This window comes from Folsomia candida, unplaced genomic scaffold (assembly GCF_002217175.1).
Source record: "Folsomia candida strain VU population unplaced genomic scaffold, ASM221717v1 Fcan01_Sc016, whole genome shotgun sequence".
Taxonomy (NCBI): Eukaryota; Metazoa; Arthropoda; class Collembola; order Entomobryomorpha; family Isotomidae; genus Folsomia; species Folsomia candida.
The window spans coordinates 1,816,665-1,869,251 of NW_019091208.1; the positions used below are offsets into that span (position 1 = coordinate 1,816,665).

The 52,587-nt window shown below is 37.8% G+C and overlaps 3 protein-coding genes and 1 long non-coding RNA gene across 8 annotated transcripts in view; 2 read left to right on the forward strand and 2 right to left on the reverse strand.

The window, feature by feature from the left end:
• Positions 1 to 10,292: 10,292 nt before the first annotated feature.
• On the forward strand, positions 10,293 to 11,649 carry LOC110856640. The gene is made up of 3 exons (XR_002548593.2): positions 10,293 to 11,339; positions 11,420 to 11,483; positions 11,584 to 11,649. It is a non-coding gene; the product is annotated as an uncharacterized LOC110856640 (long non-coding RNA).
• Positions 11,650 to 12,014: 365 nt separating this feature from the next.
• LOC118437799 lies at positions 12,015 to 22,027 on the reverse strand. 5 transcript variants are annotated; one of them, XR_004836364.1, is made up of 6 exons: positions 21,834 to 22,027; positions 21,606 to 21,746; positions 14,188 to 19,234; positions 13,553 to 13,692; positions 12,929 to 13,064; positions 12,015 to 12,431 (listed from the first exon to the last, which is right to left on the reverse strand). XR_004836364.1 is itself a non-coding variant. In XM_035857176.1 (6 exons), the coding sequence occupies exons 3-6, from the start codon at positions 14,264 to 14,266 to the stop codon at positions 12,142 to 12,144; spliced, it is 645 nt and encodes a 214-aa protein (XP_035713069.1). In that variant the 5' UTR covers positions 14,267 to 14,841; positions 21,606 to 21,746; positions 21,834 to 22,023; the 3' UTR covers positions 12,015 to 12,141. The 5 variants fall into 5 exon arrangements, 4 of the variants coding, with proteins under 4 accessions (XP_035713069.1, XP_035713070.1, XP_035713071.1 ...); XM_035857176.1 differs by having other exon boundaries at positions 14,188 to 14,841; positions 21,834 to 22,023; XM_035857177.1 differs by having other exon boundaries at positions 14,188 to 14,547; positions 21,834 to 22,022.
• Positions 22,028 to 22,608: 581 nt separating this feature from the next.
• LOC118437752 lies at positions 22,609 to 25,951 on the forward strand. Its single transcript, XM_035857080.1, has 4 exons — positions 22,609 to 22,633; positions 23,369 to 23,830; positions 24,343 to 24,748; positions 25,246 to 25,951. The coding sequence occupies exons 1-4, from the start codon at positions 22,609 to 22,611 to the stop codon at positions 25,502 to 25,504; spliced, it is 1,152 nt and encodes a 383-aa protein (XP_035712973.1). The 3' UTR covers positions 25,505 to 25,951.
• Positions 25,952 to 50,334: 24,383 nt separating this feature from the next.
• Positions 50,335 to 52,587, reverse strand: part of LOC118437761 (ovochymase-2-like) — a 5,023-nt gene continuing 2,770 nt past the window's right edge. Inside the window, exons 7-9 of the mRNA XM_035857094.1 lie at positions 52,068 to 52,278; positions 51,051 to 51,407; positions 50,335 to 50,505 (exon numbers count right to left, since the gene is read on the reverse strand). Of these exons, the coding sequence (XP_035712987.1) occupies positions 50,391 to 50,505; positions 51,051 to 51,407; positions 52,068 to 52,278 (683 nt within the window). The 3' untranslated portion in view covers positions 50,335 to 50,390. The remainder of the gene's footprint in view (positions 50,506 to 51,050; positions 51,408 to 52,067; positions 52,279 to 52,587) is intronic.

Sequence of the window (52,587 nt, forward strand, 5' to 3'; positions counted from 1 at the left end):
TCCTCCGTTCGCCCGCTTGAGAAAAAAACAGGCCGCTACTGTGAACTTTGCTCTCAAATATTTGACCTCCAAGTGCCCATTCAACGGAAAGATAAGTACCACGTCATTTCTAATTTTTACCTTGATTTTTTAGCATATGTCACTAAGCTTATCTCGCGTAGCTTGAGAAAAGGTTCGATTGTAAGTTTCTTACTGGGTTAGAATTTATGTTACATAATTTTACTTACGAGATCCCATTGTCTGATCTGAACGATGTTGACTATCGTTCATCCAGAATAAATGGACCATCGGAATTCTCGGGAGGCTAAATGGCCGACCTTGCCATAACTAACAACATGTAAAGTTTCAAAATTAATTGCACGGTCATTTCTTGATGGATTTTCAAAATGGCGCACGTTTTGGAAACCTTGGACCCTTGGGCGAAATATATATTTTCAAATTTTTGAAATTTGGCCCCACCCACCAGTTATCGAGGTCACAAGGTCAAAAAAATCAAAAGACATTGCCGTATTGAATTTCAAAATTCTGCAAGGGAATTCGAAAGACCTGGCTACAGATTCTTGGCGGATAGTCAGGTCATCGTATCCAGCGGTTATCTGGCCGCACCCCTTCATTAGGGGTCAATGGTGGGTTTGGTCAAAGGTCAATTCCCAAGAAATACAATAGAAAAAATTCTTACCACCGTAGTTTCTGAAATTCAACGTCACCATTATTCATAACCTTCATCGTGCACCCCATCTGAATGACCTGACCTTATCGTAGACCTCATGACGACAAAGGGGTGTGGCCATCGGCGCTTCTGCGAATACCCAACTCATATACGGCATGCGACATATCATTCTTCTCAGCTCGATGGGGAGATCAAGATTAAATATTTGAAATTTGGAAACCACAGCCCCAGTGGGTGTGGTCATCAGCTACTTCTCCATTTTAACGAAACCACGTCATGCGACATATCCTTCTTCTCAGCTCGATGGGGAGATCAAGATTAAATATTTGAAATTTGGAAACCACACCCCCAGTGGGTGTGGTCATCAGCGACTCCTCCATTTTAACGAATCCACGTCATGCGACATATCATTCTTCTCAGCTCGATGGGGAGATCAAGATTAAATATTTGAAATTTGGAAACCACACCCCCAGTGGGTGTGGTTTTCTCTAATTTTGCATAATTCTGTTTAAATTTCGTGTCAAGGATGGGTCTGATTACCAGAGACCATTTGAATCTGTTACTAAAAACCCGAAATCTTTCGGGTAAAATTTTTTTTTTACTCATTCTAAATTGTTCCAAAATTAATCCTTCTGACTTACAAAATGTCAAAAATGAAATTGGCAAATGGTGACATATTCCTCCAATATGGGGAGCGCAGCAAATTTGGAAAGTGAAAAATTTATAACCACTTGGAGACAAATTCATAACCACGGTGGTAGAGTCGCATACGTTTACTTTTTGGCTATAATCGTAACCCCATTTCTAAGAGTGTATGTACCAAAGGGAGGGCAGCCTGGTGGATACGAATTTGGCCTTGAATAACCCCGGAACGGTTTGTCGTAGCGGGTCAAAATTTTGAACAGAAGAGCATGTTATCCTCACATAGTTGTGTGCAAAAATTCAACTCTCTACTTTCAGAAATGCCTCCCCCACAGCCCCCAGAAGTTTAGACACTCATTTCAACTTTTTCCAAACTCCGTCTACAAAATTCGGTCCCCACAGAAAGATTTTCTTTTCATCTATCCGAACTCAAACAAGTCGATTTGACTTATATCAGGGGATTGTATAGGTATTTCACTATTCGAAATGATTTTTATCCCCAATCTAGGTGAAAGGTCATTTGCATAATCTTGGGTCAACTTTGCCGTCTGGGAGGACGCTCCGTCATGATGAAAAATCACCTTAATTATTATTTTACCGTGCAAATTAGGAAAATTGTATTCTAAAAGTGGTTTCAGTACAAGGTCCACATAATACTTCGAAGATTCCTTCACTTTTTGGGGGACTTTGATAAGTGGGAGGACACCACGACAGGACATTGCACCCACGACCATCAACTGTTTAAAAAAGTTCTCCTCACTGAAAATCACCAAATTTGTTGAATTTTTTTTCGGCATTTGTCGTGCAGTAAGCTTTTCAAACCCAATTAGTAACTTGTAGGGAAAATAGTTCTTCGTCAATTGTCACCAATAGCTCACTTCTATTCCTCAACAGAATATTCAAATAAAATTTTTTGCAAACACGGGCGAGATTTTTTCTGGAACTATTTGAAATGACTGTCTCAGCTTCTGGGGGATGTGGGGCAGGCATTTTTCAAAGTAGAAGGCTGAAATTTTGCACACAACTATCTGAGGATAACATGCTCGTGTGTTCAAAATTTTGACCCGCTACGACAAACCGTTCCGGGGTTATTCAAGGTCAAATTCGTATTCAACAGGCCGCCCTCCCTTTGGTAAACTAATTTCATGTCACGTAGAAATTTATTAACATTGTGCAGTGCTGTTTGTGGTTTTATTTATATTCCGTCATACTAACTTATGTAGAGAACGATTCACTAATTGGAAATCAAATTTATGACTGATCTGTATATTGACATGTGTGTACTGGTAAGTATTTATGTATGTATGAATTTCATTGCATGTGAATTTTCTCGTTATTCGAGCATCCACGAAATTATGCAAGTATTTCTTTACAGCATATTATTTTAATGTTCCACTCAATATTCAATATTCAATATTTAATGTTGAATAATTAATGAATATTTGTTTCGCAAGTTATGAGTGAGTGAATAAAGAATGAATATTTTTTCACGGCTATGAATGAATGAACCTTGAATGAATAAATATTTTTTGAACATGTATGACTTCAATTAGAAAAATAACTCCAAGCAGGGCCAAACTTATCCCAACAGTTTTGAAAAAGGGTGACAACGTGTTGATTGAAATGTAGGGTGACGCCACTTTCAACTTGGACCACTGCATCGCCCCCAACCATATGGAATGAATTGCTTCTCGATCCCACAGATTTGGGAAGCCTGCCTGGTCCAGAACTTTGATACTTTGTCCAATCTCAGGTCTTAAAATGTTATCGACAAATTCAAATCTTCCTGAATGCAAAGCAATATCATGAACCGAGAAACACTCATTCATTCCTTTCAAGACTAGGTTTTGCAAGCGTAAAAGTTCCGAAAGTATCCCCAGCCTGTGATTAAGTATGGCCAAATTTCGTGGACTGTGTTTCCTGATGTATGCAGTCTCGTTTCTCCAGTAGTACCTTGAAATAGATGTACATTATATGCAAGATGTTTATACATAATAGCGACCAGGGACCTTTAACTGTTTCCTTGAAGGATTTCTAGACAGGATTATGTCAGTTTAAAAATTCTCTAATTTTTTTTGACATATATTATAGTTCGAAAATATGGCTTATTTTTGCTAGGAGAGTTAGGTTGTCCAGCAAAATAATTTATAAATTGTTGTCATAAAATGACAACGATTTAATTTAATTACAAATTAAAATAGTTACAAAATAATTGAACTACGATCCGTATCAAAAACGATTTCTAACAATTATTCGTGCAATTACGACAATGTATAAAGTATTTTATTTTTCTTAACAATTAAATTCTCCCTGCAAAAATAACCTATACATATTCCCAGACTTTAAAACCTGTAGAAAAAAATCTGGAGAATTTTTGAACTGACAACCCTGTCTAGAAATCCTTCAAGGAAACAGTAAAAGGACCCTGATAGCGACGTATTAGATAAATTGTGGTCCACAACGGGTAGTCAATTTCGTCAGATACCACTTGTACATATGCCTCAGCATCCATAAATCAAAAACATACTTACCTCGTAATGATCGTTTTATTACGTGGAAAATCCTCCTTATACTTCCGCACAAACTCCTCCTCCAGTCGTGTCCGAACTGATGTAAATCCATCAAATTCCTCCGTTTGATAGACAAGGGTGTAACCCTTGGCAAAAAATTCGTCCAGCGTGCGAATAATCTTGTGACGCGGTGGGGCTACGAGATTAGCCGTCAGGTACAACTCGTATTGAGCAAGAAGCATAAAACAAGTGAAGTGCAAGCAAACAACGATCCACCTCGAGAAATCCTTTGTGATTGAGGCTTGTCTCAAAAATGCTGCACACATATAAAAAAGTAACACTCCCAGACTTTTAAGTAGATCAAAATCCAATGAGATTTTTGATCTTTGAAAGCTCACTGTGTTTTTCAAAATCCGTGCAATCACTACAATCAGAACGATTGTGAAACTGCTCAGCCAAACATTTCGGGCAAAGGGGGACACCCACACGGCCAACTCTGAGTTTTCCGACCACACCTCAAAATCACAGTAAAGAGCGTGATACCCTTCATACTGAAATGAATAGAGCTTATCGATCGTATGATAGTCGTAGCGGGCCAGGCTGTAAGCCAGGTAGTAAAAACCCCACTTATTGTTCTCCATTTCTGTGTGACGAACACTAACAAAGGTAACGTTTACAAGGGCCGCAATCGTTAAATATTTCCTCTCGTCAGAGGTGCATTCTTCCCGCCGTAGGGCGATGTAGTACCGCCCATTGCCACATGATGAGCCTCGGTAAAATTGTGATCCGGTGTACGCCGAAATATGCACATCGGGATGCCAGTCTGCCTGCAACCTTCTCAAACTTAACGTCTTAACCTTTTCAGTGTAGTCGACCAAGTGAAAAAGGTTCTTGCAAGGAAGGCATATCAAAAACCATTCAATATCTGCGGATTCAAGGCATTCCTGAGCGACATTAGTTTTCACGTGAAGGGCAAAAATAGTGTTCGGAATGCCAAAGTCGTAAAAGTAGGGGATAAATATTTTTCCCGGGGGTTGCGTTGAGATTAAGATGAGTACTGAATGTGCCCGAGTTCTGTGACCTTCTCGCGTGTAATCTAAATAATTTACCCGAAACGCGTTATCTTCTCGGCCGAACTTTACAAAAACTGTGATCGTGCAGGCCTCATAAAATTTGAAGTCAAGGACCATCTTCTCCTCGTGCAAGGCCGGATGGAAAAAATTTGGTCGGTAATAAATCGTGACCAGATTTGTGGGAGTGTTCGCGTGGACAAGGTGCTCGGTTAGGTCGACGTATTCCGAGGTATTGCTTAATCGTACAAATTGTATTGTGCAGAGTCCGAAGTGTCCAAAATTTGAGGGAGGGAGAAATCCCGTGCTTAAAGTTGTGGAAATAGTGAGTACCAGAAGGATTTGAAGAATATGTTTCAAATGCATGTTAAACTGGAATGTGGATAATTCTGTGCAGATGAGAACAGGAAACTGGTTTTAAAAGTGTCTTGTTCTAAATCGTGGTAGGAAATATATTTATTTAAGTAGAAGTAAATATTTGCATTGGCTCTGGAATCGGTTAGTTTTGCTGTGGGTTTTGGCATGTCCAATCTAAGAGACAGGTCCTTAATTACCTCACATAATGAGATTTCTTTCTTCAATTATACACGGATATATTTATTTTGTCAATATTCGATTATTTCAAGTAATAGCTATCGAGTTACTATCGAATTTTTATAGCCGGTCACCTCATTTGCATATTTTGACGTATTTGCGAGATGCATAGTTTGTTCAACATGTAAAGCCCGTATCGCCGAAAATGGGCATAGTGAGATTTATGCAAATGAGGTGGCACGCCTAAATACGAGGATAGTAAGTACTTACTTTTTAGTCGCAACTAGCCAAAATTACTTTTTCTATAACAAGAAAAACAATGAGTATATCAACCATTCCATCGTAACCCATGTAATGTTAGAATATTTTGATATTTTTATAAGATTTTATTTTTCAAATTGACGCTACTACGTAAATAAATCCATAATTTTTAAATTGATACAATCATCGGGTCTATAAATACTTACATATTGCGATGTTCAGAACAATATTCAACTTGCGTTGGACCACTCTTAAGACTGAACCCCAAAAGGTGAAACCTCTATCTATGTACATATCTAGTTGTATGAAGAGCTACAGACATATGCACATACATACCACAAACGTTCAAAACATTCCTTAACAGCGTTAAAAATATTCCTTTGCAACATGTAAAAAATTCCCTAGCAACGTCAAAAACATCCCTGGCAATGTTAAAAAAATTTCCTTAACGTAATTAAAAACATTCTTTAACGACGTAAAAAAATCCATATCAACGTTAAACAAATCGCTTTTGAACATGAATAAATTCCTTTACAAAAATCCTTCAAATGACTTTTAAATCGAAGAAATTCTGCCATTACTTATTTTCATTAATAAAGACATGCCGCTTGACCACTCGCATATTAAAATAATTCACGTCGCAATGAAGCTACCACATGTTTAAGAAGCTTCAAAATTATCCAACGACATTCACCTCCAAAGCTTATCAAAGGCAACGTAATAAGAATTCCACATCCTAGGAAAAGAGTAGAAATTGAACTATCAAGTTTCACAGAATTTAATATCGGTCGATCCACCTTCCCCCCCTGATTTCCTCCGTCGACTTAATTCCCTTGTCCATATCTCCTCTTCCAGTCTCCACCAAATGCCGGACTCAATTGTTGCCTTGAGGTTTCGTGGAACAGTTGACTTGTCCAACCCATCAAATAGAAGCCCATTGATAATGTCTCCAAATGAATCTTTGCTAACGTAAAACTCTTTCCAGTAGTACTTTCCTGACAAATACAAATATTCTTGCCGAATATGATCTGTGCCAGCCAGAAATATGACTTTCTGACAGCTGGAAACATCCCTCTCCACGAGGATTCGAAGTTCTCCGTCTGTTTTATTAGGATCCCTCTCACTCAAATCTCCCAGCTCAAAGCTATGCTTCGGACTCAGAAGCAAATGTTCAAATCGTAACTGAATTCGTGTCTCATGCGAAAAGACCAGTGACTCCCAGGTTTCCAGTAGATAATCAAAAAATTTATTTTTTAGCAGCTGATTGAAATGTAGATTCAAATAAGGATGCGACAACAGACGAAAGCAGGTCCCCGATTCTAACGGATTTTTAAGAGTGACATTGTTCAAGGCACCGTGATAAAACTTGTCATAGACCTGACCCCAATAATTGTTGATTCCTGTTTTATTCATCCAGGCTCCGATATCCACGAAGGATCCCACTTTCTCCTCCGCACAAACAATGTCCTCAAGCCAGTCTACTTTTACTGCGGGGTACGGAGCGATCAAGCAGTTTGTCATGATACCGCTGTAACAGTTTGTAAGAATGACCGCCATGACTGCCAAGACGCCAAAGCTTAGGCGGTAAAACGCTTTCTTTTCTAGAACAGAGGTTGTCTCTTCACATAGTGCTGCAATAACGAGAAGCCAAGGTGAAAGCAAGGAATCATCGATATCGGCGTACATCATGTACAACTTCAAACAAATCACAATCAGGAATAAAGTGATAAAGAGACTGATCCATAAATCTAGTTGAAATGGGGTGACATAAAACTCAAAAGTTATAAATCTTGAAGAGTAACATGACAAGAATTTTTCACCGTTAATAGTGAGAGGAATAATGTCATCCTTCCCCAAAGCGTCGAGCACCGGGTTCCTCATAACGTTGGGGTAGCCTATATAACCGTGATGGGGCTTTACGAAGTCTCTTGTAACGTTCACTCTCAAAGCTATATCCTGCATCAGGTAGTTTTCGACAATCAGCGGGTTTGTCTCCGTCCAATCGAATGGATTCGTGGGACCGATTTCGTATCGAATCATCCCGTACCAGCATTCCGCATTGGCATAGAGGCGGCCTAACTGCGCCGTCGGGCTTTCCACTACTCTGATACAGCTCATATCACTAGCATATAACCGACGCCACCGCTTCAAAGTACAAATCTCAAACTCCTTTTGGTCAGCGAAAAATGCCAATTGATAGATGGATGATGAGTATTCAAAAATATCGGTACGTGTGAAATGTTTTTTGAACACGTCGTCCGACTCTTGCAGAAACGTGGCGTTTCCTAGGACAAATATGTCCACGTTTTTGTAGAGAATAAGGTTCTGACGAGAACGTAGGGATCGATGGGTTGGGAAACTAAATAACCCGATGTTGTATAGTTCTCTAGATTTTAAGGGAAATCGAACGTTGAGAAAGTCAGAGATCTATGGCTTACCAGTACAATCTTGCATGATCCTGTGCGAACATTCATTGAATCTAGGGACATGTTCGGAGCGTGGATTCTCCTATGATCATGGCTGAACCCACGCAGTATCCAATTATTGTTCATTTCGTCGAAACTTGATTGTGTCACGGGACAAAAAACTGTTGTTGTGGGATGGTCGTGTGATGCAGAGAAAGCAATGTGATCTTCTCCATCACGCAGTATTTGAATGTCGCAGTTCGGATTTACCCCAGAAAAAAATGTGGACATTGGAAAATGCCTGGCAAAGGCAAAAACGCAACAAAGGGTAGAAAATACAAAATACCCGGCTAGGCAGGTCATTAGTGAAATCATTTCAACTTTCGCGATGTCGATTGACGATTGGGTGGGAGACGTTCCAGAATTGATCAATTGAGACTATATGATATATTCTTAAAATGATTTGATTAATTAAATTCACCAGATTTTATATTTCTTGCAAAGCAAAATGTGTGCCTGTTCTTTTCCGCTCTAGGCGTAGAAAGCATTTGGTGGTTGCTTGGTAATAAAAAGTCAAAACATTTTATCAATTTTAGTAATGGGACGCTTCGCGTGCATAATCCATCAAATCAATTTAATTAATCTACTTATGAATACTTTTAATACATTTTAATACTATTTACTTACTTAATACATACTTTTAATTCTAAGAACTCAAATGTGGAAGGTTCACATATATTAAAAAAGCCACCAGCAATACTTTTACAACAATTTGTTATGATGTTTATGATTTCCCTTAATTTATTAAGGGAATTTATTATTAGATTAATTAAATTGATTTGATGGATTATTTTCCCTGAATGGGACCCCCTCTCAAATGTTTCAGTAGTATTTGATAGCTCATTAATTCGGCTGTAAAAAAGGCCAATATAATTTGTCCATTACCATTCTTATACAACGATATTCTAAAAAATGCCAAGCTCAAGGTGGACCTCCAATATTTTGAGAACCCACACTCAAAACATAAATTTGTCAAATCAACACCGCCGATGTAAATATATGACTTCACCGCCCGGTTACAATTGTGATTCCGAGTAGTAATGAAATTTTTCCGTCCGGTCATCACATTATGACTACCGGTATCAAAATCATCATACATAACTCGGATTCAACATTTTAACCAATGCGGTTAAGCCATTTATGGACACCGGAGGTGTTGATTTGACAAATTTCTGTTTTGAGTGCATTGTATGAATTGGTGCTTAATATGGTTTCTTGATAGATTTCCGACATTTAATACTCACATTACAATAAAAACATTACAAGTTTAATGGAATGATTGAGAAAATTAAATGCGGTTAATGTATTTATTTTTTAAAGAGATAAAGACACAGATAGGGGTATGCGGAGTATATTTATTTACTTTTCAATTTTGTATAACATCAAAGAAACGAGTGAATAACAATAAACCAAGTTGTGATTTACAATCTAAAATATTTGTGAACCCGGACATTACATCAGATTTTGTTCAACATGTAAAGTTAAAAAGGAAATTTTCGTATTTAATCCCAAATGACACCATAACAAATTGTAAACAATGGATTCAAGAGCATGATATCGTCATCAAAAATGCAGATAAAAATGCCGGTATATGTATAGTTTTGAAACAAGATTATGAAAATGAAATATTAAGGCACCTAAATGATGAATCTACATACACCCCGTCAACCCCAGCCCATTACACGAAAAGCAGAGATGATTTTGAGGACCTTGTAAAGTGTCTAAAAATTCAATTTGATAACGGTACCCAACTTCAACATTTAATAATTCAAAACGACCAACCTTGTAAGTTCTATATATTGCCTAAAGTACATAAAACCTTTGTCAGAATACCACCTGGTAGGCCCATTACAAGTACATGTAATGCATTTAACAGAAATATTAGTGGATTAGTCGACTTAATTTTACAACCAATAATGAATTTAATTTCATCATTAATTCTTGACACTCGACATTTTTTACTATTATTAAATAACCTTACACTGCCTAAAAATAGAAACTTAGTATTACTTACCTATGACATTGAAAGTATGTATGTATAATCTTGATGTAAACCTATGTAAAAAACATTGTCTAAATAAGTATCTGAAATTTAAAGGTAAATCATCGGTACCGTATAAATTTTCCTCGTATCAATTTCAAAAACTTATGAGTTTATGCTTGGATTACAATTTTATTAAATTTAAAAATCTGTATTTTAAACAAACTAAAGGGATCGCGATGGGAAATGCAGCATCGGTGAGCGTGGCAAATATTACTGCGGAGTGTGAATTGTCTCCACTATTTGATAATTGTGAATATATATTTTTCCATGCTAGATTTGTAGATGATGGTTTCATGATTATTGATTCCACTGATATTGTTGATTTCAACGTATGGTGCATGAATATTTTTTCACATAGTAATCTTAAATTTACACTAAACCATAGTACAACCGATATTTGCTTTTTAGATGTTAATGTAAGTTTATCAAACAATAAGCTTTCTACAACTTTATATAAGAAACCAATGTCACGCCCATTATATGCTCACTATCTTTCTAATTTACCTAAACAACTTCTGAATTCATTACCGTATAGTCAAGGATTACGAATTATAAAAATTTGTTCCGAAATTGAGGACAGAGAAACGGAGATTGAAATCTTGCTGAATACATTTCATAACCGTTGTTATCCTAATGATTGTATAGATAATACGCGACAAAGATTAGCTCAAATATCAAGACTAGATTTATTAACTAAGTGTAAAAATTTAATTATAGATAATTTAAAATTACACCACCCAGAAATTCTTTGTAATATGAAGGTCAAAACTGAAACTCATGATTCCATTTTACATAGATCGTATGTTGTAATGCCATATTACAAATCTTTACCAACTCTAAATAGTCTCACCATTGAGTTTATTATGAAAGAAAGTGATCGTATATATACACACATGTTGCATACGCTCAATGTTAAAGTAAGTTACAGAAAGATAAACTCACTTACGAGGCAAGTATGTAATAATATTTAGTATGTAATATGTATATGTACATATCATCACCGAGGACGCCAACTTCTGCCCAACAAACTACTCCGTCTTTTTACTTTGACACAATCACATGGATTTTTAGTCTTTCCAATTCTAAATAAATACTACTAAATATATTTTTATAAATATTTTTAAGAAAAACTCCCTGTTTCAGGTAAATTTTATTGTATTTGGTAGCGACGTATTATTATTATTACTATTATACATTTTTGCATTTAATTCATATATTTTTAGGGATGAACTTGAACTATTTTATATAGTAGAGATCTTCATTTATTAAATTTACCACTTTGTAAAGGTATCAAGTCATTATATATACATTTTACAATAATTTTGCAATAAGTCTACAATAATTTAATTACAATTTTTTGCCATTTTTCACATATGTATGTATGCAGCCTGATGAAAGATTATGAAACCGGTCGCTACTGCAAAATTACTTCAATAAACAAATCTTTCCATTAGTTTGAAGTGCTTTAATTCATTCAAAATGTAGCGAACCATAGTTAACAAGCCGTAGTTTAAGACTGTTGTGGATGACGCGATCTCAGTCAACCCGTGTTTAAAGTCTTTGTATGTAATTTCTAAAATGGCATCAAGATAATTAGTGCTGAGATAATTGGGACTTTTGATATTTTAATATAAAGCTAATTTTTGGTACTACAAAACCTTGGTGTTTTTAAAAATTAGAAAATTAGAAAAAAATTCATTAATTCATTAGAAATTCATTAGAAAAAATTAGAAAATTCATTTTGGAAGTGCAAAAACTGTAAATGAATTTTCTAATTTTTCAAAACACCAAGGTTTTGTTTAACCAAAAATTAGCTTCACATTAAAATATCAAAAGTCCCAATTATCTCAACACTAATGATCTTGATGCCATTTTAGAAATTACATTTAAAGATATTGAATACGGGTTGAGTGAGACTAAACACTCATGAAAATGAAGTAGAGCCTTAAAGCAGGGCCTGACACACGCAAGGAAGTCGGGTCGAGCAGTGGGCATCGTTTAGGCAGTGGCGTTGCGGCCAGAGGTCGTACCGAGGTCGGAAAGTAACGCAGGCTTCGTACTGCAGGTTCAGCTGCAAGTGACGGCTCGGTTCGAACGGATTCCAAGCCAGCTTATGGCTCAGTTCACGCCCGGAATGAATCCAACTCCACCCCGCGGCGGGCACATTTACGGGAGCGTTGCTTAAAATATAGTCCAGCGCGATGCCACCAATCCATAATTCCGCTCGCAAAATATCTATGGAAGAACAAAATAAGTAACATTATACTAATTTTTACCACAAATAATTTGACACCGAAATTGAGTCGTTTGTATATGTACATGCTCCACCTATTTAGTATGTACGGATTTAGTACCGGATTTCTTAAGAAGGTGTATGTACACATGTATAACGGATAAGGCCATCATGCCCGGATAATTTGGAAATCCATTTTTCGTCCAGCACTTCAAAATCCGGACTTAATTTAGAAGAGAATCCACATTTCTTGAATTTACATGTGTTAATTTTAATTTGTAAATATGTACATACATTGCCATGAATATGGCAAAATATTTTTCTCTTAAAATATTTTTCTTCAAACTTGCAAATTGTACTGCACACACGACTTTACCTTATTTCTAGTGACTGTCGTCGTATACGTGTACGAATTGTACGTACGTATCCAAGAATAATTTAATGCCGGGTGTCGAAAAGTGTAGATACCCGTCATTGACGTACATTCATAACTACTCACCAGTACAATTTTGGAGTAACAGCATGAAGCTGAAGTTCTGTTGCTCCACAAGATCCTTAAACTCGGCGAGATGCATTTGCTTCCCCCGTTCGCTGGTTATTCCTCGACAAAGTCGGTGACACTCGTTGAACGTCAACTAGACATGGACCACAATTTTAAAAGTTCTACCAAATCTAACACTGCGATGGTGCGAAGTGTAACCTTCTGATTTGGTTGAAATTTCGAAATTATGTGGCCAACGTTTCTTCAGGCAGTTTGTGCGATGGTCAGAATTTGGCAAAATATCTTAGGTTAAAGTTTAAATATGTGCAATTTTTTGCACGGGAAACGAATGGAAGTTGACTTTGCTTCCTCCGCCTGGTAAAAATCGCTCGTTTTTAAACTTTGACCTCAAATATTTTGACAAATTTTGACCACCAACAATCTGCCTCAAGAAACGTTGGTTGTATTGACATGGACCACATAATTTCAAAATTTCAACGAAATCTGAGGGTTACACTTCACACCATCGCATTGTTATTTCGCAAATGAATTTTAAACCCAAATATTTTCTTGCGGGATTATGTTTTTAGCAACGCAACACAAATGCATACCCCCAATGTTATGTAATGCATTTGCCCTTACTTGTTGCGGTGCGACGTAGTAGGTTTTATCGACGCCGATTGTCTCTATCGGAACCAGTCCGTTTTCATCCGTGGGACAATTTATTTCGTTGTAAAGTACTTCAGGGCTGTCATTCTTGCCGCCGTCAGGGGTGTCAAGGTCTGCAATAAAATGTATAGAAAGCGTTAGGGTTCAGACAATTTGGTTCAAAGGTTTGGGCGGTATCAAAATACAAAAATTGGGCCAACAAAATCTCTGAAAACCATCGTGATTTTGTCGAAATCGGAGGGAGACCGCTAGCGTCATCGCATTGCGCGCGTTTCTCTTTGTTAGTATTAGTATCAAATTGTTAGTTTGTTAGGTTTAGGGACGTTCGTAAACTTTGTAAAGATAGGTCGGTGGGTGGTCAGGGCCGAATGGTAATGTGCGTAAATATGTGATATATCTTAAAAGTAGTTTGGTGTTTGTCCAAAAAATAAACAAAATAATTTGCGTTATAAAGTTTACAAACGTTCCCTTTAACAAGAATGAGCTAAACATTTGCAAAAAATATTTTTCATTTAATTTTTATCCGGTGCCAATTGTTGTTGAACCTTGAGCAAATTTGATACAACTTTTATTTAGAGTTTGTGTTTCTAGGAACAATTATTTCTTACCTTGTGCGACAATGTTTCCAGAGTTGAGAAATCCCAGAAGGCAGAAAAAGGTTGCCAATTCGAAGATAAGTGAGTTCATTATGTGTTTTGCGCAGTATGTACTTCGATCGGTTTGGGTTCAGTTATCTTTCCAGTTTGAGAACGTATGCGAAATTTACGAAATTTATATCAATTTTGCACAAAAACGAAAAATTATGCAGCTTACTTACTTTTGTGCATGCCATGTGGGTAGTGATTACGTATGCAAAATATAATGGGTACACATTTTGGTAGAATTTTCCTCGTTTATTGTCTGTTATCGATTTAAACTTTCAAATTAAAGGTGTGACAAAGTAGTAGCAGGTGTAATGGAGGAAAATCCTGCAGAAATTTGGATGTGTATTAATTATAATGGAATTTTGCACCACATCCCACTGTTGAGATGGTAATAATAGATTTGTATAAAATTAACAATATCTTGTCCTGGAGTTTTATATGCGTCTTAATTTACGCAATGACACAAATTGAATTTCAATTTTCCACGATGTTCATAACAACTGATCTAACATGAAAAAAATGACGCCTTGATGGTAATATAATATTTTGAACCGTTGACCTCATCAACTTAATAAGATGTCACGGTGACCGTATGTTCATCGTCCAACATAACTCTACCTAAAAAATTCGACAAATTTTTATTTAATACCGCATATTGAAATTTGCGTACGGGTTAAACCTATCAATGACAAAGACAAGACATTTTGATAAATGGTTCAACTAGTTTCACTTTTACTAATAAAAAATAAAATCGGTTCGTTGACGAACATTATTTATAAAACTTTTCCAGTGTTATTTGTGTATGTATTCGGCATATCTCGACTTTTATCAATTTATGTATGCTAGTTTTTACGCTAGGTACACACAAGAATAAATAATTGCTCTTTTTACAAATTTATAAGTTAGTTACATTTGCTTACATAGAGGGTGTCCTAAAAGTTTCTCCCGATGGATTTTCCGATTGTTTTATGTTGCTAGCTTTTACATCTGTTTGTTTTGTTGTGAAATTTTTTTTGCAATAACATACCAAAGGTAAAGTCTTCTCGTAACCACAAGGAATTGAGTATCCTCTTACTATCAGGTGCAGGTTATGGGTTTAATTGAAAATGTGATAGTCTGGAAGGAGATAGGATTGCGGAGCAACAAAAAATATTTTAAACCAAAATGCAGTTCGGATAGTTCGAGAACACCGTCCCCATCAAAAAAATGCTCAATCAATTACCAAATTCGATGGAAATTGGATAGTTCTGCTACAAAAGCTAGAGGAGCCTAAATCTTGCATTACGGCAATTTTGGAATAATTGAGATACTTTGGTCATTACTTTTGGGACTAACCCAGCATGACAAAGGAGGGTTGCCAGACATACAGGGTTCAGTTTAAAACGCTTTTGAACCCACGAGATATCGGCTAAACTTCGCCAAACTGGTTAAAAGCATAGATTTTTGACTTTTTTGACCACTGTGGAAGGTGAAGATAAGCGTATATACACAGATAACAGATAATTTTAATCGTATTGATAATTCAATCCATAACATTTGAGACTTAGGAAAACAAATTTGAAGGATCTCACATCCTTGACAAGGCCGAAAGACAACTTTGAAATCCCGGTCCCAGGTTGGTTTCGTAAGGACCGCATATTTTGCACCATAGTTTTGCGGCATGAATGGTAGAAATGGTGAACAAGGCCGGATTACGCACATCATATTACAGTACTTTCGAAAAACATACCAGTTTGAACAATTCTATCTCCCTGAATTTGTCAGGTAACAAAATTCAGTGGTTAATAGGGAGAAACTTTTAGGACACACTCTATGTAAGTCAGAAGTATGCATACTATTAGAGTGGTGTAACTCCCTTCTCCTCCAAACTTATTGTGAACCACTTAGCTAAAAACTAATTGTAAGTTGGCTAGGAACCATTTTCCAGCATGCAATTTATAATAGTTGAAGGGCATCTGAAAATGAGGAATAAGTAAAACAAGAAGTGGAGTCGTAAAAGGTGAAACACTAGTTACCGCGAATGTGCGGGTTATCAACGTCATCTACACGAATAAAAAATAACAGTTTAAACAGTGTTGAAAAATTCCAAATATTAAATGAACCACTACTTTCACGTGTCATAAGTAAAATTACAATATCTTTCGCTATAAAATAAAAATTGTTAACTCGACCATATCTTAACCGTGAGCTGAACCTTATTAACAACCTAACCTGACCTAGTCTAACTGAAGCTGACTCTTTTGTTCTTTGGGTGCCTTTATTTGCATTTCAAAATTTGAGTTTCCGACCTAGTCGTCAGTCGGTTGAATCGTTCATAAATTTTACAGATGGTTTATAGAAAAGTTGCAAAATGAAGCATTTTCAAACCCTACCATTATTCTTTGCACCATGCTCAGTATTTTATACCTTCGCCACGCTCGAATTCGTTTGTGTGCCGCTTGTATCGTCTGCCACGTTTCCCGAAACCAAGTAAATACTTTCTCCCTTGTCTCCCGATGATAATAAACTTCGCGTAAGGCCAAAGTTAGAGACAAGAAATACAGAAATATCAGGATATAACCAATCATGATAAAATTTCCCGGCCCTACAACATCGTTTTCAAATTCTGGTGATTTCTTCGGCGGCCAATGAATAAGTGCTCGGTGCAACCGAGTTCCAAAGTAGGTTTTCCAGGTGTACAATGAATGTGGGCTTAAAATGTTCCGATCAGCATAACGTTGCTTCCACCAGTGGAGTATCCCAGATTCTTGTAGGCCATACAAACCCGGGGTTAAGATCATACCAAGCAGAGTGTTACTTGCGACGTAGAAACCTCTTTCCGTATATACTCCCGAACTTCGGTATGAAATTGGGAAATATACATTATTGAACGTTAAAAGTTTAATTAGAGCATTGCACGAAGCGTCCTTGTCCATTACCACAAAGATTTCAGGAAGTCGTTCGTAGCCATTGTTAGTTTTAATTAGGTGGTTGTTGCTAACATTAATTGCGAAGTCATACCACGAGGATAGTAAAAAGGTTGTACGATCCCGTATTGTTTTAAGGATGTTGTAAATATTAGAATTATTAGGAGCCACGACTAGTCGGCCGTTAATTTCGTTTGTGAGGAACGATACGAACCTTTTCTCATCTCCACCATTGTCCGATGACCCAGTAGCTACAATTGGTACCGAACTAAATGCAATGCTATTTAAATCGCTTCTCATATTTGGTAAAGTCCTACTGGTGAGCTGCGATGTATATGATCCCCGAAACAGGTTTCCAACAAGCATAGAAAGTATCGAGGAAGAGAGAATGGCGGTTCGAATGATCGCACTTCGTATCTGTGGGGATGATTTTCCCTCATTTCCTGGCTGATCCATTAAGTGCCGCACCAAAGTAAATGACACGTACCAAGGGGAAGTGTATCCAGTTGCTGGTAGATTTAACAGCATATTTAAGCAAAACAGTAGCAGAAAGAGGCAAATCCATGTACCGGAGTCGAACGTGGTTAACAATGCGAACCCATTAGCTTCTCGCTTTTTACTGAACACGACCGTTTTAAGTTCCAGGTAATCCCCACCGGGAGTAATGAGTTGTGCTGGTGGGCTAGTCAATTTCTTAGCATAAGCATAAGAAAGCAGTCTCTGATCTAAGAGAATGTAGCTTAATTGGAGATCAGGATTCCTCGACGGGGATGCAAACGTAAAATTAAACTTACGGCTCAATGTTATCATGGCGCAGGTATACGGATTGGGGGAGCCCTTAATTTTGTAAATCCCACATGTTTTCTGATACAGTTCTATTGTTTTCTTTGCAAGGCTACCTATTATACGAAGTCCTACCGGCCTACTATCCATATTTCTAAACTCCCTTTGGAACCGTGTGTCCAAATTTTGCAGTTTTCTCGCTCTTTTTGTTATGCTGTCGGAACCTATATACGATTTCGAGGTCTTGTTCTTTTCAATGAAAATTAAATCTAAATGATACTTTGAGAAATATATAGTAACGGTATTTCCTCTAATGTGCATTGCAAAGATGTTAGCTGAAACTTTACTTAACACGAAATTGAATGGACTTTTGTTTGGTTTAGGAAAATCGGTCGCTTCAGGGATTCCTACTCGGATAAATACATGTTGAGGTTGTGGATTTTGCACCATTAGCTGCAATAAACCATTTTCGCTATCCGGCAAATTTATTTGCTCGCCTTCTTGCAAGTCCATGAATCCAATGCGGCAATAATCCTTTGAATTTATATAGGGCGGGTTATGTTTCTGGAGAAGCAGGTATCTTTCAACCGTATTATTCTCTTGAGCGTCAAACACTAACCGGACATAAGTTTTAATATCCTTGACCAACTTTGGAAAAATGAGGCGTTCGTCCATAATCCAAAAACGTGGATCATCATAAAGGTAAGTGTTGCTAGTAAAAATGTCTAACGTACAACCAGTAAACAACTGAAGGAAATTATCAAACGTTCCAAGTTGGTGTGAAAGATGCAAAAGTGGAAGGAATATTTGCAATAACCTTGACAACATTGTGAATAATTATCGTTTATGTTTCCCAGGAGTCAAAAAACGAAAGCGACTGTAAGAATAGAAATGCAAATAGCCCATTCCCTTCTGGTTGCTAGTGCAAGTTGCTCTGAATATGCGACGTATCAAATGTAAGGACAAGCTCAAACTAAAAACATCACTTCTAATGATTCTGTTTGCTCAATATGCATATGTACGTTTTATTGACGTCATCGATGCAATTAGGGCCTCAATGTTTGGCCTTCATTAATACACATAGCTCAAATTTAAATTGACGAAGAAAATAATTTGATTTAACACATTCAACACGAAATATTGTCTCATTTTCTATGCTATGCTAAGATAATAATGGGTAAGTTATACTTCGTTCTATTTTCAGGTTTGTTATGAGTGTCCAATATTTGCGTCATGACCGGTCTTTACATTGGGGTTGTAGGTCTCCAGTTATGAAGGGCGTAACAAATTACCCACGATTTTGGAATTTAATGACGTATCCCCTTTTTTAACGGCAGAGTCAAATATTTTAAAACATTGGATGCAACTACCAGTAAGAATTAATGGTCGCTATCTAATATTTTAGAATTCTTTAGGCATATATATGCTTACAATGCAAGTCTTTTACGTGTACAACTCAGATCGGATTGGGACCAATTTTATTTTGTTCACCACAAAAAATAAGTCTACCCGTATTTTTTCATTTTTCATAATGCGCTAATTTGAGCGCGAGGCGTGAATTTTTAAACATTTTTCAGCCAAAACCTCGGTTTTTAAAAATTCTGTAAATTTTTGAATTTTAGCGCGAATCCAAAAATTCGAAAACATGTCTCTTCAGAATGACTTACTTGACTTACGAAAAATCCAATTGTCTCGAAATTTGAATTTCAAAATTTGTTGCTAGTATTTGAAATTCATTAAAATTATAAACTCTTTCCAATTTTTAATTTTCCAAAAAACAATGCGTGTGGATTTTTAATAAGTCAAATAAGTCATTCTGAAGACACATGTTTTGGAATTTTTGGATTCGCACTAAAATTCGAAAATTTACAGAATCTTTAAAAACCGAGGTTTTGGCTGAAAAATGTTTAAAAATTCGCGTCTCGCGGTCAAATTAGCGCATTAGGAAAAATGAAAAAATACGGATATGCTTATTTTGTGGTGAATAAAATAAAATTGGCCCCAACTAGATCTGAGTTGTACACGTAAAAGACTTGCATTGTTAGATAAATAATACTGTATGCAATGCATTTTTTCTAATTTTAGAATTTTTGTTGTAAGTATGATGGTTAATTTGCATATATACATACAACAAAATAAACTTGGTGGGGTTTTTTTTAAGATTATTGTGTTCTCTTGAAGCAAAACGGTATGAAATAGCTACCAATTTAGTTCGCTTTTTGTGCAAAAGACATGAAATCTGGTAGAATTGCGTGTCAAAGGTGATAAAAGTACTGCTAAAATGACAACAATTGCTTTTGCCAATATTCGATCAACCACAGCACAACGAAATATGTGAATAAAAATATTTAGAAATAATGGCAGATTCGCCAATTTTAGCTGGTAATGAGTTCTACAGTTTGATGGACATGTGCTACATAGTCTGGCATTATTTAAGCAAATTGGATTTGCTTAAAGGAAACTTAAGTACTTATTAGTCTTGGAAAAATTGCAATTTTTTCGTAACAATAGCAATCCTGCCATTCTGCCAAGGAACAATACCATTATTACACACATATAATAATTTCCAATATATTGGATACTACATGGAGTGATGGCTTTAATACTAATCCATGTGCGAAATAATCAGATGATTGGTAAACAATTAATAACTCGATAGTTAACTTTGATGTATGTAAAATTGTATGTAGAATATTGTATGGGTATGTGTGTAGAATTGTTTGGTCCAATATTGAGTAATAGTACTATTTAAGAATAATAATTAAACACAAATACATAAAATCATTACCTCATCTTTATCTGACAAGGGAACATAGGTGTCCAACGAGTTAAGGGTCGACACCTACAACAAAATGACCACAACACATGACTTATTAAACAAACTGAAGGAATTTCCGTGTAAGATTCACTTTTCGTCAAGTTGTGACGATATTTGTGACGAGCGCATGACCATCGGGTTGCCAGCGGGAGAGGTCGGCCCATGAACGATCAGGTCGAAACAGAGAAGCGTCGTCGTTTTCACGTCATCTTCAGAGATTTCAAATTCTATCAAATTTTGAAAACCACTTGAAATTTTGAAAAAAATTTGAAATTTCTTGAAAATTTCAAAAATTTCTTCAAAATTTCAAAATTTTCTCAAAATTTCAAAATTTCTTCAAAATTTCAAAAATTTCTTCAGAATTTCAAAATTTTCTCACAATTTCAAAATTTCTTCAAAATTTCAAAATTTCTTCAAAATTTCAAAATTTTCTCAAAATTTCAAAATTTCTTCAAAATTTCAAAATTTTCTCAAAATTTTTTCAATATTTCAAGATGTTTTCAAATTTGAAAGAATTTTAAATCTCTGAACACGACGACGCTTCTCTGTTTCGACCTGATCGTTCATGGGCCGACCTCTCCCGCTGGCCACCCGATGGTCATGCACTCGTCACAAATATCGTCACAACGTGACGAAAAGTGAATTTTACACGGAAATTCCTTCAGTTTGTTTAATAAGTCATGTATTGTGGTCATTTTGGTATAGGTGTCGACCTTTAACTCGTTGGACACCTCGGTATGTTTCCTTGTCAGATTAACGCAAACCTGATAAAGCCCAAACTTTTCTCTAGGCTTCGTGAAATTTACTTAATTTAGAATTTAGATTACATTTACATTTTCAAAAGGATAACATTAGTTTTAAGAGTGTAAATGTACCGTTGATTTTTGCGTCTTTTCTCTCCCACCCTTCCATCCCAGTTCTTTCGTACAGACTCCGATCTGTCTCAGCTCCAGTTTATTAAGGTCGGTCCAAACCGTTCGGCATTTCCGTTCTGGGGGTGGCTTGGTGGAGACAATCTGATAAAAAAAATTCGAAATTTGTCTGCATGCCCTTGTAATTAGTCAAGATTTTGAAATTAGCACATTACAAATATGTTTACCTACCGAAATTGCAAAAACCAAAACCACAGTCAACTTGAGATTCGTCATTTTAAAGATTTTAATTATTTCGTCAAAATTATTAAGAGATACACCTGCACAACTTGAGCTACGCTGACCAAGTGCTTCTGCTGCAATGAAGAATCTCCTTGAATAGTTTGCGCATTATATAATTTTTGCAGTGGGGTAGGTCTACTGGAGTGGATTTATGTAACAGGTTTAGATTGACTGCAAGCAAGATATGAATCTCGTACATATTTATGTATATAAAACTCCCAATGCCCCGACTCAGGCATTTTTCCGACAACATTTTGACATGCATCGCGAAAACTACCGATGCGTATTATAGTTATTGTTTTTTCATGTGCACGAAATTACGCAAATTTTAAAGCATCAAAATGGTTGCATCTCGAAAAAACGAAATTTAATTGTAATAAATACTAGTTAGACAGACGGACATCGAGGTTACATATGCCCTGTTTCGAGAAACTCATAAATGTACAGGAAAATTCCACCTTAAATACAGAAAGGACAAATTGCGTCATTGCTACTAAACTTAAGGTTGATTTGCGTTTGGGTACAAAATATATACGTATTTGCATATTTTTCAGTTAATGAAAAGTACATACTTCTAAACTACCAATGTATTAAAAATATGATTTAGTCACGTATCTACCCCACATTGGTATTGATTCGGTAATAAGTTCCCATCGGATTTAGTAGTAGTTTGCTTCTTACAGTGGGGATTGAAACCGTGTTCACTCCAGATTATTTTTTTGCCATGTTAGAGACTGTGCAGAAAGCATGTGAGTCACATGATGTGACAGGTTGGCACTTGCACAAATGCGAAAAATTCAGCAAGGTTTGTGCAGTCCGCAGTAACGCACAACTTCTTTGTCACAAGCGCAAATTACGCAGCGTATTCGCAAACTTGCGGCGTCAAGAGTGTGCAGAATTTTTCGAATCTGCGCAAGCGCCGCACTAATTTTTTTTCTAAAGAGTTGCCCTTTCGAACTATTTAACCTAGTCAAAAAATATTCTGGGATGAATATGGTTTGCGTCCACATTTTGAATTTTTTACTACTACACGGTAGTGCTTGTTATTAATGGGGGCGATAGAGTCAAATATGTAAATATGTACTCGGGTCAGAAATGATTTAATACCAGTTTTCTAAGAGTGCATGGCTGTCACGTTTTTACAAATAAACCAGTTTTATCAGCCTTTAGTGAATCAAGCGAATTTTTTGAGATGTGTCTGAGGAGCCCCGTTATAAGTACATACATAATAATTAATTATGTATAAATCTTCAAATTGACCCATAAAAATGTTTGTTGTCTAAAATTTAAAAATCAATTCCCAAAGCGACAAAATCATTAAAAACGTGTCGATATCCAAGAAAAGTCATCGAGTTACATAGGGCCTCCTCAGACACACGAAAAAATCGTCGCTTAGAATTTCGCTTTGTTTTTCGCTTATCGATAGCATGGCAAAAATTATGAAAATTGCAAAATTTTGTTCGGACCTTAACCTCACTTCTGAGTTGAGTTTCTGTTCGCTTACCCCAGAGCTCGCTTATCAGGAAGTAAGCGAAAAACTAAGCGAAATTCGAAGCGACGGTTTTTTCGTGTGTCTGCGGAGGCCCATAATAAATATGTTTTTACTTTTAGCTCCGCATTCATTCTTTGCTCAATACCAAAGGATTCCAGTTCGCAGATCATCAAGTTCGCTAGATTCGTATCGATCACGCCATTTCCTGAAGTTCGTGAATCCCTTACCACTTCCTCAAATTTGCTCAAATTAACCCAACCCCGATCGACGGATGTCGCGGAACCGTACGACTTTGCCGTGTGTGTCCAACCAACGTACAATTACGCCAACGTTGCAGAGTTTTTGGAATGGCTGGAATTCTACAAAATGATGGGTATCGGCCACTTCACCTTTTACAATATGTCGATAGGACCTCGTGTCTCGTGCGTTATGAAATCCGCGGCAGTAAATGCAGGTAATAATAATAATGGGTAGTACATGATCATTTACATAATTCGGTAACAAGGTGTCACCATGGTTTAGGCAAACGTACATTCGTATACCTGATCAAAAAATCTTTCCTCGTTCACAATTTTGCCTACTAATTATATGGATTTCTCACTATACCCCATGTGTTAAACATATTTGTATGCACGCACGTGTTCAACACAAAATTATTCATTCAAATATTCATTCATTGGAATGAAGGACAGGTAACAAATTCACTAAAATCTTCACTCACTTTCAATATGTAACATTCATTCAAATATTCGCTCATTCATTTACGAATTCATTTTTTATTCAAATGCTCACTTATTCATTAAAAGGAATCCATTTATTCATTCAGATATTTCTCATTCACTTAAGAATTCATTTATTCATTCAAATATTCACTCATTCATTCTTCACGAATATGAGCTGAAGAAATAATTTTTCAATATTCACACCTTCAAAAACATTGAAATTTATCTTTATTTTTGCGTTTAGAGACTCCAATCACAATTTTAAAGTGGACATCCCCCATCCCTGACGACAACGTTCTTCATCTTAACGGTCAACTGGCGCAAAGCAACGATTGTGCCTTCAGATACAGAGGGTTGTCCAAGCACATTATTGGTGTGGATTATGACGAATTTCTCGTACCAAATTACACCCACGCTAGAAACTTTGGCGAATTGATCAACGTTTTGGACACACTTTGGACGAGCGAACGAAGGACGGGGAGTTTAGCCAGTTACCAATTTCGTATGGGTGTTTTTGATACGAGTTTTGAAAATTTTCCAAATTCAAGGAACAACTCGACGCCCGTGAACATACTCAAATTTGGACTGTATGACTTCAAAACGTACAGATACGTTACTCGACTTGAGTTCGTATTTCCGTTTCGACGAAGGTAAGTAAGTAAAAATGTGACTATGGTTCACACACAAAAAATTGGACCTAGAAATTCTATAAGGTTACCTGGTAGTATTTGTTTATTTTCATTGTTCAATCCCTTGCAGAATTTTTTTTCAATGCTAGAGTTCAAAGTTTTCTTATAGATATCATACGAAATTACATTGTCTCTTTCAGGTAACCTACTAGAAAAATTTGTCAAAACACATATCGCGTTTATTTCAATAAGCACTATTATACATACGCAGTTTTACAAATTTTTAATAAAATTTATTACCGATCAAAGACATCAAAATGTATTCAAATCTGGTAATACAAATTACGTTTATGTAAGCATTAAAAATGTTGCTTCTTCATGCCACCGAATTCGATACCACGCATAGTGCTAATTTTCCGAGATTACACTTTTAACAACGAAAGATTTCTGAGCGGACTATTAGAAAGTTTTGTTCGAAAAGTTAACACTTCAAAATAACCCTTGACTTTTTTTCTCAGATCGAAATTGATATCGAAACCTCGAAGCGTTATCGAGCCAGGGTTGCACTGGATGGACGAAGCGGTCGGGGACGAAGTGGAGTTTCAAGTTCCGCCAGAATTTGCGTATCTTCACCACATAAGGAGATTTGATGAATGCATGGATTGCATTAATCTTCCCCAAAGGGGCGACGTAACGACGCACTTTTATGCTTCCGAACTTTTAAAGAGAGTTCAAAATATGGTGGTTACATTGGCACGTGAATGTGATTTGGAGTGATAAATATGTGACATACTTCACGTCTGTACACTTCCTATAACCCTTGCAAATCAGAGAAAGGCAGATTAACGACATTGGGATTAAGGTTTAAGATTAAATACTAATTATTCAAATCTTGGGATTAAGATTGAGATAAGGATTGATTTTTAAAATATTTGTAGATTAAGGATAAAAATTAGGGATTAAATGTAAGGCAGGATTATGTATGTAACACTGGATTAAATTATAATTAGGCGTAAGAATTAATTTAGGCCTGGATGAATTATAGCTTTACACGCAATTTTATTAAGTTGGACTTAACATTTAGTTCATTTACACGCCAAATCCGCATACCATTAAATCGCAACACATACAAATCTTAGCCCTTCATGCTTCCAACGGGTTTTCAACTTGGTACTTTATGGATCTAGAGTGACGATAAGTAATTGTTTGGTACTAAAATATATACGTGTATAAAATCTTTGAATAAATAATAAAAACAAAATCAGCTTTCACTTTCTCTCATTCTTCTTACAGACAAAAGCAATTGTTCTCATTCGCAACGTTGGAAAAATGACAGGATATTTTACGCAACTTTAACCTCTGGAATGTCTCATAATTTTATTTCAGTTCCATCTCTAGCACAATGAGGCTCCACACCCTAACTCCTACGCTACATTTGGTGTCAGTTTTATGTCAAATTAGTATAATTTTAGCAAACAGTGAGCAATCCTATCATCCCACTAAAGTAAATCCGAACCCATTGTCGCTCGCTTACTTGACCTACCTGGAACAAGGGGAAATTAAAATCTATGAGAAAACCAAGCAACTAATAACCACTCTGGAAAATGGGATGAAAGTTCTTCGTGATTATGTCAAAGATTTTGAAGAAAGCAGGGATAACAGAGATAGAAAAGGTGAAGGATTTGAATCTTTCCCACACCGATCCCATCCTGTCACTACGCTCCGGCTGATTAGCAGATTTGCTCGCAAATTTCCATACTTTTGGGATGCTTTATCTACCATGTCGGAAAAACAGACCGGTAAGTTAGTTTCTCGTACATAGTAAAAAAATTTTAGTAGCAACCATACGTAAACAGATATATTTACTTAACTCGCGTATATACCATTTACAAAAAAAACAGACATTTTTTTACGTTTCGACATTTTATGACATTGGACCGCGTTCCCAGTTTCATTTATCAGTTCGAAGTGATAACGAATTCCGAAATCTGATTTAAAATGGTAAAAATTATGTTTTCGGCATTGAACATTTAACGGTGCCCATTTAAATTACTTCTAAAATTAGTTGTCGATAGCCGAAAGTACAAATTAACTAAATTAATCTTTACGAACTTATCGTGCTAATAGACATACAGACCGAAGGACACATCGGACACATCTTTTAACGACGCATCGCTCCTTAATAATTATGCGCATGATCCATGGACATCTTAACCAATTCCAGGAATCATAAAATTTTAATATTTTCAGACTTACTTAACACCATTTCCACCTTGGAGGACACTTTGACCATATTTCCAGACCAGTACGACACCTTCGATGCGATGGAGTCGGTCCTCCAATTGCAACAAGTTTATCAATTCAGCGCCATTAAGGTTTGTCCGTTAAACCAGACTATTTTTCAAAAATAGTTCACCAAAAAAATTAACAAGCGAACGTTATTTCAGCTTTCACAAGGAAAATTAACCTCAAAATTAATCCCAACAAATAAACTGCCATCTTCCGGTCTAACTTATCAGCACTGCATCGGTCTCGCGGGTATAGCCAGTAAGCTTCAACTCCACTCCTTGGCCGAGGAGTGGCACCAAGCTGCAGAATTAATCGCAAATTCGGACCACAGTTACGAAGCTGATTTTACGGAAAGATTTGATCAACGTATGTAAGATACATTCATAACTCTAACAAAATAAATAATACCGTGTTGCACTAACCCGGTATTAAAGTTTTACAATATTGGCATAAAATTTTTACCGACCAGGAGAATTTTAATACCAAGGGGTAGCAACTTTAATACCGAGAAGTAAATATCTGCGTGACTATGTATACCGGATTTCTAACAGTGTATTTGCTGGATACCTTTAAATACGCAAATAAAATGTACAGATAAAATGTACACTCTAAGAACTTCTATCACCGGATTATCACCGATCGGTGACATTAGCGGATGTGATCGTATGACAGATCGTAATTAATGTATCCCAATTATTATATCCTGTTAGTTAAGGGTGTTCCCACATAGTTATCCCGCTTTAACTGGGAGGTAGCATTTGAACACCGTCCGGTAAAGTCAAATATACTCACCGATCGGGGATATATAATCCGGTGTTAAAGTTTCTTAGAGTGCATGGACCTACACATACATAAATAAGACTTAAGTATTTCACATTTTTAAGATCTCCTATGCCTGTTGAGGAGATTACTAAAAAAGAAAATTTGGCAAATGCAATGCCGCAAGATACAGAAGATTTAAAATCTAATCCATTCACAAACTGTGGTGTAAACTTGGTAAGGCAAACAGCTAGTTTTTGGACAATTTGAAAGTCCAATGGACTAAACATACGATTTTTTCAACTCAGACACCTGTCGATCCACAACATAATTTGCGCTGTTATTACGACCATTCGAGAAGCAGTTATACGACCATCCTTCCCCTCCGGGTGGAAACCTTGTCCGAAAAACCGGACGAGGTACTCCTTTTCCACGGGATCGTTTCCCGCAACTCCACCAAACAACTGATAGCCGCGGCATGGCCGGAAATAACGGAAATTGGACAATCCCCACAACTTAAGGAGCCATGCCTCGTTCAATTTACCTGTAAGAGATGCATACACAAGTTTAAAACAAATATGTGTACATATTCTTTGTCCTACGATTAATTGTACCCTCTTATACAAAAATGACGTTGCCCTTTTGAACCATCAAGGTAGTCTAAATCCTATATTAAGTAAACTATATATACAAAATCCTGAGCACCATATAAAGGTAAAGCTTGCTCAGGATTAAGGATAGTATATCTGCATAATTTAGAATTCACAGTTGGTTTACAGAATATTCTAAAGGATGACATTATCTTTAACATTGTATGTGAGCGATTTCTACGAGATTTGGCATCTCTGAAAATGTTGCATAATTTAGTTGATAACACATAATTGATGTACATTTTAAAAGTCGATATTTAATATAACATTTTCTATAAATAGATTTATCAATTTTTACTTCCAAACAGTTTTACGGCGTAAACAGATTCCCCATATATCACGGAAATTGGAGTTGATGCTGGGTTTTCACGAAATAACGGATTCCTTAAATACCCTTTTGTACGCTTTTGGTATAAAGCTAAGTTATTTTTAAAAATTCGCTTATATCTAGACAAGGATCTGATAATAACTACTTGCAAATTTTAGGGAGGAGCAACTCCCCTCATCACGACGTTAATGTGACGGAAACCCTGCACGATTTCAAAGTTGGGCCGACGGCTTTCCCATTTTTTCGGGAAAGATACTCAACCATGCTGCTCTACGTAAGTTAAATGACCAGAGTGTGGGAATTTGATGCGCGATTTGGGATTTTGTGGGATGTGGGATTTTGATAAATAATTAATTTCTTCGAAGAAATTATATTCGCAAATTCGTCTTGCAATGGAGGTCTCCCAGATTTTGCTCTAATATTTTGACCAAATTCGTGCCAGCCAATTAGAAATTTAATTAACATGAAATTTGCAAAAATACACGATCTCCCAATACGCAAGTTTAACAAAGATATTAGCATCCGCAGAGGGGAAAACACGCAGAAAATTTGGAAAATATACTTTTTTTCAAGTTTTACAAAGTTTTCTCCTCTTTGCATGCATACACCAAACGATCCCGTCATACATGACAACTGGCGAATTGAGAGATAAAGAGCACCGTTTAGCAATTTTGTAATAAATTTAATTTGTGATCGTTCGTTCCTCTTTTTGAAATTTATTCCGCGTTATGTAAGTAACTAGACATTAATTTAGTATTAATAAGATTGCAGTTTGGGAAATGGAAATAGTATCCATTTTATGATCACAGCTATCAGAATACAATTTATTTATCTTTAATTAGTTGAATGACGTCGAACTTGGAGGTGACACTGTTTTGCCGGCCCTTAATATTTCCGTCAAAGCAGTCGCAGGTTCTGCAGTTTTATGGTAGGAGGGCAATCATTCTTGTCCAATTTTATTACTGAGAAGATCACCTATTTGCATATTTTACGACAGGTACAACCACAACGAGAAGGGGGAGGTATTACAGCGCATGACCCATCAGGGGTGTCCCATCTTAGTCGGACACAAATTCGTCATTGCGAAGCATCCACAAGTTCACAATTATAAAATGGGACCCAGTTGTGACCACGATTACCACACTTATTAAGGATTCCAATCCCATTATGGTCGAGGCATTAAAGTTATTTCTACATGAATTTCTTTAGTAAAAATGTATTTAATTGTAATTCCTTTTACATAAAATTGTTTGAAATAAATGTAAGCATTATTACATATGTAATCGAAGCTCATTTTTGTTTTACTTTCAGGTTTATGGCTTAACAAGTACAAACCATACCAGAATACGGACAAAAAAAATTGGAAAACATATCTGCATACAGTTGAACTAAGGAATACATACTTCACTATTTTAATTTAATTTGAATTCATATAAAACTTGAGTGTATCAAATTTTCCACTTTGAACCGCTCTCCATATTGCTTACCCGTCCAGATTTATTTGTCCGTGTTTTGCCTTGTCCAGCCCTGTACCACTTTATCCTCATTTATGCCCGGAACCCATTACTTTCTTCGGCGCATGCGTCATGGAGAGTGAGTGGGACTTTAAAATCTGTCCAAAATTAAAAATTGATACAAATTCGGAATATGAAATTCCGGGCAATTTTTTCCAAAGAAAATTTAAATAATTACAATGAATGAATGCTTGAATTAAAGAATACAAATGAATGTATTATCAATAAATTGGTGAACTTTAAAAATTCAAAACTACTTGGTTTAGAATGCTTTTTTTCAATAAATATTTATTCATGTCCAAGAAATTATTTTTATTAATCATTTTTTCATACTTATAAATGGCCAATATCAAGTAGTATGTACTCGTGACGAATTGTTACTTAAATTTTGTTTAATTATTTTAATGAAATATATCAAATTCAAAATTTTGTTTGAATTACGTAAATATGCATGTTCACATGTGACTCTACCGTCACTAGTGGTACTTATTTTTATGTAAGGTGTATTTACTACTATCACCACCACAGTCATTTTCTGGATTAGTCGTCATATTCAGTGTCGCCACCGTCCGAGCTAAGGTCGAGTGATGCATCCGAGTCAGAGTCTTCCATTAATTCACCCTTGTACTAGGGTTTGCTCTGTTTAATAAGAATGATACTCATACATAAGTACATAAATTTGTTTATTACGGTCAAATAAAATAATTCGACTGACATGAGCCGGCTAAAAGGGTATAACTGGAATTAGAAAAAATTCTCCAAGAAATACACCTACTTTATATGATGACAGTTTGTGACAGGCCAACACCAATGCCAGGCGAGCAATTTATCTGATCGTGGTATCCTGTACATATCTAACAAGCCTCAAGGGACTATGCAGAAAGCACGTGATCGATTTGAGAAAGGGTAAGGGTCAAGGCATCCTACATATCATTCCCATGTTAGTGATAACATGGGGAATATAGGTCCCACAGGGGGAGGGGGTGGGGTAAAAATTCCCCTCGAGTCGATCACATCCTTTATGAATATGCACAGCTCCCAAGTAAACTAACCAATTCCACGTGTACCAGTCCTGAAGATTTGGCCTTTAACTTGTTCGCCAGATCGGATCGGAGGGTAAGATGGGTTCCCTGGATGAATATCTTCTCAAGGTTTGGCTTCCGTTGCGCGAACCTAATCGCTAAATTTAAATCCCACCCCGAGATTCCCTGAAATTTTAAGTATTCGCATATATTTAGTAGAAGAACAGGATAGATATCTACTTAATATTCTCACATACATAGTGTATATAGAATTTTTTTGTTATGTCAAAGTTTTGGAATTTCCTGACCACCCCACTTCTTGAAAGTTGATTACCAGCTTCTCACTAACCCCTCTGAAGTAGTGATAGTGGAAGTTGGGGGAATTTTTCTCGCCTTGGTGACCTTTTAGGCCTTTCCGGATTTAGTATTTTTTGACTGGACTTCCACCCCTACATACGTTCGCAAGTGGACTCGCTTCTTTACCTTCACCACTAGTAATCCTATTACGGAGGATACCACTACTCTGTAAGTGAAGGAGGGTGGTCCCTGCACCCCCAGGGCACGGCGCGGAGTTCTGAGTGACCGTTTCCTGCGGGGTTGGCCATTCTCACGCACTTTATGTGCCTAAATCAGGCAAGAAAATCTTCCCTCCATTCATTTCTCTTTCTGGATAAAAGTTAACAAAGGATGTCAAATATACTAATATTGTTAACTGTCTCTGTGTGAGTCCCATTGGCCTCTCTTCGCGCACAGGGTCCGCTACAGGTCACCATGTCGTCACGTGAGGAGATTTGGGGCGATCCTCCCGACCACGAATCACAACCACCCGGGGATATGTCGTCAGCGCCACCGCGACCGAGTGGCCGACTACGAAAATCGCGTATGGATCGAAACTTCTCCGCGATTGGTTATGTACAGGGGGAAATTTCTACGGCCGAAATTGTTTCCCCCGTGCCTCAAATTCATTTAAGCGGTTCTACTCCTTTGGACTCGTCATCCCTCTCCATTCCAGCTCGCCGCCGAACTTCCGTGTCACCATCTTCCCCTGGTGTGACCAAGAAGGATACATTTCTATCAGCTCGCCGGTGGATTCAGCACTCCCTAATCCCAGACACGAACTCGCGAATAAGGAAGGCTGATGTTTTCTCCCGCTATGCAGTTTTTGTTGACCAATCGGGAGAGGGTGGAGTCGCCGAGACCACCCTCGGAAAATATATTAAGGAGTTGTTGCCTGAAGTTATCAGCCGTCGAACAACTGGGCAAGACGCGCACACCTTCTTCGAAGGCATGAGGTGGGTCGACTCGCCACCATCCGGGGAGACAGTGCCAAAGGATTGGGGGGAAGTCTTGGCTCAACTAAAAATTACCACACCCACACTACGGCGAGTTCCAAAAGGGGCGAGAATGGAAGTTGCTCGTGCCCTAACTAAGGTTTTGGAGGAGGTAATCACCACCAAAACCGAAGAGTCATGGGGCAAACTATTTATTTTCCCCTACGCAAGCCTCCCCGTTCCACAGAAGACCGACAAGGTCAAGAATTTGACGACGTGGGTCAAGTCAGGAGTTGCCCGGTGGTTGTTGGACCAGGCAGCCCCACCGGCACGACTCCCTCGACCTCCCGCCAAGCCCCCTCGAGGGATGGAAAGTGTGGCAAAGAAAGTGGAGGCGAAACTAGCGGATGGGGATATCCGGGGGGCAATTAGGCTTGCCTGTTCCGACGACACGATAGCCCCAAGGACCCAAGAGACAGTTGATGCGCTTATCACTAAGCATCCGCCACACCCGGAACCAAGCAAATATCCCGAACCACTAAATAACTCGGAATCACCAAGGGTCGACCCGATAGAAGTCGTCACCGCCATAGCAAGCTTTCCGCCTGGTTCAGCGGGGGGCCTTGATTCCCTTCGCCCGCAAATTTTGAAAGACCTTGTCGCCACTGAGCAGGGAGAAGTGGGGGAAAAATTACTTGAGGCTATCGTAAATTTAATAAATGTTGTTCTCAGCGGGAGTGTTCCAGTCCCCTTCTGCCCGATTTTCTATGGAGCTTCCCTCACCGCCCTAAAGAAGAAAACTGGCGGGATTCGGCCCGTGGCGGTTGGAAATGTATGGCGCCGCCTTTCCGCTAAAATCGCACTGAAAAGAATGTCCCCCGACCTTGTGGAATACCTAGCACCCCATCAACTGGGGGTGGGGATAAGGGGGGGTGCCGAAGCGGCAGCACATGCGGCCCGCATCTATTGGGGACACGCCCATACGACACCCAAAGCCTTTTTAAAAGTAGACTTTAACAACGCCTTTAACGAGATACGGCGGGATACAATTCTCCACATTATTCATGAAAGGTTCCCCTCAATGTTCAGTTTTTTGTCGCAGGCTTATGCTTTTCCGTCTCAATTATACTATGGCGACACCCCCATCTCCTCCCGCCGCGGGGCCCAACAAGGGGACCCGTTAGGTCCCGCACTCTTCGCCCTCGGCGTCCAGCCCATTATCCTTGCAATCGAGGCAGAACTTAATCTGTGGTATCTGGACGATGCCACTATAGCGGACACCCCAGAAAAAGTGTTAGTCGCGATGGACACCATTATCCGCATGGGGGAGGAAGTTGGTCTTCGCCTGAACACCGCCAAGTGTGAAGTGGGCGTGATAGGGGCGGACGAACGTTCCCGCCTTGAAATTTTGGAGCGTTTTTGCCGGGCAGCACCGGGGATACAGCAGATTCCCCCCGAAGCTGCCGTTCTTCTGGGTGCTCCTCTCACCGATATGTCAATCGAGACTGTATTGGGGGCAAAGGCCGAACAACTCGCAAAACTTGGGACCCGACTACTCGAGCTCTCCTCCCACTCTGCTTTTTTCCTCCTTCGGGCCTCCATATCCACGCTCCGCCTCATATATTTTCTTCGTTGTGCCCCTACTTGGCGAAGATTTGACGCCCTCACCCTATATGACTCCAAACTAAAGGAGTCAATGGAAGGGATTCTCAACTGTACCCTTTCCCCGCATTCGTGGCTTCAGTCTTCCCTTCCGGTCAGTGAAGGTGGCCTAGGGGTCAGGCATGCTGTAGACGTGGCGATTCCGTGTTTCTTAGCGTCCGCCTACAGTGCCCTGCCCCTTGTTGAGCGCCTTCTGCCACCTTACCTGCATGACACCGACACCGCCAGGCAGGAAGGGGAAGAAATGTGGAACCCGATGGGCCCCGCCGAACTCCCCCCACTCGAACTTAGGGATGTTCAAGCGGCTTGGGAGATGCCTCAACAGGAGGCCGCCGTAAGTCACCTCAAAAATGGGGCGCTGACGCATGAAGATAAGGCCCGTCTCCTCGCGATGGGACAGCCGCACGTGGGGGCGTGGCTCAATGCCGTCCCTTCGCCACAACTGGGGACGCTACTCCCAAATGAGGCATTCCGGGTAGCATGCGCCCTTCGTCTTGGTTGCGACGTTTGCCACCCTCACAAATGTCCATGCGGAGCTAGCGTGACATCAAAAGGCTATCATGGCCTGAAATGCAAAAGCAGTGCCGGTCGTCATTCTCGACACACTGCTGCCAATGACGTGATTTGGAGAGCACTCCGCACTGCTGGAGCCCCCGCTATCAAAGAGCCACCAGGGTGCTCAAGACGGAAAGCGCCCAGACGGCCTAACATTAGTACCGTGGGCACGAGGGAGACCCCTTGTATGGGACTTTACATGTTCGGACACCTTCGCACCATCTTACCTCCCTCAAACGTGCGTTCATCCTGGTGCGGCAGCCGAAAGAGCGGAGGACGCCAAGAGGAAAAAATACGAATTCCTCCAGGATCGATTCATCTTTGTACCCGTAGCCATCGAAACAATGGGAGTGTGGGGTAAGGAGGGTCTGTCCCTTATCAAGGAAATCGGATCGAGGATCACGATCCTCACTGGGGAGAAGAGGTCAACATCTTTCCTCATACAGAGGATGAGTATGGCAGTGCAGCGTGGAAATGTTGCTGCAATTTTGGGATCTCTTCCAGCCGGACGAGGGCTGGATGAGATTTTTTTACTGTAGGACTACGAAATAGGTTAAGTTTTTTTTATATATTTCGGATAGGGCAATTTTGTGAAGCGCTGGGCGTTTAGACTTTTCTCAAAAGGAATAATTGTACACATACATACATCTCTGCGAATATAATCTATACTAAAATGAATAAACATACTACTGTAGAAGAACTATTTAGAATGAAGGCCAACATTCGTGCACTCTAAATAAAGTTGTGTCAATTTCCCTCAAAACTGACAATATGAGGTTGAAATTCTGTGATACATGTCAATATAACCAACGTTTCTTGAGGTAGTTTGTGCGATGGTCAAAATTTGGCAAAATATTTGAGGTTAAAGTTTGAGAAAAATGTGCCATTTTAAGCACGGGAATAGAATGGAAGTTGAGTTCGCTAAAAATCGCCCGTTCTTCAACTTTGACCTCAAATAGTTTGCCAAATTCTGACCATCGCACAAACTACCTCAAGAAACGTTGGTTATATTGACATGAACCACGTATGTAATTTCGAAATTTCAACCAAATCCGAGGGTTGCACTTCACACCATCGCATTGTTAGCCCAGTCTTACTTGTTCGTTGGCAAGTGAAGTATTGGCAAGAATATAGTCCAGCATGGCAACAGTTGCAGTGTAAGTAATTTCGTCTGCCGGGTTACCCCTGACACTCATGACATTAACCTTCTCAAGGAAATGTCTGTTTATTTGCAGAATTTTTAGAATATTCGCAGACATAGCGACATCCAGCTCAATCGCCCTAAAGCCAAAAAACGTGCTAATCCTCGTAGTCTCAAGATATTGTCCAGTACCGATGTTCCAAGTGTTCTTTGTTTAAGCAGAGTTTTGCAATCCGGCTAAAATTTTGAGAGTTCCTCGCCATCTTGTAGAGAGCATGACAACTGGCGCTGGCATCCTTGAGATCAGCCAGGTTGAGATAGGATGCGATTTTATTTCCAATCTGATAGAAATGTGGAATGTAATGGTTTGTAAATGAATTGCACATATGTAGAGCTTGATATTTACATATGTACATAGAGGACTGAGAAAACATGGCTAGATTTCAACCAGGAAATATGGATAATGGACAAGTCGTTAAAAAGAATCGTGGTGGAAAATGTAAGCCTACTGGTCACAATTACAATGTCGGTGTGAAAAAGTAAATGTCTGACATTGACATATGTATGTAACTGATAAATGTCGGACAAATATGACATTTATGACATAAAAGTTATGACATCGGGACCATCCGGCTTCAACGACATACTCCAACATGTTCAACTTAATTTGAACATTATAATTTTTGTAACACTGCAGCACAAAGAATGATTCTCATTGTTAACATGTTCTAATGGGCCGTCCATAAATTTTGTAACGCAAAAATCTCGATTTTCTAGACCCTTCTTTTACATATGTAGGCACGATAGAATATGCATCAGCCTTAGACCCCCCTTCGCCCCTCGGTCGTTACGTAATTTATGCACGACCCTAATACGTATTTCTTGCGTGTCTTAGCAATACAGAGGGCTTCGAAAATTTCAATTTGTCATAAATGTCTGACATTGACATAGTTGATAAATGTCAAGAATTTTTGACGAACAGCGTATGCATGTACCAATACAACCCTAGTCACAAACTGCCATATTTAGTTTTTTACCTTTCCCGACACGCACATAAATTTGGTATGAAATAGTACAAGTTTCACATGTATTAATTTCGGGTTTAATTGTATACGTAGGTGTTTTATTATTGATTTTCAAAAGATATGTTCCGCACTGTTTGTGACCAAACTTATGATGAAATAACAAACTTCAAATACATTTAGGAAGCTGTGATTTTTTTCAGTTCTGTAGGTTAACATGAACACTAGCAATAAATCAGCAAACTTTACCTCGACGGAAAAAATGTCAGATTTGCAAATTAAATATCGTAGTGTGATTTAAATTTTAAAGCTAGAGGAGCAATCCGTGTCGCAGATTTATGATCGAATGCTTAAAATTTACGACGAAAACTGCTCAACACAAAACACAAATTCAATTGGGTCAATAATTTCAAATGATGGCGAAAAGAGGTCTCGGACAAAAAGCTGCTAGAACGCCCAAAATCTGTTTCTCCCACAGAAAGGCTCCGGAAACTAGAGGAACCAATAATGAGAGATCCGCGATTGAAAGTTTCAATTTGAAACTGTCCTATTTAGCAGATGAGATGGGTGTTCCGAAACCAACAATTTGTTCCATGTTGACTGAAGACTTCGGTATGAAAATGGCTTCCGCCCGTTGGGTACAAAAATTGCTTCCGCCATCTCAAAAACAAGATCGAGTTGACCTTTGCAATGCAAATTTTAACCTATTAAATGAAACCTGGAACCTGATTCATATTTTAATAGTTGGGTATGATACTTGGGTTTACTATTATGACTCGGAGACCAAATAATAATTCAGACAATGGAAGCACGGGGGGTCGCCCCAGCCCATGAAAGCAAAAGTGCAAAAACCTGCCAAAAAATTGATGATTCCCATTTTCAAGGATACCAAAGGTCCCCTCCTTATAACATTTATTGGTCAAAATACTATGATAAATGGGGCAGCCTATGCAGGAATCCAGAAGGAGCTGTGTGCTGTGGTTGAAGAAAAACGTGGGGTCAAAAAAAAGAGTTGGTGCATTTTTAGCACGCCAAAGCCCCACCGCATACCTGGCATTTTGCGAGGGCTGCTGCAGACGGAAATCGCTTCACCTAGATAAACCACCTCCTGTACAGTCCAGACATGACCCTTGGTGATTATTATTCGTTTCGAAACTTCAAGAAAGACATCAGGGGGAAACGGTTTTCTGATGATAATGAAATCAAGTCGTAAATTTTGGCATATTTTCGAGGTAAATTTTGATGAGCTATTGCTAGTGTTAATGTTAGCCTACAGAACTGAAAAAAATCACAGCATCCTACATGGATTTGAAGTTTGTTATTTCATCAAAAGTTTGGTCAGAAACAGTGCGGAACATACCTTTTGAAAATCAATAATAAAACACCCACGTAAATAAATTCCAACGAAATGAGAAACCTTAAATTGATAGTTTTTAACGAGCTTATCTGTAATCGTTTAGCGTCAATTGCATATACATATATATTAACTTCTTTTTTGTATTTATTGGAAATTTATACAATTTCATCCCCAATTTTTGTGATTGTTTAAAACTTCAATATTCCATAAGTTTGTTACTATTGTGAATTTAAGGTCAACTCATCTACAGCTCCTTTACAACTCATCGGCCACACCAGTTCAAAGTACATAAGTACCAAAAATTACTTGAAATTTTTTCTTATTAATTACCAGATCATTCCGAAAGACAAGGTCGGCCCGGCCTGCTCGACGTTTCGAAATCCTCATTGTCCCGAGTCCCACCGGTCGATCCGGAATCTTTAAGCGGTTCCATGATGAATCTTATTCACAGTTTTGTTTTTCCTGGAAATTATGTATGCAAACCAATCTTGCCATTAGTATACATACAAATGTACATGATTTACAAATTAGATCAGCACCGCAGCACGATGAATGAATATTGCGGTGCATCGAAGTCAACCGGACGGATTTGATTTGAATTTCGGCCCGCCACCAATGTTAATGAAATGGGCACGTGATTTTGGCGCGAAGAAATTCTGTCCGGTTGACTTCGATCCACCGCAATAACACACACAAGTGCTTGGACATATGTACATAATTGTAATTAATTAATAATCTTTAATTAACAATCTGATTGCTCGACCGAGTTAATTACGTACGCTCGCGGAGTACCGAGTAGAAATTAGTAATTTATAACACACTGAAGTACTTGAGCTACACTCAAAACAAAACGGTGTCAATATATGACTTAACCGCCTTTGTTACAATTGTGATTTCGAGAAGTAATGAATTTTTTCCGTCCGGTCATAACATTATAACTACCGGTTTCAAAATCATCATAACTCGGATTCAACATTGTAACCAAGGCGGTTAAGTCATATATTGACACCGGCGGTGTTGATTCGACAAATTTTTATTTTGAGTGTATTTCTCGCAGATACTTATGTATTTATGGATTAATAATAATTTGGAATAATAAGTAATCATTTATCACAATTGGAGAAACATCTACACCTTTACCCCCGAGCAAGTATACAACTCTGATTATTGTAAAATATACTTATGTATAATTACCAATTCTTCTTTACCTGCTTCTTTCTTAATTAAAAGTCGAGATCAATTGAGTTTGGAAACCTTTTTGAAGAAATGAAATGCAAAATGATTTCACCCGTTAAACTTTGCTTGCCGCTTCCTTTGTCTTACATACATATGTATTAAGCTTGCATGCATTTTTAGCCGGTGTTCAACTTTTCATGGAAACATCTCACTAGCATAAATAAATAAGTACCTGTTCCTTTTCATTCATTTGCGTAATTATGATGATAGGGTTGCCGCGGGTAGCGAAAATGCTACCCGTTACCCGACCCGTTACCCGCAGCACAACTACCCGTACCCGCACGGGTACCCGTTACCCGCTACCCGTTATGAGAATAAGGTTAAAAACTAACCAAACTTCAGAATAAATTTGATTTGATCAATTATTTGTTCATTTGGGTTGATATGTACTTCGAGATAATGCTATGCAAGTAACGCATGCCATAATTTGCTCGTAGGTGTCACTAGCTATTTTTGGAACCAAAATCTTTGGCTTACATTGGATCGTTTTTCAAGCTAGATATACCGATTTATGTACATATATCAAAATATTAAGCCAAAAAATAGGAATTACATGACACTTATTTTTCCGTTGAATGACCCGTTTAAAGGAAACTATTGGGGAACTGTGTTCAAAGTCCACCATGGTTTTCGTCCAGTGGAGGAAAAGATACAGAACATTTACTTAAAAATTAAACTTTGCTGCCAATATTTTTCTTCGAATCGATTCAACAAAAAGATAAGTACCATGTTATTCCTAATTTTGGGCCTGACTTTTTGATATACTCTCCTGGGCAATCTTGCGATAGCATGAAAAAGGTTCAAGTTTTTGTTTGATTTTTTCAAATTTTGATTGAAATGAAGTTTTCATTAAAAGAATTGTCTACAAATAAATTTTTTGCTTTCTATCGGATTCAGGTTTTTCATCTTCACAAATTACAAAGCACAAATTAAAATCTGGTCAGTCTTACATAAATACAGACAAATACAGGACAAATTATTATTGATATTTTAGAGCAGGCAAACGATGCTTGAGAAACAATAATTGCTCCAAATTTTGTGGACGTGAAATGTATTTGAGGCTACCGTATGCTTCTTTGGCTTCCAAAAAGAGACAATAAACTCGTAATAAACGCTTGTTGTTGGAAAATGACAAATAATAAACTGACGCTTTTGTTGGTAAATGCGGACTAACTTGCTGCTAACTTTCTTTGTGAACTAGGTTATGGCGAAAATTAAATAAAAACTGAATTACCCGTTACCCGTGCGGGTAGTTCTCGCTATCCGCAGATAACGGGTACCCGCAAGAATCGTGCGGGTATGCGGGTAACGGGTACCCGACCCGTTACCCGCGGCAACCCTAGATGATGGTGAATGAACTCTGACCGTGGAAGGTAATTTGGACCGTGGGGACATTATTTTAAAAGCGTATTATTTAATAAACCGTAGTAACGTTAGAAGTAGCTCACCCTGTCATAATGATTGAGACAGAACTTTGCACCGAAGGTGCGGAATAAGCCAACAAAATAGATCACAACTCTTATATATTCATTATATATATGCCGTTTATGGTGCAAAAGATTCGGCCCGTCATTGCACCATTAGTGCAGAATTAGCGACCATTCGGGTTATATAATTTTGAAAACTTTTTCAAAATTGTATGATCATTTCTCCCGGATATTCTGTACTATTGGTGCGTTTTGCATCCCATCCCCCAATTATTTCGCATCATTTTGTGTTACCGATTATTAGATATCAACTGTGCTATTTATTTACTAAAAAAATTCGATCCAGTTTGTTCAATACCAATGGTGCGCCTAACATAATCAATAATTGTGAAGGGGATTTTTAATTAGCATCAATTCATGCAAAAAACTCGTTAACAGACAGACAGACAGACGGACGGACAAGAGGAATTCAATAGCTCCCGTGCTACGCAGGGTGAGCTAATAAGGGTAATATTTATTTTATGTAGCACTCACGAAAATTTTCCCTTGATTTATTTCCATCTCAAGCAATTTTTCCATGTGGATGATCCAGAATTGTGACAAAAACATGAGGTCTTCGAGATCTACGCCGAAATGTGTGTTTCGTATTGCTAAATTTGTGACCATAAATCGGGCACACCTGACTGGGTATAATTTTAACAATTATTTTAAACCTGTAGATACTAACCAAACGTCTTCAATCTGGAGACAAGTTTTTGAAATAGGTCGTAACAAAATAGTTGTAATTTTATTATGGTTACTTTATGCTTGTGGTGTTTAAGCGATTACTCCGTAATTCTGTAAAACACAGTTTAATCTGAGTATAAACAGTATTTAAACAGGCTCCTGTAAAAATTAAGGCTCACTCAAGATCAGGGTTTGGAAAACCCCGGGGTTTTTGTAGAAAAACCCAACCCCGTGGGTTTTTCCGGGGTTTTTGGGGTTTTTGTGGGTTTTTGTGGGTTTTTGTGGGTTTTTGTAGATTTTGGGGCAGGTTGAACCAGAATTCCTAAAATTATTTATTAGAGAAAAACTAATTTAATATACGATTTTAACATGCAATTTTAACCGTTATCATTGATTTGGACTATTACATCGAAAATTCATGTTTGACATGTAAACCTGGAAATATGCAATGATACTCGGAAATTCAAGTCGCAAATGAAAATCCTCAAAATTTCAAGATGAGGCAGATAAGTTAATTAGCATTGATCTACGTAGTAGTTTAATGGATTTTATTTCAATCTGCCTCAAAATCTTACAAAAAACCCGGAAAAATCCACAAAAACCCACAAAAATTCACAAAACCCCAACCCACAAAAACCCGGGGTAGCGAACCCTGCTCAAGATTCACCCAACCTCCAAACTTCCAAACATTCTTAGTAAAAAATTGCTCCCACATATTTACATACATATTTCCTGGAAATTTAAACTCGAACTAAAATTATATCGCCATGAATCGAACCACATTTTGCCTAAGTCTTCATACTTTCGCCGTTGCGATCCTCCTTCCCAATCCGACCGAAGGTGATGATTGTTACGAAGCCTGGAGTCGTTGTACGGGATGGAGTTCGGGAGCGACGGGAATTTTGCGGAAAACTTGTGCTGCTGGTCGGTGTCAAATATGCAGAGGATATGAATCATGTATACTAACATGCACATTCTACCTGGTGGTGCCATATGTTATGTAGACTACAGAAATTAATATAGCCAGCTAAGTTCATTGAATTTTGAAAAAATAAGAATATCACGAGAAAGCCCATTAAATTCTCTTCAAAATATACCAACTAGTTTTCAAGATTTCCTCTTTTCCAAGCGACACTAGCCCAAAGTCTTGGCGCTCGTGTCTCACTCGCGTTACGCACGCGTTCCAAGAGATCTGGGACCCATTTCGTGGCGATAGAATTTTTCTCGGATTCCAAACTTGTGTGGGGTTTAAGGTGTGGAAGGATTTCCGCTAGTTGTACACTAACCTGTACAATTTATCCATAAATACATTTCGAAAATTTATGAACCAATTTTTATGTACAGGATGGTTTAAATATATCTTTAGAATGGATTTTTTTATTGAAATAATTCCTAGATTTCGACTTGTTGTAGAAATTTTGAAAATTCAACATGTCAAAAATGTTGTCACCGTTTTGAAATTTAATTATTAATAAAAATCTTATTCCCGAAGCCTCATGAGATTTACTAATGGGCTACTAATTGTCCCTTGTAGCTAGGCATTTATGTACATAAACCACCCTGTACATATTTAAATAATTCACTCTTAGGTGAATGATAATTCATTTTACTCATTCAGGCGCATGCGTCCCGGTGAATGAAGATTGCGGTGCTCGAGAACAGTGTCAGTGCAGTGGAGGATACGTGCCAATAAGCACGGACGCTTAGGATATCAAAACATGGACGTGGAGACTCTAAAATCTTTCCCAATATATTAACAAATTTCCAGCAATTTTTCATAATTTAAAAATTTACGTGATTGCATATGATGAATGAATGCATGAGTCAAAAAAATACCAATGAACGAATTCTGAATAAGTTGGTGAACTTTAGATTCATAAATAATTGTTTTAAAATGATTTTTTTAAATCAATATTTATTCTTATGCATGAAATTGTTTTTATTAATCGGTTTTGCATACTTAAAAATAGCAAATTTCTACAGTCATGAATCTACTAAATACTCGGAACGAATTGTTACTTGAATTTTGTGATTACATATCAATTTCAAAATTTTGTGTGAATTAACATTGTCGGAATTCCCACCATTGCGCCGGGTCCTCCGGGTTTAGAGGGTACAGTTCCACATTAATTCCGGATCCATTGTCAATACTTTCAAAAATTTGAAACGAAAGTTTACAAATATTTTTTAAATAAAACAAAACCAGAAATGATTAAATTTTATTTACCTGGTGTACGTGAGGGTATCATTTTCGATGGTAACATCTAACTTCCTAATTATCCAGTATTTGGATCCGTTAACAGGAGTCAAACTCCATTCCCACGCAAAGGTTGCATCGGGAGACTATTTTATTTAAGTTGCAAATGTAATGTAAATCTATTTAACTTGTAAGTGTATCCTAAACTCACAAAAATGCATGGATGTGTAGAACCTCCAATGTGGCACGCGTACATTGCGTGCCTCCCACTCAAAACTGATCTAAAATGATAACTCGAACCTGGCACACGACCATATTCCACACTTAAATGTCAAATGTCAAATTTTGCACATTCAAAAGAAGAATAAGTGAATTTTTTTAACTACCGCTCATTTCCAATTTCCACACCCCTCCCAAATTTGAGCATCCCACATCAGAAGTAGCATTGGATTCAAGCAAGTTTGTCACGCTAGAGTTGTATATTTCCAGCGCCTATAAAACAAATACAGAGTACAAATTTATCCAAACAACAGGGTTCCTCAGATTCCTAACCAGGCGTAAGACATATGTATCTAGCGTGCAAGTATTTAGTATCAGAGGGCGGACAGATTTTTCTTAAATACATATCCGCTCTCTGTTTTTTTTTATCTTCGCCCTCATCTACATACGTAAATACACCTGACTTAAGAGCTTACCCCTTGGTGGAAATAATTTACGATTCTGTAAACCTGCCCAGGCTCAATTGGAAGATTTTCCGTGGTGTTGGGTGGCTCTGTTGTGGTGGGTGTGGTCGGTCGTGGCGTCGTGACGATGACGCAAGGAGTCACACTTTCGTGGTTGCAGATCGACGCGTCATTATCCCAGACCGTGCCAGGCGCGCAACATTGCACGATCGGGTCCCCATTCGTGCACACGATGAACTTTCGACAATCATCCGGGAATGGAAAATATGTCGGCGTGCCCTCCTCCCACGAGGGGCAGTCAACCAGCTGCGTGCATATGGTCGTATTCAATTTTCTCCTCGGCAGTATTAAAATTTACATCATTTTTGTAGCGCCAACCAGTTTTGTAGTATCAAATTAATAATATACTTAATAAAAACTGCATAAAAACGGGCATACATTAGTATTTCCAGTTACTAATCTGTGTGGGATTCATGAGTTAACTATTCCTGTCCATAAATAATCAATTTCCACACAAATCTCATTTTACCTTAAGGGAGCGTCCATAAATCACGTGATCGATTAGAGGGGGGAGGGGGTCTGAAATTTATCACCAATTATCACGGGGGGGGGGGGGGGGTAGATGGTCAGATGTCACGTGCCATGACTAAGTTTTTTTTGTTGCTTTTGTAGATGCCAATAAATATCATGAAAGTTATATAAACTCTATTGGCATATCACACGCACGTTTGATTTTCATTTTGCATATTTAGGAATTTGCTTCGACTTATGTAAATTTCTTATGTCTGACTGGCGTATTAAATTGTTATTTAAATGTGTGTGCATGTAGCTCTAATTTGATTAATGATTTAAAATACACTGGAATAATATTATTATTCCGGACATGAGCATCATCTCCTGCCACGTGACCGGTGGGGGGGGGGGGGCGGTTAAAATTGTCTCAAAATCGATCACGTGATTTATGGACGCTCCCTAACAAGTGCAGACCGACAGACAGACGAATAAACCCAGACAGACAGTCTTCACATAAAGTAAGTGACTGAATCTACTTATCAAAATTATTATATCAATTGTACTTAATTCAACCGTTTTTCGGATATATACATATGCATACGTACACTCTAAATAAATTTGATTAAACTTTACTCAATTTTGAGTAAAATTTACCCTGACAGAGGTAAAATTTACTCAAGGTGGAAAAATTTTTGCTCAACTTTGACTAAATTTTACCTTTGTCAGGATAAATTTTGCTCAACAATTGCTTTGGTGGCAATTTTACTCAACTTTATTTACAGTGTAGTTTAAGTTCAAGTTTGGCATACATATTTTGGAAATAAGAATTTATTTCCAAAAAATAATTAAAAATATCTCAAAAAGTACACAAATTGTACATATGTAAGTAAATCAGAACCAAAAAATTAAACGTGTTATGAATAATCCCACCCATTTTGTACTCACAATATCTTCGCCAGGATCAAGAACACACTCGAGACCGATAATTTCGCAATTTGACAAGTTTGTGAAAACCACGAGAAATATTGCCACAACGAAAATCGACTTCATTTTTTTAAATCCAACAGATTAAAAAAATTACCCTGACCTGGACAATGTTTAATATTGATTTGTCTCAATTGGCTCGATATCAGGGCCGTTTTTATAGCAATTGTCTGCATGCCACTCACCTCGTCTAGCCCACTTACGTATGTAGATAATTTTATGACAATGGCACCAGTCACAAGCGAAAAGCTTGTGACTGGTGCCATTCACTAGTCAATAATTGCACAATCAAAGTCCAAACACTCAATCACAGTTTTGTTGCACGTAGCTGGGCAGCAAAGCTTCACGACTTGTCACTCTCAGATTTCGACGACATTCGAAAATCATCCTGCAGGGAAATCCTGCAGGACTTTGGGTGTAGTTAAATAAGTATGTTGATTTGAAGGAAATGGTGCATCACAATCTAACGCTTGGGCGGTAAGACATATATAACAAAATTAACAATATCTTGTATGTATTGTGGGCTGAAATTGCGTTACAACTTGAGGCATGACGCAGAAAGAAATACAATTCTCCCTTATTAAGTGAACACTAAAAACTGGACACCACTTCAATTTCATTATTGTTATATATTAATACTTTTGGCCGTTGACCTCAGCGGCGTGACCTTTCTACCTACAGAGCCCTTAATCGAAACCAAGCTCGTACTAAAAAATTATAAGCCCATGTTTTTCTGCAGTCCGAGTGTCGTAATTCTCATCCTTTTTAACGTTCTCGTTGATGCAGAGAGGCAGACAGGAAATTGATGATTATTTCGCAAACATAATTTGTTTTGTTGATGACTACAACAATGCTCATTCAGAATTTTAAATTTTAAAAATACTAAAAATTTCGAAAAAATTGAGTTTGATATTGGATTGAAGAAAGCAACTATCTGGGAGTATAATGGTGAAAGAAATTTCAAAATCCGAGTAAAATTGGATTTTTGGCGTGGATTTGAGTGAGTGAAAACTGGGGTGAAAGCGTTTTTTGGACATTTTTGAGTGGGTGTGGCGGGCGCAAATGTGGCCATGGAGTCAAACTACTTCAGGGTTTTAGTACACTCATGGGTCCCTACCACATATCCAAAGGGCACCAATATCTGTTATTATCAACCTCGCAAGCTCCCCTCCTTAGTATATGACCCTCAGTATATCGGATCTCCCACCAATGAAGTATTCCCGATTCTTGCAGCCCATAAAAACTAGGAGTTAAGATTTTGCCAAGCATACTACTACTTGCGACATACAAAGTTCTTTTGGTATAGATACCCGTACTTCGGTAGGAAATCGAGAAATACACGTTATTGAATGTTAGAATCTTAATTAGGGCATTGCACGAATCTTCTCGATCCATTACTACAAAGATTTTAGGAAGGGCTAGGTACCCATTTTGAGTTTTAATTATATGGCTGTTGCTAATATTAAGTGTGAAATCATACCACGAGGAAAGCAATAGGTTTGCACGGTCAAGGATTCTTTTAAGGATATTGTAAATATTTGAATTATTAGGAGTCACCATTAGCCGGTTCTTAAGTTCATTCGTGAGAAACGAGTTGAGTCGTTTTATCCGTTTTTCAGACATATCCATTCCTGACCCTGTAGTTACAATTGGTACGGAACTAAATGCGATGCTCTGCAAATTGTTTCTGTGTGGCAAAGTCTTGGTGGTTAGCTGTGACGTACAGGTTCCGCGAGATAGGTTTCCAACATTCATCGAAAGAACTGTGCAACAGAGAATAATAATTCGAATGATCGAAACCCTTTTCCCTCCGGAGCATTGTCTTATATACACTGACTGATCCATTAAGTATCTCAGCAGAACAAAAGAAACGTACCAGATGCGACTGTTCTCTGATGCGATAAGATTTAGCAGCACATTTAAGCAGAATAGTAGCAGAAAGAGACAAATCCAAGTTTTAGAATCGAACGAACTTAACAAAGCGAAGCCGTTAGCTTCCTGTTTTTTACTGAACACAACAGTTCTTAAATCCTGATAATGCCCAGCAGGAGTAATGATTTGCTTTGGTTGGAGGAACAAATTGTCTGAGTGGGCTTCATGTAAAAGGCCGTCTGTTACACGTACGTATACTAACAAGGGACACTCACGACCTGTCGTTTGAGTCCAGGGTACCCACTATGTTTTTTAGAATCTACTAGGACCCCATATGAAGGATTCATTCATATTTCCGTGTAAAACTCATATTTGGCGTCGTGCCGTGGCGCCAAATTCAACAAATTTGAATGTTTTTATTTTTGAAACCGCCATAACTTTTGAACTCCTGGACGGATTTTCAAAATATTTGGCAAAAATCATGACAAGGAGTTCAACTTTCTTATTCCATGAATTTTTTTCCAAAATTATTGCTTTCAACTTTTCGCAAAATTTCGTAATTTTCTTCGAAATGGGGGTTCGTCGAAAAAATCCTAAAAATATTGCAAAAATTAGAAATTTTTTATTTTTATTTTTTTTGTCAAAAATTTCGACTTTTGTGATCATTTTAAGCTTAAAATTTTGAAAATCCGACATAAACTGCAAAAGTTATGAGGGTTTGAAGTTGGTCGAAAATGCAAATTTTTAAGTTTGGCGCCACGCAATGGCGCCAAATATGAGTTTTACACGGAAATATGAATGGATCCTTCATCTGGGGTCCTAGTAGATTCAAAAAAACATAGTGGGTACCCTGGACTCAAACGACAGGTCGTGAGTGTCCCTTGTAAGCTCGCAGTAGTTTTATTACCTTTGGATACGATTGTGAAGTTAAATTTACGACTCAATGTCGTCATTACACATTCGAAAGGAGAGGGAGAGCCCTTTATTTTGTAAATCCCACATATTTTGTTGTATAGTTCTAATTTCTCCTTTGCAAATTTACTTATTCGGCTAACGGCGATCTGGCCATTATAAGTGTTTCTAATTTTCTTGAGCCGTACATCTAAATTTTGTTTATTGCTGGCTCGTTTATAGATATAGTCCATATCCAATTTCAAAGTCTTTGTGCTTTTTTCATTGAGCACCAGTTCAAAATAAGATTTTGGGAGCAGCATAGTCATGGTATTTCCCCTAATATACATTTCAAATATATTAGCTGCAAAATTACTTAATGTGTAATCGAATCGACTTTTTGTGGGTAGGGGAAAGTCGGAAGCTGCAGGGATTCCTACACGGAGAAACACATGCTGAGGTTGTAGATTTATGACCATTAACTGAAGCAGACTATTAACGCTATTCGACATATCCGTTTCCTCCCCTTCTTGCAAGTCAATGAATCCAATTCGGCAGACATCCTTTGAATTTACAGACCAAATATTTCGTTTCTCATGTAATAAATTTATCTCGATTGTTTCGTCGTTCCTAGCCTGAGAGACTAACCGTACGTAAGTTTTGATATCCTTAACTGACTTTGGAAAAATGAGGCGTTCGTCCACAATCCAGAAACCTGGATCGTGATACAGGTAAGTTCTGCTTGTAAAAACTTCTAACGTGCAACTAGAAAATAACTGAAGGAAACTATTAAACGTTCTAAGTTCTTGAGACGAGTGCAGAATTGTAAAGAATATTGCAAATAACTTTGATGACATTATGAGAGATTAATTTTTGCTATTATATTTCTGTTTTGCTATTTCACCAGAGTAAAATGTACGAAAGGGACTTTGTTAACGCGAATCCGTTCAACTATTCCCTTGTGTGTTGCTACATATAGGTGTAAGCTGCTTCGGAAATGCCACGTCAATCAGAAATTCCACATTTTCTTACCAAAACATCATTAGTTGACATAAACATGTTATGTACCCACACCATCCATGAATTAAGGGGCTCAATTTTTAGAGACTCATTAATATATATGGCTTGAATTTAAAGTGGCGAAGATAATAACTCTGTAAAAGACAATCAACACGGAATGGTGTGTAATTTTCTATACCCATAAAATAAAGCCTAAATTGTAGTTCGTTCTTATTTGGCGACAGCTCTATATGTTTTTCGTATCCGGTGTTTAAATACGTTTTGCTTCAAGACTTTAGTAAATAAAGACTCGTGCTGAAGTTATTGCGTGCCATGGAAAATTTTGGGAAACGAACATGAATTAAAGGCTTCATTTAACGTTTAGCACAGCAGATCATAAATAGACCCTTTGGATAAAAACGTGGACCAGGGTGCCCAAAAAAGTGCAAGCGATCCATTGTTGTTGACTGATTTTGTATTAATTTATGAACTAATTACGCCAAATTAAATGAAATTAAATGATTCTTTATTACTTCAAATTGTGTTCAAATTACAGATTGCCCCTTTAAGCCCATTCAAAATCGAATCCTGTGGTCGTAAAGACATCATCACTTTCAAAAGTAACCAACCCTAGACCAGACTGGAAAGTGGTCGTTGGCGGTAGCGATGATCCGCAATGTCTGAAAGTATTCAAATTCATTATATTTGCTTCACGCAATGTTCAACATCATACACATCAAAACAAAATCTCAAACAATTTATGCTTATAAACTAGAAACAATTTTAAACCTTAGAAATCCCAACCTTGTTGAATAATTAATTAGGCTATGTTAGACTGTTGATAAGATTAACTACATAATTTTGATAATATAAGCTCAGGAAAATAATTCTAGTTTGTTTTGCAAAAATCAATTGGAGAATACCGTAAATACTCTATTCATAGCCGGGTCTTGAGCCCAAGTTCGAAGAATTTAATAAGCTTGTCCCTAATTATGGCATTCCTTTAATGTCCGTTTTTAGATGCTTCAAGTTATGCATAACCGAAAAATAATTTACCCCGGTCTCTAATTATACCCGGTTTGAAATTATAGTCGGATTTGTATCGTCTTTAAACCCGGCAATAAATAAAGTCTTTACGGTATGTCCTTTACTATTAACCCCGAATTTTGTAATTACCAGTATTAGTAAATGAGGATAATATATAAATGCTTATTATTATACTCACCTAACAACTTGGATATACTGATTATTATACCAGTTGTATATCATAATGGCGTCATATCCACATTCTGAATGATTTTCCACATCCATTCTGGAGAACATTAAGGTCCTCATGGCAGGCGCGGTTGGATTGATGACAAACAAAGCGTTCTCATTGTCCCGGTACCTGCCGCCACCAATGGGGTAAGAAAAATTGCCAGTGGAGGTTGTGAGCCGGGCGAAGCCTGTAACGTCTTTGGTGACACTTAGAAGGCCGGAGGAGAAGAATTCTAGACGGAATCCTCGCGTTGGAGCGTTCCCTACATTCAACGTGACCAGGATGAAGCCAGATTTGATGGTATAATTTTGGCCGACGCGAGTCCTACATATATTTCCCATATATGTTATTTATTGAAATTAATTTTTACTCGAATTTGCTTTAGGGCCGCCAAATCCGTTACGAATTTTCAAATCTGTATTTCGGATTATCCGGTTTCGTCAGGGCCCAAATCCGGATTTAAATTCGGATTTTAATTATTTATCGTTATTATCAAGTTCCTTGATATTTGAACGAGTTTGATAGATGTCTAATACTTCTTTATCATATTCAATAGAAATTTAAGCTGTTTTGAAATTTTTATCATGGTTTAAAATTTGTTGACCATGTAGTTTCTTGGTATCTTTTTAAGTTGATGGATTAAAAAAATGTGATATTTCTAAAAAGGTGGGTTTTATGTCGAATATGGTAAAATAACTAGCTGGGATGAACAACCTGAACAAACTTTTTTTAAATTGAAGTTTATGACATCTTTCCATCCTCTCATTATTGATAAAATGTTGTGAAACGGTCCAGGAGGAATATTTAGTAAACTTTACAGTTTTTTTAATTTACACTTTTCCCAATTCTTTGCAGTGCGCATGAAAATGAGTTTTAAAATGAAAGAAATCCGGATTCATTCCAAAATGAAATCCGGATTTCGGATAATCCGGATTTTTCGAATTCGAAGTATCCGAATTTGGCAGCCCTACTTGGCTTACTTACATTTGCTGCTGAGTTCCTGGCTGTGAGTTGGCAAAGCTGGTCAAATATAGGCCATCATTTTCGCCAAGGCCAGAGCTGCTCAGTCTGAAACGGCTTGACTCGTAGGGTGGTTTCAATACCCAGACACATCTCTGATCCGCGCGAATAGAAGAGCCAAGTTGGAACTTAATTTCTGCAGAGGATGCAGCAATCCTACCACCACAGGTTGTAACTGTAAACAATTAAAAAGAGTTGATATGATGACGGATAGTAAGGACTAGCCCTGATCTATACTTTCACCATTCGCGACTAAACAACATAGGAGAGATAGGGCACTTTACCCAATCCCAACCAAGTTATTAAGGGGCGAACCGGGCGTAATCTAACAAGGGAACCTCAACCTCTGTCCCATCTCGATTTCCTTCGGAATAACCTCAATGGACAGATAATTTAGTGAAACTAAAACTTTGTTATAGAACATGCGGTGCAAAATCGCGTTTTCGCGAAATATTTGGCGAGAGCCGCACCAAAACCTGAAATT

Bases quoted from the DNA above. Each gene is read 5' to 3' on its own strand.
- LOC118437799 (XM_035857175.1), bottom strand. From the start codon at position 18,740: ATGTTGTCAAGGTTATTGCAAATATTCCTTCCACTTTTGCATCTTTCA.
- LOC118437752 (XM_035857080.1), top strand. From the start codon at position 22,609: ATGTTAGAGACTGTGCAGAAAGCAT. The intron at 22,634-23,368 runs GTGAGTCACATG...CTCACTTCTGAG, and splicing joins AGAGACTGTGCAGAAAGCAT to TTGAGTTTCTGTTCGCTTAC. The intron at 24,749-25,245 runs GTAAGTAAGTAA...TTTTTTTCTCAG, and splicing joins GTATTTCCGTTTCGACGAAG to ATCGAAATTGATATCGAAAC.